The sequence below is a fragment of the Corvus moneduloides genome, chromosome 4 (genome assembly GCF_009650955.1).
Source record: "Corvus moneduloides isolate bCorMon1 chromosome 4, bCorMon1.pri, whole genome shotgun sequence".
NCBI classification, from domain to species: domain Eukaryota; kingdom Metazoa; phylum Chordata; class Aves; order Passeriformes; family Corvidae; genus Corvus; species Corvus moneduloides.
This window is the reverse complement of record NC_045479.1, coordinates 37918559-37990647: the sequence shown is the minus strand read 5'-3', so window position 1 is coordinate 37990647 and position 72089 is coordinate 37918559. Positions and strand designations below refer to the sequence as shown.

The window sequence follows — 72089 nt, the reverse complement described above, 5'->3', positions numbered from 1 at the left end:
GAGAATATTCGCAGACGAGTTATTATGTAAGGGAGGGCATTGGCATGATAAGAAGGGCTTTTCCCACATCACCGGATTTCCTTATCATTCTCTTCCCTTATCTGGAAATCCAGCTTGTAGCCTCAGATGTGCATGCCCTTCTGCACCTGAGAGACCACTCTGTGCATCACTACCAAAGCACCCAGTGGATGGTTTAAGCCATTTGTACCAAATAATCCAGTCTCTTACAGCACAGACTCTTACAGAGGTTACTGCAAGTGGATGAATGTTTGAGTCATTAACCACTAGCAGTGCAGTCTTTCACACTCATCCAACTACCTGACCAATTATGGGCTGATCAACAACTAAAGCATATTATTTAGGGCATCGTCCAAATGACTCTTTAATTCTGGTGAGCTTGGGGCATCATCCACCTCTCTGTGAAGCCTATTCCACTATTTGACTATCCTCTCTGTAAAGAAATGCTCCCTAATGTCCAGTCCAAATGTTCTCTTATGAAGCTTTAAACAGTTCCCATGCATTGCATCACTGAATATAAAGGAGAAGAGATCAGCATCTCTCTCTACACTTCTCCTAGGGAAACTAGGGAGTGTGAGGTAACACTTCAGCTTCCTTTGATCCAATATAGCTAAAACCCAAGTCCTTAGCCACTTCTCACAGGAGATGTCTTCCCTCACTTTCAGCTAATTTGTTGTCCTGCTCTGGATGCATTCAAGGACCTTCAAATCTTTCTTAAATCATGGGATTTGGAACCGCACACATCACTCATGGTGAGGCCAGATGAATGCTAAATACAGTGGTGTAATCACCTCTTTAGACCAGCTAGTTATCCTTCTTTAGTGCACCCCAGGATGATTGTCCTCTTGGCTGCCAGGACTCACTGCTGATCCATGTTGATCCCACTGTCAGCCAGCGCCACCATGCTTTTGTTCATTTCTGCAGGGCTGCTCCCCAGCCACTCCTCTCCCAATTTATTCTTGTGCCTGGCATTACCCTGCCCTAGGTCCAGAATCAGGCATTTGGACTTCTTTAATTCCATTCCATTGATGATTGCCCAGCTCTCCAATTTATGCAGATCCCTCTGCAAAGGCCTCTTATCCCTCCAGAGAGTCAGCAGCTTGGTATTGACAGCAAACTTGCTAAGAGTGCATTCAACTCTTACATCCAGATCACTGATAAAAACACTGAACAGAACAGGCCCTTGCTTGAGCCCTGAGGGACATTGCTGGTGTCACCAGCAAGATGTAGCTCCATTCAGTACAACCACTGGAGCCCCATCATTCACAGTTTTTGCCCTGAGAACCTACTCATCCCACACTCTGAGAGCTTGTCCAGAAGGATGCTGTGAGGGACAGAATCGGAAGTGTTACTACAAACAAAGTGAATTGGACTCTCTGTGAACAGAATATGCAAAACAGACGCTGTAAAAACACCCAGTGTTTGCTCAGATATCCACCAGCAGGAGGGAACAAAGACAGCAGCTGCAGGTAGCTGGGCATGCCAGTTGATAGGATAGAACAAAGAGCCCTAATCTGCTTTGTACTGGGCAGCTTCACAGTCTCTTCTTCTGGGCATACGATGTGAACAAACCTGGTTATGGATGTTAGGTAAAAAAAAAAAATTCTGAACAAACAACCAACCAACCAAATGAAAACAACAACAAAACAAAAAGCTGCCACAACAAACCAAATGAACAGATCAAGCACCCTCCTCCTGTCCTACACTAATGAAGTGTAGGAGGATTTCTTTCTTTGTTTTTAATGTAGAACAATAAATTTAGTCTGAGTGGAAATATAGCTTCTGATGGAAATCTTCATTAAATGTCTTTTTTCCCTGTTTTTCTAACTTCTAAATCTTTAGCTTGGATATATTTAATAACAATAACATATTATTCTGCATGCATTGCAAACCAAGACTTTTTTCCTGCTTACACTTCATATTCATGAAAGCCTAACTAAAAATGTGAAGCTATTATATTGATAAGGTTATAACATGAACACTTAATGCCATGGTATTACACACTTTATAGATTTCTAAAAATTTAAAAATGATAAGACAAGTGAACTTGAAAACATGTGTTTCAAGTATAAGGTTTATTGCATGTTATATTCTCCTTTCCTGAAAATACCAGTTCAAATTCAAATCAAATCACTGGTGGCTAATCAGCTTCAATACTATTTTTCCTTTATCATACCTTTAATCTTGATGTAAGGTCATTAATATTTAGCATAAATTATGGCAGAATTTTTAAAAAGCTAACTAATCATTCAGAAATCCATTATAATCTAAGTGAAATTTCCTCATTGCCCTCTCTGTATTCTCAATACTATAAACAAACAGATCCTGTGTAGCAATCTTTAAGAACTTTTTCTTTTTGTATGCCTCTTGTTCCTTCAAAGTAAAGGCACTTGAGAAATGAAGTCATGAGTGCCATTTCATGGGTCATTCTAGCTGGTTACCTTCCTGTTGGGAAGATGTCTTTAACGGTCTACACCTAAAGTAGTAATCCCTATCGCTTTTTATAGTCAGTGGGGAGAAGCAGACGCTTCTAAGTAACAATTCACCTCGTCTTAAGGTGGACATCTAAGGTAAGTAAGGTCAATCACATATTTTTAGGGTCTATTTCTTTCCACCGACACTAAAGAGATCTTATGCTACCCCTTTCAGAGGTTAATGTAGATACTGTGTAATAGTTCAAAGAGTTTCTGTCTGATTTGCTGCTTTATTTCCACTTCAGTTTATACACTGATACAATCTCATCAATTGTTTTGTCACTTCTGTTCACCTACAACTTCACACTAACAGCCAGAATTTTTCTGTAGGTTTTTCTATTCTTAAAGCTATGATTCCTGGAATTTGAGGAATTTTACCTCCAGTTAAAAGGATTCAAAAGCAAAATTGATGGGCTAAATTTTAGGACTCAACATTAAATGAAGTACCAATAAAACCCATTTAATTAAATGGTCCCACCTTTATGTTCATTTAACTGTAGTTGTGCATTGTAACTGAGATTTGATTAACATAGTAAGAGTGGTAGTTTCTGAGACTGATTGTTAAACTGAATGATTTATTTTAAATTTATGGCATGGTAAGGTGCCAACCTAATTCATAGCAATTATTCTATCTTTTAGAAGACCTTTCTAATATGAGACTTACAATGAACTCACTAGACAATTTACTTTTATTTTGTGCCTCAAATTAGCCCAAGATTATACTGATTATATTACCACTCCACTTACACTAAAAATAAACATCATAAAGAATGGATGTTTGTCAATTTTGTGTATGTCTCCATGAGACTGACTTCAGAATTTATAGAAGGGTGGGTTACAACTTTGACTTTCGCAACATATCTTGGTGATGTATTTTTTAAATTTATTTTTTATTTAGTTAAAACTGCTTAATATTCGAGAAAGAAGGCAATTCAGTAATTCTTCCAGAAATGAAAGCACATGCAGACATTAGATATCAGCTCAGAAATGACATTCAAACATCTAAAAGCTTTGCAAATTCCAGTTCCATAACATAAATTCCGCAGTCACCTCATTCTGAAACAGTCATATTAATCTCACCCATAACAGCATATCACTGAAGTGTCCATTTAAGATAGTGGTCTAGGCATCCTTTTTAGTCAATAAGAGAGTGAGACATCTCTAGACAGCTAGTAATCTTAGATACTATACTTAAAATAAGATGCATTACCCCTCTTAGCACTCTGTCCACTGTATACAAAGGAAACTTATGCTAAACATCAAAATCTCGGTGGGATGGAAGGAGTGTTTCAGTTCTGTGAATACATGTATGCAACCAAGGCATCTGAGGCACTGTTAGGTATATGGGATGACTGTCTACAGCTGGAAGGTTCAATATTAACTTGCATAATCTTCACCCTTTTAGAGTGGTACTCTAAAGACTGATGCAGATGTCTAAAGCTGATGACCATATTTGACCATATAACCTTATAGTCTGTGAAGACAAACAATTTTTTTTTTTTTTAAATTTTTCTTACAACAAAATTAGTCCCAAAGGAGACAGTAGACTGATTTTTCTCAGGAGGTAACTATCTTTTGTCAATGACAGATCCAAAAGTCCATATCCACATGTGGGCAACTACACAGACAATGCATACAGGTAGGTGAAACTCTGGGTAATTACTCTAATTGTAGACAGTATTGTGTGAGACAGAACTTGGCTAAGATGATCTGTCTGAGGCATAACCTTAAGTCCAGGTATTCAAAGAAATGTTCAAAAAACAAGCAGATATGGTGCTTAGGGACATGGTTTAGTGGTGGACCTGGCAGTGCTGGCTAAACTGTTGATCTGAGAGGTCTTTTCCAACTCTAATGATTCCAAGGTTCCAATCTGCTTCACAGAACAATTAATTATTCTGAATAACAGGCTACAAAAAATTAATTGCCCTTACCACTCATACCTGAAATAAGTGTATTTGCACTCTGTGGTGTAGGAAAGCATCTGGGTTCTATGTCTGTTTAAGTAAGTATTAGGTAATTGCTACACATTTATATGAAAAAAAGTAGAAATAGTCTTTACATTGGACCAGAAGCTGTAGGTTGTAGTAAGCTTTGGGACTTGCTTTGAATTGAGAAAGTTCCAGTGTGTTTGAGAAATGTAATTATTTATTACAATTTTCTATCTGGACCACTATGTGATGTGTGGCAGTTCTAAGAGCCAGGCCACTGAATAAAGAGGGGAGTGAGATTTTTGAGCTTAGTTTATATATTTTACAGAAGGCAGGGGAGTAAGTAGAATAACAGGTTTAACATTTCTCAGGTTGTTTCTCACCTTAGGGAGAACACATATTTCAGGGTTCTGTCCCAGTCTCAATTTTGTAAAGGCTGATGCTTCATAGACACCGGCAAGCTAGAAAGGAGCTAACAAGAAGGTTTAGAAATAACATATGCTAAGCTGTATTCAGTGAAGTTAGGAAAAATGTGTGTAGAACACTGTTCTCAGCTAAATTAATTTCAATTCTATAGTGATATGTCTTCCTGAGATACATGTTGGTGTTAGTAGGAATAGATTAGCTTACTGATTTTAAAATTGTAGGAATATATTAATTTATGGATGATAACTTCACATTCCCAGTGACTAAACTCGGGCAAATAAAACAAAGACAACATGTCAGTGTCGTCTTGTAACAGATTAGAAAATTGTGCTGTATAATTAGCATTTTAATAACTAGCTAACCCAACATTCATTTTTTTAATAAATATAAACCAATAGAAGTAAGTGGGTGGAATCCATTGTACCTAATTTAAACACACATTTTATAGCAAACTTTTAGGGAGCTCTTAGGTCATTCACAATAAAACAAAATTTTTCAATTATCAGGAGGAACAAGTATGTCTAGTGCAGATGTAAATGTAAATGCTGGCAAACTCATCTACCTCTGGAGACCTTCAAGAAATCTCATGATTATAAAGAATGTAAAACTCGGGAGTCCTCTATATAGGCTCTGAATTTTAAAAGTGTTTTGGGTTGTGAAGAAGGGACAGGTGCTATGTATAGGGCACTTATATTTACTCCCTTCCAAAGGGAGAGCAAGAAGGATAAATGATAACCACCCTAAAATGTTTTGATGGCTGTTGGAGTTTAAGTAGTGTTGTGGTTCAATTTCCTCCTTGAGCTGTTTCCTCAGTGGTGGTCATGAAGGTAGTTCATTACTTGAGGCATTACTTTAATCTCTAGTCCATAGTGATTACATTTATAGAAATCCAGTATAGAAATATGTGAAATACCTCTCTGGGGAAAGTATAAACTGGTAAGTTCCAGTGAAAGACTCATATACAATAATTACTGCTGCTATCAGTAAATATTGCATTTAGAATTTAATTGTATTTGGAAATGAGAGAAATTGCTCAAAGAGCATTTAAAAAAAATCAATATTTTTATTGATTTTAGTTTTGTTCATTGTGGAGAACCATCATCAATGTATCATGAAGAAAAGATTTAAGAATTTGATTCATGCTGTGCTGAATAGGTTTGGATACTTAAAAGTTTAACATTTTCTCATTGATGAAAACTTGCTACACTTTTAGATGATTCTGAAATACTAAAATCTCTCTCTCTGGAAAAAAGATATTATCAACATAATGAACGCACTCAGTACAAAGACGGGGTTTAAGTTATTGGTGGTTTTTAAATCTGGTTTTCAGGCTTAATTTCAAAGACAGATCAAAAGAACAGAAATACAATATCCTTGGATAGTACTTACTATTTTAGTGATTCTTTATTTTTTTTCCGCCATTTGAATGAAACCAAGTTTAGCTTTAAGTCAGTTAATCTAAACATTAGAGTTGAACTTTACAAACCCCCTAGCACCCAATTTTAAACAAATCTTGATATTACAGAATGAAAATTATTAAAATTATAAATAGCGTAGCACAACAACCTTCCGGATGCTTTATGTTACATTCTTAAAGCAGTAGGTGGAAAAATGAGATAAGAATTCCAAAAGAATTTGAGTAAGACGACAGAAAATGTTGATGTCTCATTCTATGAGAATTTATTGAAATTTAATGCATTACAGACACAATCACAGAAAAACTGCAGCAGAGTGTATTCTGTTTGTGCTCACTTTCCAATTAACTCCCCATGGACTTGCTGAAATCAGCTTCCTTTAACTCTTTCTACCTTCTGCATCAAAGTCATCATTGCATAGCCCTTCTGCTTCCTTACAGAGTTTGTCACTTCTAATAGAACTACAACAAGCAAGTTTCAAGTAGTAGGTTTTTTATATATCTGCCTCTTTTGTATTTTGCCTTGTTCTGATTTCACTGAAAACCTTGGTGGTCTTTAAAATGTTTAGCCTTTTCTCAGTAGGGTTCGTTACCCACATCCACTTTTCTTTACCTGCAAAACTGATTTTTAGACATCATTTTGTGTGCATATTGCAGTGCACTGAGTTTGCAGGCATCTCATATTGCTACCCAGCTTATGGACTCTACCCACCAAGATCAGTCCTTTGAGTTCATTATATTGAAATCAAATGTTTCATTGGGATACTACGAATAGCAGCTTCAAGACACATACAAAGGAAATTAAATTTCTTTGTCTAAAGGACTTTGTTTCTCTGATTAGTGATCAGAAATTAAGGTATAGTGCAATGAAAATGCACTTGCGCCATGAATACAATTATCTTTTCAGATGATAATAATAGAAAATATGGAAATAAATTTTAGTGGCAAGGGTCTGTCACTAATGGATCCATTTTTCTGAATTCTGCAGCCATGTCAAAGGTACAGCAAGTGTAACTGAATACAGCACTTTTGTTCCCCATGTTCTCTGATTATGGGACCAGAGAGTGAGATGAAGGTCATAATATAACAAGGTCCTGATGAAATAGGAGACACACTTAATGGACCAGTGTGTGTAACTCAGTTGGGATTCTTTCGCATAATGACTATGGAGTTTATAGCTCTTAGTCTTTCATCATGTTTGGACTCTTCTTCTGAAGTATTACCTCTTCTTGTAGTAGGCATCTTTGCTTCTGTCTCCTGGAACTGATTTCAAATACTACATTTGAAAGCAGCATCAGCTGTCAGTGTCTCCCAACAAACAAAACGTGCACCTGGGCAGACTCCTTCAGTGCTCCTCCTCATAGTTGCTAACAGTGATTCTTCTGCACCAGAAATTGCTCTGGGAATAATTTCCTTTTGTTTGGACAGTGGCTTTCTCCTGCATGTCATCTGCACATGCCAACTAGCCCGTAACCTCTTCAGAATGCTGTCTGTCTCTGTCACACACACATACACACATCTGACCCCCAGAACAATAGCCAAGTATTTGCATTTGCATGTCCTCCAATGGTTTAGCCACATGAAATATCAGTACTTGCCTAAAGTTCTGGATCCCTAGTCCATGGGGTTCCACAGCTGATATCCTTAAGAGCTCTGAATTTCTACTTCCTTTGTTTGGTTTTTTCCTGTGGCAAACATGTTTTTGTATGAGGCAGTTCTCTGCTACAGTAATACTTCTGTATATACGGAAGACATTGCATTTCCATCCATGCAGAATCTAACATTCTTTGAATTCTCCACACCCTGTCTACTTCCCTGTCTTCCTTCAACTTCAGCTCTACTCTACTACAGAGACAAATAAGAGACATAAATCAGAAGGTTTTCATAGTAAAATAAAGCACAGTGAGTCTTGTCAGTAAATATGTTGTCTCAGCAGCTCACTAAAACTTGTTTTAGTGATTCTTGTGCATTTTTATTCTAACATCATCTTAGCTGATCTAAAGACAAAAGGATTGTCTTTAAAAGACATAGCAGTAGTACAATTTTATTAGCTTTTTCTATTGCCTACTTGCCCATTTGAAGCTGGGGTTCAAAATTTTAAATGGCTTGTGCACTTTTAGTTTATACTTAGATAAAAGTCACATGGTTATGGTTATTCTTGATTTGGGTTTAATTGCCTCATTATTACTTCACCTGAAATAAATAATTCATAGATCAATTTACTTCTTACCAAGCAAGTTTTTGACTCAGTAAGATGGTGATGTTTTCTCAGCAGTCATCTTTCAGAATCACAACTTTCATATTCCTTATACATCAGCCAAGCTTCAATAGGACATACGACACGTGCTTCCATTTTATCTATCCTGTAATTGGATAGAAAGGTAGCTTTCAGGAGATTTGAAGCTGTAGATTCAAATTCCCTTTAGAAGACAACTGAAGACCATAACTCCTTTTATGAAAGAAGTGGTCTCCTTTTATGATTAGGGTAGCAGTATTCTGCAAATTAATTTGGTATTGCTTCTCTGCAGCAGATGGGATATCAGGTACTATGGAATGCTCTAGGCTGGCTTTCAGCTGCTACTCTAAAATAGTGAACATAAATTCTGTATTATACCTGTCACCCCTGTATGAATGTCTCAGATATCCTAAAGCTTTTCAGATAGACACAGATGAAAGCTGAGGTATTTGGCTTAGCAAAGGAAAGGATTCAGCTGGTCATGGACATCAGTAAAACACTTGTAGACAAGGAGCTTAAGCATGTCTTGTGCACTTGAAACAATGTGGATCATTTTTCTTGGCATTAGAGTCTTAAATTTTGTATAAATATCCTTTTTGACACTTTATGTTTATTATGTGTCTGCCTTGACTTTCAGCTACATGCCCTTGGTGAGAGAAGCATATCTGAAAAAGAAAACCATAGATTTGAAAACATTGACACCTTAATTGACTGTTCCTTCATGTTTTAGAATACATTCTTCTAGCTTTCAGATCGAGATAACATTTTTTTTCTTCCTTCCTTCATATATGTCAAAGAAAAAAACCTCTCAATTTCTATTAATAAAGCTCAATTGTGACTATTTCACCATCAGATTTTTTTGTTTTAAACCATGGATCTTCTGTGACTGATGTGAAACTGTTGGGACATGGATAATTAGGGTGCTGCATTAATCACTGTTAGCAACCTGGAGGAATGATTAAAGCAAAAAATGGGTAATTTCACAGTTTATCTGTGACATAAAATTCTCAAAAGGGTCATTTATATTGCTGGAAATATTCCTGGCTATTTTATTTTATTTTTCCTGTGGAACAAAGTAATAAGAAAGATAAATAGTGGGTCTCAGATGGCCTATAATTTATTCTTTTAATCAAAAAGTAAATACAGAATATTATATAACTCAATTCTTGATAAAACCCTAACATTTTACAGGATGAAAAGCAGATATAAACAGAATTCTTGCTCTCTGCTACTACTCTTGGATCTGAAAAACAAACCCTTACTGCTTAATAGACCCAATGCAGGAAACAAAGACTGTGTCTGACTTTTCTATTGTTTTTCTCCCTGCAGTAGAAACAAAGTCTAAACAACCTGTTTCTGCTAAACAGTGCTGGACTCCCATGGTGGAATTTGCAGAATCCTGTGGGTCCTCCTGTGTTTTTACCACATATTTTATACGTACTTTATGAAGCCAGCTGTTGTATGCAATCTTAGCTCTACTTGGCATAAGGAGCTCTTCTGCCCCCTGCCACTGCTGCCCAGAAGAACCATTTATTTTTGTGAACATTTACTGCAATTTTCTTGTTTATTATAGCATCCTTCAAGAAGAGAAGCATTACAACTCAATTTAGGAGAAGATGTCCAATAATAGCTGTATAAAAAGCCTGAAGTGACGAACATCTCCTGCAAAAAAAGCCATCCTATTGTCAGAGGGGTTCGGTCTGAAGGGCCACTCATGTCCAGACCATAGGCAAACATACAGGTCTCAAATCAGCTGCCCATGCGTAGGACAGCATTCAGCAGTTTGGGCACCATTCATTGCCACAGCTTCCCACTAACAGCAAAAGGGTTGAATGAGACAAGAGAGGCAAATGAGAAGCATGTTTTTGTTGTAATTCATCCATCTCTGACCAACTTCTCGAACATTTAACATTGTTAAAATCATGCCCATGCTTAAATAAGAAAATACGAGTTTTAGGACTATAAAAAGGGAGAAAAAGGAAAATGTGCACCTGTAGGAAGCATCATCATGACCTTCCAAAATGGGGCATTGTACTTTCAAGGAAACAACTCTCCTCTCCAAATGTAAATAAATGCACAGTAGTGCTAGAATAGATTTGTTAAAATTATCTTAAACCCATTCAAATCTCTAGTAAATACCTATTTGCACCCTATAATCCTGCCACAGGACTAAGAGTACTTCACTGGCGGACCAGGTGGATCTCAGTTCTAACTCATTCACAAAAGCTGACATTAGTTGTCCAAGTTAACTTATATTTTATCTTCATTGTTTGTTAAAAGGTAGAATAGGGAGAAAGTAAAAAATTAGTCTAGATGAAAGTCTAGATGAGTCTAGAGGAAAAAATTAGCTACAGCACAAATGCCTTTATTTGTAGTGAAATATATACCAGCACTTGTTTAATTTTCTCACAGTTGAGTATAAAGTTATGTTGCAAATTGTGTGAAGATGTATTTATAGTTTTGTTTTGATGTTTATTGTTAGAACAAAACAAATACAAACCATTATTGGGTTTTATGGAGCACACAATAAACAGTGCAATTTGTAAAACCGTGCATTAACAGTCATCATTTCATCCTAATGCATCACTTCTTCCTTAACATTTAAAACCAAAGTTTTATTTAGTTGATAAATACAAGCAAGAATACAAGTTATATACCAATACTTCAGGTACACACCAAGAGAAGGAAGCTGTTGCTACTGGTACATTTTATCCTTGCCTCTTTACAGGTTTGTTCAGTACCTTGTAGAGGCAGTTGTCTAAAAAGTGGTCTTCATGAATGGACCTACAAGGCAGGAACTTCATCTCATGTAACTTATCCACCTATGAATTAAATCATCCCCCAAAGCCAGCAAGAAAAGATAAATAGGAGGAAGTAGCCCTGTCTGTTGACCACCTGGAGACTGGTGGCTCACACTGTTTGACTCTCAAGCAGCACTGGGTGAAATAAACCCAAGGCACATTGCAAAGGGAAATTCTGATCAGCTTCTACTAACTTTGAGACCATATGTTTCATCAAACAACTTCTAACTCACTTAGCATAGAGACAAATCATAGCAGCAAACTAAGTGCCAGCACTTTTACCAAGTTTATATCAGCTAAGAAGTTTGTGGGCTATGTGGGATGGATATATACAGCAAAATAATTTATGAGTTCCAAATTCCCCTCCAACTAACAGCCACAGCAAGAAAAACAGAACCAAGGACAATAAAATCAGCAAAACCAAAAGGAAAGAGTCAGAGCCTGAGTGAACATATAAAAACTGTTGCCTGGTCAGCCATTAAGGTAGCAATGGCTACAGCAACAGCAGGAACAGGATCCGTCCATGATGCTATTCTGGAGTATTAAACAAATATTATCCACTCTTATGTCATAGACAGTATCCAGAAAAAAAGATGATCCATTAACAATTGTGTATACTCTTCCCTGACTGTTTGCAGTTTTGGACGAAAGGTTGTAGGGCTGCTGTTTTCTAACTTCAAAAATTCTAGATGGCACAGAAAACTTTGCAAATGCTTGTCTTCTGAAGGCTGAGACTGATACAAAACTTCAAAAACTGATTTCTTTCCTCTTTTAATTTTTTAAAAATTCCATCCACTTTCTCTTACTCACACCTCCTCCCTGCTCCCTGCTTCCCCACCCAAAAAGAAAAAACAACCCTCCTACTTTTTATGCAAGCATTTGGAGGTGACTTATGTCATAGCAGCTGCTCTCAAGCTCAAGCTGACATACAGAACACAATATGACATAAATCCTAAATGGAAAACATATAACTGCTACATTCAGCTTGTACTGAACTGTTGATTTCATATGGATGCTATAAAAAAAGGCTAACCCCTTCTGGCAGATACGAATTTTTATATAATTTTTTTTTCACCTTAAATCCAGATTTGAGAATCTGTTGAAATCTTTATTATTGTTCACTTGGTTTTGCTTTTCCCGTGGTTTGGTTTCTCATTTTCAGGGACATTTCTTTCTGTCACTATAATTTTGTTAGTTTGTTCTCAAAGCTAACAGTCCAACAGACATCCCTTCCCACCATCTCCTCTGATATTAAATCAAATGGCCCAGAACAGTTCAGTCATTGTGGTAAAGGAATAATAACATTTCTACTGTACAAGGTATTCAGGAAATGACAAGACATTGATGGGTGCTTAAACATGTAGTTTGCACTCTGGAAAAAAGCTGAGATCTCTGATGGCACAAGGAAAATTTGAATAAAACAAGTAATGCAAGTACACAGTCAACAGAAAAAAGAGAAACAAATTCTTTGTGATATTTAAGTGCAAGTCATGAATTTTTCTATATTGAGAGTTCGAAGGTACTGAGAAACAAATGTAGAAAATAGGTCAATCACCTGACTGGCCCCTTCCTTCAGTTTTGTGATGAAGGGAAACCTTCATTCTAAAGCCATCACCAGGTATTTTTAATCTTTATTTTATAAAGATTCATAGTTGACAATGCTACTAATAAGGAGAACCAAATGCTGTTGAGATTTTTTTGTTTGTTATTATTTAGCCAGGGAAAATCTATTTCAAATCCATCCTCCTGTTTCAAAGTTTTTCTGTGAGTATATCTGAAAATTACTAGGGAGACTAAATTTTAGCATGCTGAATAAAACATAATAAAATAGCTAAAATCAATAAAAAGGATGAGATGGTCATTGCTATTCCAAACATGTCTTCAAATTGACAGTTGTTAAGCCTTTTTGAACTAAATTGAGACCCAGAGTGGATGACATGCCACTAGGGCTTAGCACATGACAGGGATTTTCTTTTCAGGCTCCTGTGAATTTTGCTGTGATTTGTAAGCAAAACTTGAATGCAGTTGTATTATTGTATCAAAAAAGATACTCTCTAAAAATAAAAGGAAAAAGTTGATCAGCTTGTTTTTTCAAAAATGCTTTTAAAATATCATTTAAATATTTTCAACTAAATACTGGGGGGAAATATTTTTCATAAAGCAAAAGATTAGTGGGCATTGGTAGATGTTGATATCCCTGTTTCTGCTATCTAGGCTTTAAAAAAGAGTGCCCAGTATTGTTTGTAAATCTATAGGACAATAAATGTTTTCTGAAAATGTAAAATTTTTACTTTCTCATCATTTCTGCATTATTAACAGCTTCTAAAGAATTTGTTAGCTTATAGAAAAAGGCCTAAATTACCCCAAAATAGAGTATAATTTCCTTAGGTGAAAATGTCTGCTTGCAGGAAGGGGAATGATAAACCCTCTAAGGCCCTCTTATGTTTCTGTATCTGTGTCTGTGTATTCCCAGAGGAGGCACAGGTGGAATGATGTGCGAGGGATGCTGAGAGGGGCTGGTTCATGAAAGTCCATTTGGCCCAGGGGTCTGCTGCTCTGTCTCCAGTCTACAGGTAGGAATATCATGGCTCTGTGGGAGCTCTGTATCCTCCAGTTTAGGCAGTGGGTTGGAAGGATCAAATGAACCACCTGGAGGCTTCCAGGCTTCTTTTGCATACAGCTTGATTACTGACTTCATGCCAATGAAAAGAATTTCACCTGTGGATTGTAGTGCACCTTATCTAAATGGACGTTTTAGACTGATGATCTATCTTTTTAATCTTTCAGTAACATTGTTACCTACAGAATCCCTGAAAAGCCTATCTTACATACTGCAAAAAAGTGAATTCTTTGTTCTTTTTTTGACTCCTCTTTGAAGGTAGTGGTAAAAGTGAATGACAATAAGCTCAACGTAGCAAGATATTTTAAATTTCCCTTTAGTTGAATTCACTTGGGGCTCAGAAATGTGCAGTGTTTAGTCACCATCCATGATTTGCAAAACACTGTGAGTATGCTCACAGTAAGTGAGTGAAAGAATTTTGTTTGTGGCATTGAGGCCAGAGAGAAGCACTCTGTGTGAGGCTGGTACATAAGCACTAAGACCATCATGTCAATGAATCAATCAAGAGCATCTTAACAACCTGCATGGTCAGCCAAAGGCTGCACTTAGGACCTGGTACAGATCCACAAGGTCTTGGCGTTCCCAAGTTCTTTGTGCACCAGTGGTCAAGGCCAACAGGCAATATAAGTGCAACTAGGCAGTCATGGTCATTGCCTGCATAATTTATAGCTTTCAGATTTTCTCAGCATTACTGACATACCAGACATCAGAAACTGTATTAAGCCCATAGGCTGTCATGAGTGCAAAATAATTTGCACAGAGCATGAAAGAAAAATTGCAAAGTGTTTCAATATTGTTAAATTTTATTTTAACTTTGTCTTCACACTAGTTTATAGGAGTTAATTCCTATCCTTATTTCTAATAGACAAAGATTAATTGGTCCTCTTTATCAGAACATTTGGTGATTAGGAATGTTCTTCTCTCACATGTATCTTCCATCATGGAGTGTAGCCGCTCAATAAAAAGATGTGCTCCAAACCAGAGCATCCATTTTTCAATATAGCAATGTATAGCAACAGCTTACTGCTTTTGTAAAGCTATTACTTTTACTGTCAACATGTCTGCTGCTAGAAGTTGTCTCATTAGACAGGATAAATTGGAACAGCATAAGAAAATTTGACCAGGCAAGAAATTAAGTTTTATTATATACCTATATATACCTAAACACACACAGGTGAACGTGTGCACACACATGCAAGACAGTGTGACTGAAAGGATAATCATGAGTGGTAGAGTACAGAGGGGAATATTACATCGTGAAACAGAAATAATTTTTATCTGAATACAGACAATTTGTTAATGTGTATAACAACACCCCTATCAGAGATATTTAAATAAACCATGAAGCAAAAATATCCAGGACCACAGTGGGTTCACCTTGGCTGGGTGTCAGGTGCCCACCAAGCTGCTCTATCACTTGCACTTCTCAGTTGGATGGGGAGAGAAAACAAGATGGAAAAATCATAGGCTGAGATAACACAGTTTACTAAAGCAAAAATGGAAGGCTGTGCATGCACAGGCAAAGAAAAAAAAATTGAATTATTTTCTACTTTTCATCAACAAGTGATGTCCAGCCACTTCCCAGGACGCAGGTTTTCAGCATGCATAGCAGTTGCTCTGGAAGGCAAAAATAATTAATGAAAGTCCCCACTTCCTCCTCTTTTTCTTACAGCTTAAACTAGTTGCTTAAACCAGCCTTATACCCAACATACAGATGTATATATATCATTGTCTACCATTCCCTGTCAGTTCACAGATATTATTTTCACATTCCATGGACTTTCTCCACCCCTCCAGATGGTCAAAAAAAGCCGTGATTTAGGCTGCATTCCATCAAGACAGATGATCAGGACAGGAGAAGCAGCACACTCCATCATTGGGCACCAGCATCAGCCTGGCCCATCATTGCTCCTCTCCTTGCTCCTCACAAAATTCACTCTGCCTTGGTTCATGCCATTTCTGCTACTTTACTTCCTGCAACCTACAATGGATTTTTTTCCCCCAAAGTTAAATCTCCTTGAGATGCACACCAGGTCTCCTCATCCTTCTGCATTACCCACCTGGAACACCCAGCTTTTTGAGCAAAGACAATCCCCTGAATACGTTTGCCTTTTCCTGTGGGAGGAGAAATCTACACTGTCTTTCCCAGCCACTTCCCTATGTATCGTACAGGGACCTTATCTCCTCCCAGGTATGTAGAGGCCTTGTTTGGGGGCAAGCAGGATGGTTTGCAGTTCCTTTGGTGTTATCTAATCAAGTGGCTTCTGCTAAATTTGCATCCTGTTGCTTCCATGCCCCATTGCCTAATGCTCTCAACATAGTCTTTAGCAGTCCATTATATCTCTCAGCCTTTACAGAGGCTTGTGGGTGATAGGGGGTGTGACGTATCCACTCAAAACCACGTCTTTGTCCAAAAGGTTTATTTTGGGGATATTTTGGAGGGGCAAAATTAGAAAAGTAGAAACAGATTTCCTAACAAAATTAAAAATTAAAGTGATATTAAATAACATTGTAATTGTGTCATTTCAATATGAAGTTCTGAAAAAGGCTCTGGGATGTAAAAATAAACTAAAAATTTTGAGGAGTAATTGGTTTCCCTGTGAAAGTTAGTTTAATCATGTAATTTCCTTAGTGACAGAGGGATTAGAATTGTAATTCCTGAGGGTACACAGATGAAGGAGTGAAGTGAGCCAACACTGAAGTATCGCAGGAGGTCTGATGCTGGTCAGCACCAGTATGCCACGACCTTCCTAGAGAGAGCATCCTGCAAGGAACAACTTTTCCAGGGGTGATGGCAGGCCTCCCTGGGCAGCAGGTGATTCCAGCAGGTGTAGCGTTTTCTCAGCTACAAGTAATTCCAACTCGTGATTCAGCTCTTTGTGAAATCACCGAAGGCGGACTCAGGTACAGAGAGACAGGAGCCTCGTTTGGCAATTCCCCAGAGGCAGCTTTTATTGTCCAGCAGCCCCTGTGAAGGGAAGGCCAGGAACAAAAGTTCCCTAGCCAGGGGCAGAAACAGGGGCTTTTTATGGGAAAGGCAGTGGGTGGGGTAGAAACCAATTAGCCAACAGGCTATTACCATATAGAAACAAGGCATGCTGGGGGTGGTTCACTTTGTCACCATGACCTGAGGAAGGCTGCTTATTTCTGGGGAGTCTTTTTGCACTCAGGCCTTCCTCCTCCAAGGGAGTGCAGAGGGCTCTTGTGCCAAGGGCTCACAGCCCTCCCCACTGGAGTTCTGACTTGGGTTGTCACTCATAATTAAGTTTACAAGTGCCTTGTTTGATTGCATGCAGAGCAATGGTTCAATCTGCTTTAAGTATTTATCCAACAAAAGAGATTTCCCTGTACAAGATCTTTAGGACCTGAGAACTGGCAAGTTAAGCCTCTGTCTTCAATCATTTTTCTGACCTCTGATTTCGCTGTATGTAAATATAGACAGCTTACATAATTATGAAGTTTCAGGATAAATTAGTAGGCCTCCACTGTATTGTGAATTTTCCCACTTAGAGCAATATTTGTGTATATGTATATTTTGTATACAAAAGCATGTTCATGCACATGCACATTAATCTGTCTGTAAAAACATGGATTTTCCCCTCCCCCTTCATTTCTCTTATGTTCCTGTTTGTATTCACACCTAACTTGTTCCTGCATGAAGCATGGGAAACACAGTCTGCAAATTCTGCCACTTCCATAATCACATTTAAATAGATCTTAAAAGCAGCAGCTACAATAAAACACTCCATTTCCCTCAGTGCCTAAGAGCTATCTAGGTCATATTTTTTGAACACAATTTCTATACAGGATTGTGGGAACTAGAAACGTGGGCCAATACTAAAATGGCAGCTGCAAGTTCATGTCAAGGAAGAGCAGTCACCTGCAAAGAAAAAGTAAAATAGTGATAGCATCTCTATTCATGAGAGAGGTGCTTAATATTGTTAACATTAGGTGATTCTCTTTGATATCCTTTGGATTTCACTTTTTGTGAGAACTTGGGCAGGATCTCAGTTAAATTCAAGTATGAGCATCTTTATACTTGTGAGTCATTGTTTGCAATTTTACAGTAGCATTTTGCTGTGATACAGTGGAATTATGTAATGTTAGATTTGTTTGAGTTCAGACTGGCATTTTTCTTTTGGACTCTTACATTCCAATTTCAGTTCCACACTATCTAAAACTGTGGGAGTTTCTCAAGAGACAGAGCTCTGGATACTACAAGGCTTTCCAGACATTGGTTTGTCCAATCATAAAGAGGGCGAATCTGTATTGGGAAGGTGCTTAGGAAGCCAGTGGATATTAAAGCTTTGCCTACTCAGTTTAAGCAACCTGTGTTTGCTTGGCAGGAATTCACACATCTCCTCTATGTACCGTTCTTACACTTTGCTATTACACCTTTCATTTATTACATAAAGTGAACTTGCACTTCTCATTCTTCTTCTAGTTCTGTATCTACAAATTCTATATTGCAAACCAGTGTTATTCAATTTCATCTGTGTTTCTTAGAGCAGTTGTCAGAGCAGCTGGGGACCACTGTATGATGAATTAACTCCTGTAGAAATAAATATACTAGCTTGGTGTTAAAAGGTGAGATTTATTCAATGGAAGAACATAAATTCTTGCCAGGTGGTACTTTGACAGAGCTTAGCTTTTTGTAGGGCAAAAAGATCTATGTGGTTTTTGCATCCCACAGTAGTTATGATGGGAAGCTGTGCAATGTGATGTCAGGAAGCAGTAGGAGAGGGATTGCTCCACCGAGCAGGACTGGGGTCCATCTGGGGAGCCCCTATGGGCTCAACAGGGCTTGGGCTGAACACAGGGCTGGGGTCCCAGGCTGAGCCTGCCCTCCTTGGCTTGCAAGTGGGGCTTCCCTGACAGGCTCCTTGGTGTCATGCAGCCCTCTCAGTGTTCTCCAGGTCCTGACACATGGACCAACAGATTGTTTCCAAAATAAAGGAAATTTCTCAAAAAATGAATACATTTATTAATAACTAGATTTAACCATCATCTCATTCCACCAGTGAAAGTATTAAGTTATATAGGGTAATAATACTCTGAAGAAATATGTTCAAGTTCAAATATTTGTTTATGTATATTCTAATAGGTTTGATAGGCAAAAACTAAACAGAAACATTAGATTTTATTGGTTCCTAGAACTGTTTACAAGTGGGTAGTTTTATTTACTAAATACATTACCAGCTTTCATTGCAGCAATTCTTTAAAATTTCGTTGGCCTTCTTGTCTAACAACTTTTATAAAAAGGAATGCCATTGCAGTTTTCTTCCTACAAAATACAGTATTTGATCAGCTTGAAAAATACTGGCTCTAATATTTCAAAATGCATCAACCTTTCCAAAACGATTTTTTCCAGGCTGAAAATGCAAATGCTGATGACATGCTATTAGAAGGAAAATTTATGCCTCACATTTATAGCTAGCTACAGTGGGGTGTAACCATTTTAAGGATTAAGATCCCATACAAACACATTAAATTAAAATGTAAAGCGGATTTGTGGCTGTACTTATGATGGCAATTATTTCTTCCACTTATTTGCTAAAATCCAGACAACAGATATACCAGTCCACTTAATCTAATGCTCAATTAGCAAGGCAGTACAAGTCTTACCAGCCTCTCTGTAGGGAGGCATGAAGAAAAGGCAAGGACATTCTGAGCTTCATAGTTAGGCCTTGTCATTGAATTAGTGTTGTACAGATTTTGGGTTCTTTGCTGAAATAGGGCAAGTTCATACAATCATGGACCATGAAATATGTGACTACAGTTAGTCTCTTCAAGGGAGAGAAGTAATTTCCATATGAAATGACTGTTGTAAATTTAATGTTTCTGAATAGTTGAAAGACAAAGTAATTTTATATTAGACTTAATATTTAAAATGAGTCTTCTTGCAGGTGTTTGCTTTGCTACTTTTTTTAGTCTTTGTACTAAATATTGACCAGAGATGAGAAGATATTTATGTTGCTGCCACAGATAACCAAATGAAAAGTGTGTCTTTACATTGTATAAAGATGTAAAACCATCATGAAAAAGATCTGAATTTCCCAGGGGCAATTTTTTTATCATAAATTTGATCCATGACTGTTCCTATTTCTTTGACATTGTTTGCACTACATTATAGATTCTTTTTCTCCCTGTAGGCATCAAAATTTGATTAATTTTGAATCTCTACACTAACAGGTATTTATATTTGTCACTGTTCTTATCATGCATAAATATGGAAATTGTTTTTCCTTTTATGGTAATAAAATATGATTGAGAGCTGGCAAAGGTATTTTTACTATTTTCCAGTCAGTAGTTTGTTGTGCTTTTACATGTAGATACCTCTCCCCTTATGTTATAGTGGCATATATGAAATACCCTTTCAGTGACATTTTTTCACATAGGCTTTTGAAACCTGTTGTGTTTTTTTTCTTCTGGTGATGAGTCAAGAAATTCTTCTCACTTTGAATTCAAGTTGAAACATCTTGGTTCTTCTTGGATGTATGCAAGTTTTGGATACATCTGCTGCCTCCTGTTATTCATTCTTATGCCTGCTTTTTGCTTCTCTTCCAGTTCTGAGATTAGAAGGAAAAAGAGAAAAATGATGCAAAAACCTTCTAGTTAAGAGTGATACCTGCATAATTCATGAGGAAACAGTTCCTGCAATAAAATGCAGTGGTCAGACCTTTGATCTTCAGAAGATCCCCACTGCTCTCAGGGAGACTCTGCCCAAGCAGCTGAACGGCAGACTGGAAGAGTTTGTTATTGTTACTCATTACAATTGAATAGTTTGTCTAAATTCAGATAAACATCTGAAGTTTCATCTGCTAATCTAAACTAAATGAGGTTTCAAATCTAGTGGGATTTGACCGTTATTGCTAATTACCTTTTTTAAAATGACCACATTTAAAAGGGCATGAGGGAGCTGTTTTGCCAAACAACTTTTTGTTTCCTCAGGTTGCTGTGACCCTGTGCATCATATCTGGGTGATAAAAATATTCTGTTTGGTGGATCTTTATTATGATTTTTGAAATAATATGTTATTGTCCAGCTGGAAGAACTAATTCCTGAAATCAAAGCAACTTTTTAATAGTATCATATATAAATTCTTGGTGTATATATTGTTAAATAGATTTGTTTTATGAAAATAGCAATCAAGTTATGATGTAAAAATTCTCCTTCAGTTAGGAGACAGTCCCACTGGTAATAATTTTCCATACAGTACAAAGGAGACAAGTTCTTCTCCCTGTTAACAGATGGCAAAGATAGAAGGTAATTGAAATGGTGTGCAAGCTACAGCACACATAAAAGTAATAGTAAACAAGCCATATTTTATGAGAGCATCATTAGAGTGATTTAAAGGTAAAGGAGCCTTTGAGAAGCTAATGATTGGTAATTGTCAAGTATTTTTACTGACTAGCTACCTTCAAAACATGTTGTAAAGACTTAGGAATATATTATGTGATCTATTACCACCAGAAAGATTAAATATTTTGACACATATAAATAAAAAAGACAAAAGTGAATTATCTACATCTTTGTGTTATAGGGAACAGAAATAGATGTGCAGGTTCATATTTTGCTGGATTTTGGGAGCTGGTAGGAGATTTGATCTGACATATTCTGACCGGGAAATGTGATGTCTGAATATAATAGTGTTTAGACCTCTAGACACTGTGGTGTTCACATTTATGAAAGAAACCTGCGGTTGGTTTCTGAGTTACTTTTCTGCAAGATCTGTCTCCTGCTATTTAATGCAAATTGCATTCCTTCCCCTCTTTGTTCAACTCCATAATACTTCAGTAACATAGATTCTGGTGTACAAACTTGAAAAAAAAATACTACTCAGCAGCATAGAGCTCACAAGGTGCAATTAGACTAGCTCCACTAGCTTTTGTAGCAGCTGAGGATCTAGCCCAGGCTATTTATTACCTTCATTGGGCTATAAATTACTTTGGACCCATATGTTTACATGGTTGACAAGGGGTTTGCATAGAAGTAAAAGTACTCTGCCTGCAGCTACCATCTCACCTCAAACATGAACATGTAAAGTCACAGATACTCTTAACAGGAATGTTTGCCCCAGGTCTTCCAGGCCCGTGCTGTTGTTTTGGGTATTAAATAGGGTAAAGAATAGCAAAAATTCAATGTATCCTTTACAGTGATCATCCATTTTCCCAGATATTATAATCTCTCTGTGCTAAGGAAGTTCCCACTGCTCAGAGCACACAGCAGATGTGAAGGACACAGCATTACTTAGGACTCCCAGGACAAGAGAAAGGTGCTGTGAAAATATCATCCCAGCCTTGCAAAAATGTTCTAATTACTTAACAGGCATTGGTCTTCTCAGACAGAGGCAACTCTGAAACATTTGGAGAACTTCAGGAAACCTCTAGGAATGAGGGAGGCTGTTCCATGAGAGAAGGAATTTAATTGAGATTTAATTGAGGACAAGAGAGAATTACTCACAATTTTTCAGACATTAGAGGAAAAAGAGCCGGGAGAAGAAAAGAGGTATAATTGCAGAGTGAGGCTTTCCTATACAAATGCACAAGCAGATGCACCAGTACCTCAGGTGGAAAGCATATTCAATCAACACAACTTCTTGCCTGCTATTTTTTTCTCCTTCCTCCCTCACAGCATCTGCTTCCAGGATGACTAATCCCAATTTACAGACTGCAGGGAGTGTGACTGACTAAAAACACTGCTTGGGCACTTGCACCTCCTTCTTAACTGGCTTTGAAAATGACAAGGCTGAACTTTTTGATCCTGATCCTGATAACCAAACATGGTGCCACAATATTCCTTTCTCTAGGATTACTTGATATCCACCTAAAGACTGGTTAATGAGTCAAAGAAATGAGTCAGGCAAGCAAGACCATGAACTGTTCTCTGAGGCCAAGTAGCACTGACATGAGATATGTGTGTTGTGCCTGAGTCTCCCCCATGCTCCATTCATTTTTCCTGTTGTGATAGATCATGAATAATTTTTAATTACTCTTTTTTCAGTTCTAAGGTCATGAAACCACATGTGAGGATGCCAACATGTGATGCTTGCTGTAAATTCTCCTTGACCTGAACAAATACACCAGACCATGTGTCAGGGAACTCATACACTTTTGTTATACAGTCATCTTAACTCTGGCAACCAGGCCACTATTTAGACTCAAAAAGTGTTAGCTAACAAGCCCTTAAATTTTGCAATACACTTCAATAAGCTCTCAACTCCTTCAACAAACTTCTCAAAGGTGCGGGCTCACAGGTCACAACACACTTCCACAAGCTCCCAGCTCCCACCACAAACTTCATTATGGAGTACAGGGTAGAATATGATAGCAGTGCTTTGCCCAGTCAGAGCAAGGGATGAGAGAAATAAAGGCTGAAAAGAGAGAAAGAGGAAAAAGAATATCACCAGCCCTTAGGCCCTGTGTTGGTCCTGCCACGTGGGTGGCCCAGAGATGGGGCAGTAAATCAAAGAAAGTGAAAGAGAGGAAAAAGAGCGGGGGGTACACACTGATCAGCTTCCTTTTATAATTGATCTGGTGTGTGCTTCTTATGTAAGCTGGATTTTGTATGATGGTGGTGGACAGTACTGTTCCACCTCTGCAGAACTTTCTCTTCTAATCACAATTTTCCTGCTGCACTATTAAGAATCTCTGAGACAAAATATGCTTATGCCTGGGTCTCTACAACACAGAGAAGGCGTGTCATGGGAATCTGCAAAACTATGAGTGAAATAGCATAAATAGGGATTTCTTTGTCCTCCTCTCTGACAGTACAGAAATAGGGGCCATCAAATTATGTGAGAAGTACCCAGATTCAGAACAAACAAAAATAAAGAATTAAACCAGTGTAATTCCTTGACAAAATTTGTTTCTGGGGTGTCAAATATTTGCATTGGCTCATGAGGACACTGGGCACAGATCTGTAAAAGGGTTACCAAATATACACATTCAGCACAGAAAGTTCTCTGTACTGAACAAAGCTGAACACTGGAAGTGTGTTTTGCTGTGGATAGACAATTGCACACACATGTCTTTTAACAATTCCTTTATGCTCCTGATTACATCTGTGTCCTTGCTGATTTTCCCCCTAAAAAAAGGCATCAGCCCGTTCCTGGGAGCAGTAGAAAAAGGAGGAATAGCCAAATGACTATGGCAGATGATGAATGGAAAAAAACCAAAGAGGAGCTGGAATGGGAGATGGGAGAGAAAGATTTAATGGTCATAGATATAGAAAGACTGAAGGATGTCAAGTAGAAGATCACAACGGCTCACCCTCTTCCCTGAAGTTTCAAGGAATTAGAGGCTGCTCCCTGTAATTTCTTCATCTGGACTTATCACAAGATGAGGGAAAGGAAGGATTCTAATACTCTCTAGGATCTCCACATTTCCCAGCTCCCTTCTTTTGTTGGAATGGATGAGCTTTAACCAGAAAATGGTTAAAGAGAAGCTCCCATAGCTTGACAAGTCCTCAGACATAGCGGGTATAAATAAAAATGTCAGAGGAGAAGTGGAAATTTTACTGTCGTTTTGCAAATATTTAGGCACTTGTTCTGTCCTGCAATCCACTAACAGGCTTCATAAACCATGAAGGCAGGGAAGGCAGGAATTAGCAAACTTTTCTGAATAAAAGTAGAAGTTTCATCATCAACGTCTGCATTGTTTGTGGTGACAAATTAGTCATTCTGCAAAAAGGGAAACATATTAGTTCTCCTACAGAAATACCTTTGCCATTTACTCTCCCAGTGTGATTTAGGAAGGGTTTTCTTCCTTCAAGACAGCTTCCAGTTCAAGTCTTGCACTGAAAAATGATAGAAATATAGGCCCCACCAGTTTTGCCAATGCCATTAGATAACTCCATTCTCATGGGCCAAAACACCATTAGGTTTTTGAATTTTAGAGTTTTACAGTTTGCAGCAACAGAACATTTTTAGTAAGTTTATTTGTTTTTCACTGTACCAACAATAGCTGATCTGCCTCTGCCAAATTGGGCAGCAAGTGCCAGTGTGGCAATGGTCACATTCCAGTGAATGGACAATGAATTCTCACAGAAGTGAGCTGGGTCCATAAGTCAGAGGAGCCTTGAACAGTGGTGCAGTTTGCAATTCCTGTTGTCATCATGGAGTCAGTAGCTGTTGATTGGCTTCACACACTAAAACATGAAGGGAAGAGATCCTAAAGAAAGTCCTTTCTGAATCAGCGCCTCTGCTTGTGCTGCTTCCTTGCTGTTCCTCTCTTTTCATTCTCTTGGTGCAGCTGCAGCTGGGAAAGTAAATGTAAATGTATCTGCTGCTGCTGCAAAAATTGCAGCCAAAAACTATTGATTAGTGCAGCAATTGCAAAGTTGCAGCTGTCCAGATAAATATATCTATGTGCAAAACTAAGCTCTACAGCAATGACAGATGGTTTTTCTCTCATTAGGGCTGCCATATTTCAGACTATGATTTTTCAGAAAGAAATATTTAGCTGTGACTGAGCAGCTATATGCCAAGAATTCCTGGACAAATAATAGAAGTGCTCAAAATCCTGAATGGTAAAACTTCCATCTGGAAAAGACAAAGTGTCATGGAAAATCTAGACACATGGCAGCCTTATCTCAGGTGGTGGCATAAGAATGTTAGAAAAACTCTGGCTACCCAGAAGCAGATGCATCCTGGGCTGAAAGAGAAGAATGATGGGGGTTTTAGAATTTGTCCCCAGATGCAAAACATAATGACTTCTAGTTGGTTTTCAATAAATACAATATCATTCATTTAATTGAGCATAAAAACTGGAAACAACACAAAAGAGTTTGAGATATTATTCACAGTATTGGATGCTTAATATGGAAGAAGTATGGGAAGTGATTATTTATTAGGTAGGATTCATCCCATCTGATGTTACCCATCTAAAAATTACCTATCTAGTCATAGCTGGTCCCTTTCTAATCAATATTCAAGGCAAAGAAAATTTCCATAAGATTGAGATCCACTCTAATGTAAACAAGTATCCAAAACAGGAAGAAGAAATTTTTCCACTCTTTTTTAAGGAGTGGATTATACTTGGCAGTTTGTACAGTAGAATAATTCTAGTTGTTCTCACTTAAAAAAGTCTAGACAAATTTTCTGGTTTTGACTGCTGTGGTGTTCAGCTCAAAGATCAAAGTACATAGACATGTGCCAAACATGACTTTCAATATGAGTTGGCTTTCTCGAACCAAAGACAAGAATTACCACACTCATATAACATGTTAACCCTGATTACCCTTTGAATAATATCTAGATCTCAAGAGCAGAATAGTAAAAGGAAAACATTTTTGAATAGGGGATAGCAATTAACTGTGTATGGAAAAATATTCTCCATCACTGAGGTGAAGTTGCAGCTCCTCATAAGACTATCTTAGTGAAAGAAGAGGTGACTGTATTTACACTGTCTGTTGGACTAAGAAAGGGTTTGTGCTATCTCACACATATGGCAATAGGCAAGGAATCTAATTTTTAGTGTCTGATTTTCTTCTATGTGTCTAAATGTAATGCTATTTTCAGTGGTTATGATAACATCAGATAAGATTTCTCCCTATAACAGTTTGCTTATCTTACCCATAATACTTTTAATTAGTGTCCTCTCCCCTCCCCTCCCCTCCCCTCCCCTTCCCTCCCCTCCCCAATGGCCTGGCTGTAAGGATCATTTGAAAACCAATAACTAATTTAGTTCCTTTTCAACAGAATTTCAGGATATACCTTTCATATCTTTCATGAAAAGACTGACAAAATTGCAAAGCAGAATATTAGATAATTTTCTAGAACTATCAGTTCCTTAGTTCATAGTGATGAAATACTAATTAGACATGGTTATGAAAAATACTGCAAATTTTAAAAATGAAAACCTTCAAATTACTCTCTTTAATCAAAAGTCAAAATATAAATTTCTACAACTGACAGGATATCCAACACCTCTTTTTCTCTGCTGGAATTGACTCCAGAAAAGGAACTTCCTTTTCCCCTATCTAAATGACTAGCACTGGCTGACAAGTTGAAATTTCAGTACAATTGTTTTTCAAGGTCTTGTGTTGAAATAGTTGCTCTGCAGCAGACTGAACAGCTGCGTTTTCATTCAGTAGTATATTCCCACAAAAACAGAACAATATTTTAAATTGCACTAGCTACTTCACTGATAAACAACTTTGCTAAGTAACTGCCCTGCTTGCTCAAAAATATAGAAGAGATATAGCCATTTCTTGTGGTTAAATTTTTCATCTTCTTTAACCTAGAAAATGCTCCCAGATTTCCATCAGGACAGCTTCCATGTGCGGTTATGCTTTGCCATCACATAATTTTGGAAAGCATTAGAATTTGTAACAAGGTCAATAAATTCAGATTTTTGTTTTTAACTTAATGTGTAGTTTGATAGTAGTCCACGTGTATTTGCTGTTGTCTAAAAGTATCAGTGTATCAGTGCTCTTTAGAATTTATCAGCAAGTAATTCTTTCTTGTTGCATAACCTAATCTGAATCCAAGGGACCTTTTATTTAAATCTCTAGGTCAAGAGGTAAAAAGACTGGTTTATTTTTAAGTAAGCGTTAGGTGTATTTAATATACTTAGGTTCCCATATGCTTTTCATTTAGTATCTTGTGGCTATTTTCCCTCTATGTTTTAACTGCTTAGAAGTTAAGCCGCACTTTACAGATATCGTGTGATGATTGGGTGGAGGGGGTGCAATTAAAAATTTACTATATGTCTGGAGAACATCTCCTTTGTCCAAAACTTCCCACGAACTTGAACACCATTGTGACTTTTACTTACATTTGGAAACCTCACTGGACACCTTATTTGTAGGACAAGCAGTGGAATTTAGGATTCAAATATAACACATGGATGATATTGCGTAGAACTACTCAAAGACAACCAGAGCAATGAATTCCCTAAATGTGAATTTCTCCAAATGGCTTGCTTTTTGAAATTTTTTATGGCTAATTTGTCAGAGAAAGGATATTTAAATTAGCTGCTTTGCACTACTTTCAAGTTTTCTGGATCATTATTAATTATACTCCTATTATGTCTAACTTGTTGTGTGGGGAAAACCTCTCCAAGGTAACACTTTAAATCATACCTATTTTAATACACATTTACAAATGAACTGAAAACAAGGCTCCAACAATTTTTTTTCTCAAGTGCAAATTTAGAAGCCGCAGTCCAAATGTCTGACACAGACCTGTGCCATCAAAACGTCTTTATAAACTAATTTTTTTTTAGGAAAATGTTGTATTTTGAGTAGTGTATCATCAAATATAACCTTGTATTTCTGAAGTGGTCTAAGATGTAGTCTAATGAACATCTTAGAATAGATGTTTAAGATGTATAAGGACACTTACGTGAATCCAAATTGTGCTAGTGACATCATACAGTGGCACCTGTCTCTGCATGGTATGATTTTTAATTTTATCTAAACTGCAGTACAGTATGGAAGAACTGAAGATCCCACACTGATCATGCTTCACCCACGCAGGAACTAAGAGATCTATAAAAGCATATATTTTTCTAAGGCACTAGGTCATAACAACATTACTGTTTAAGAGATTTTGTTAAGAATTTATATTCAGTTTGGCTCTGGGTGTGACCTCGGTTTTTTCTCTTCGGCTTTTAATATTCAGTTGCCATTATGTCCAAATCTGCCTTCTCTGACTGGCTAGTCACATGGTTTATTTCCACTAGTGCCTAATGCTGTGAATCAGCATCTCAAATTACCAGTAAGGCAGAACCATGCTATAAATGGTTCTCTTCTCCTATGGATTTTTCCCTGTTGTTATTATTATTACTACTGGTATTTATTTAAAGCTACATCAGTTTACCATATGTGTCATACCAAGCAGCAGAGTGTAAACTGATTGGAAAGATTAGATTTCGTTCCGTACAAGCAGGGATATTACTCTGCAGACACACTGGAAATTATGTTTTCTAGCCAATTTTTGTTCCAAACTCATTTTAGTGAACATTAAAGCATATGGCAATTTGAGATATGTATGTGCCTTTCTTACATTTAAAAAAATTCTCTAGGGAGAAAAAACAAATGTGCCACCTCATTTTGAAAACTGTAGGGGCAAATCTCAGTGAGAGCTTCAAAAAGAAATTATATTTTCAAGTTCCCTTTAGTTGTGGGTGCAACTACTAGCTTTGTCAGTATGTACTGCTTTATATCCAGTATGCCAGAAAGCTGAGTTTTATAAAACTTCAATACTTCTACTAAAAGTATAAAACTTCTAGAAAAACTGGCAAGATACAGATTAGATGGGCGGTCTGCAAGATGGGTAGGAAACTGGCTGACAGGTCATGGTGATCAATGTTCATCATCTTCATAAATGATCTGGAGGATGGAATTGACAGCACTGTCACCATGTTTGCTGATTGCACCAAATTGGGTGGTGAGGTCAAAAGAACAGAGGGACACTCAGAGAGAAACCTGGACAGACTGGAAGAGTGGGCTAGCAAGAAGATTAACAGACAGAAGTGCAAAGTCCTACATTTGAAACAAAATAAGCAAGTAGCTAATTACAGACTAGGAGCAGCCTTGCTGAAAGGGACATGGGGTCCTGGTGAACAAGCTGAACATGGGTCAGCAGTGTGCTGCTGCAGCAATGAAAGTAAATCACATCCTGGGCTGCATCTCCAGGACATTACTAGCTGAGATAAGAGATGCGATCATCCCACTCTGCTCAGTGCTTGTCAGGTTGGACCTGGAGTACTGTGTCCAGTTATGGTCCCCACAATTCAAGAATGATGTGAGCAGAATGGAAAGGGTCCAAAAGAGACCCAAGAAGATGATCAAAGAACATGCCCTGTGGGGAAAGATTGAAGGAGTTTGGTCTTTAATCCCCAGAGAAGAGAAGGCTCCGGGGGACCTCATCACAATATTCCAATTTTTAAAGGGTAACTATGAGGAGGATGGAGGCTCTCTTCACAAGGAACCACATGGAGAAGACAAGGATCACAGGGTACAAATTGCATGGGATAGAAGTTTCATCTTGACATAAGAAAAAATTAATTTACAGTGTGAACAACCAATCACTGGAAGAGTGTAGAGTCCCCATCACTGGAGGTTTCAAGATGCAATTAACATTGTATGCTTTTGTCCAAGGACCATTACTTCCCAATATTTGGAGGATCTGCATTTTTTAGAAGTTGTCTCTTTTTTATCTTTACACCCTTTTCTATGGGTATGAAGGTATATGCAGAGGTACAATGTACAAGGTCTGCTATATTATCCCTGTACATTTGCTAATGGGTGTTACCTAAAGCCATGTTCTGAATTTATCCAATTCTGTGTTAACCTATTATTTTTCATAACAAACAGAAAAATCATAGACACATAACAGTCACACTGATGACTCCCACATTTTCACACAGCTTCCAGGAGGGCAACTGAAAATGCAAAAAGGACCATTTACTGGAAAGTATCTTAGCATAGATAAAAACATCAAGTAGATCAAGTGTATCCTAAACTTCTCGAAGTTAAAAAAACCCTACATATTAATTTACCAAAAAATTCATCAGACATGATAGACTGGCCAGTGCTGTTAGAAATTTTAGTTTTATATCCCACCTACAAGGGAGCTTTGGTATCTTCATAGAAGTAGCTGACAACGCACTGTTTCTCTTAAAAAGAATCTTTTCTCAATATTTAGTGTGAATACAAGGGGTCTCACAGTTTTTTAGACTATCCTCAGACAGCATTGGAAATACTCTAAGACACTTCACATATGGAAAGAGAAAATATTTTTGCTGTTAAACATCAAAGTGTTTTTGAGAGTACATTTAGATACTCTGTTTTCTGTTCAGAAGTGAAGACAAAAGAAAGTTACTCATTTGCTTGACTTACAAATATGGATAAGTGCTAAAACTTGTACTGTACTATGCGTAAATATTAACCAAAGGCCAGACCTTGCAGCCAACATTAAATCTTTTGTATTGGTACCCTGATCATTATTCATCTTCTGGTTTTGTGCTTTAAGAAAATAACATCCGTACAGCTGGTTTTCCACAGTTAATGACTATGGAACTAGGTCTGTGAATATTTCAAGGTTTTAAGGAAATACTTTCAGGTTGAAAAGTCTTGAAAAATAATTTTTTACTATGATCACTACTCTTTTGAAGTGAAAAAATATTAAAGTCCAATAACATTTTTTTTCCTTTCATTTTAAAATTTATTGTTGCTCTTTTATTCTATTTACCGTGAGGATCCCTCATTAAGGCTATTCACAGAGTAGAGGGTTAGTCAGCTGGGCTAATGAAATCCTAATGAAGTAATTGTAAGTTATTTGTTTAGACTGACTGTGACCAGGATCAGCAAAATTTGCACCTAAGTTATCTCACAAGACCCATTCGGGAAATCTGTGGCACACTTCAGGAGAGACTGTGAAAGCTGCTAACCTCACAGCATTGTCCCTTGTGTGCAGCCCTGCCAGGGTATACAGCCAGAGGGGTCAAGCTATATCACTTTTTAGTAATTAACTTTTGAATAGAGCTTTGGAAGTACAAAGTGCTTCTCAAGTGCTGTAATTATCATTTCCCTATATAGCAGCATAATTTAGTTGCAAAGCATAAAGTAAAGAAGTAATATTGACCAAACATTTAGCACTTAGTTATAGAAATTATTGCTGGAGACTATAAAATAAATTGGATTTCAGCTGAAGCCTGCTGGTTTATTGTGTATTTTTCAAAGTTTGGCCATCTCTAGATTACAGACAGAGAAATCTATATATCACCTCCAGCAAAGACACAAACCATATTTTATAATGCTCAGTGATTGTTGCAAATGAACATGTTGCTCAGCAACCAGATATCAAAGCCAGGTGAGTGGACTTGTGATGGTAAATTTTGCTTTAAATTTTGTATATTATTTTCCAAGTGCTTCTGTTGTGGTTTTTTCTTCACTTTGGTGTGTTTATCACCTCTTGCAATGAAGTGCTTCTTTTTAACAAGATGCTAATTAAATTCTGTAATATTTGGAGCTTCTGATGATCCTTGTGCTTTCTAAGACAGCTACTCTTTAAGAGGCATCACTTATTCTGACAATCTGTGATGTGTTCTTCTACAAGCTTTTCAAGCTGGAAGACTCGTTTAAGAAAAAATGCCATTGAGAACATTATTAAAATATATTTACATTGATAAAAGTATAATGTTTTAAATATTTAAAAGAATATCTGAAAGAAAAGAGTTAATAAAATACCATTCTCTGGTGTAAACATTTAGATATAACATTTATATATACAAAACTATAATTTGCTTCTGAAAACATTGCTTATCTACAGACAAGGTACAGATATCTATTGATTCCAGAGGGATGCTGCTAGGGTCTGGAATCCTGAAGAATAAACCTAAATTATATGTAAATCTGTGTATGTAAAACAGTGTTTGGAAAATATAAGGGGTTAAGTTGCAGGTGAACAAGGTTAAATTCAATAACAGAATAGTCATTCCCAAACATATCATCATCAACTTGCAAAATATTGTTTGATTGTTGCCAGGCTTCACATGTATATATATATATATATATATATATACATATATATATATATATGCATACATATGTCTCTCTCTCTCTCCTCCTTACTGCCCTCCCCCCAAAAAAATAATGGGAGGCTTCTGAAGAGATTCAGTCCTTTGATTTGAGGAACTGCCCTGTAGGGAATGCCAACAGGATTAAGCAGGTAACTTAAAAGGTGTCGTGATCTTGATCAGTTTATTCTTTGTTTTTTACATAGAAATCAGAGTGCTTATAAATAAGAAATCTGGCTAGCAAATGCTTCCCGTCTTTCACCCCATCATGACCCAAACCTCCCTTCCCTGTGTTTCAAATGTAAACAGAAGATTTTATTCTAAGGAAAGAAGTCACTCAAAACTAATTGTTATTGCTATTCAAATCATACTAATATCAATAACATTTTGGTGAATATGCAAATGAACATCTAAATGATCATGCTGTGTCTTACCTATTTAGAAGAAAATGTCTCATGCTATGTTTCCAAACAGCACAACAGGGCTGGGGGTGGAATCCAGAAACCACTGCTGTCCTGGTTTAGATGTCCAAGCCTTTGAGGCTTATAATCTTTTATTAGGAATTCTAAAAAATATGCTGAACATATCTTTCTCTGAGGAGGGGAAACACTGCAATTAAACAGCACTTCACAAAGGAGATTGCAATTATCGAGGCTGCAAGGAGGCAAGAGAAGTCTTGGCAATATTCTCACTGCAAACATTGCATTTGATGTGAGAGCAGTGGCAAAGTGAATAGCAAGTTAACAATATAAGAGGAATAGTAAACCAATACATGTCACATTCCATAGCAATAAAGACTGATGTTCTTGAAGCTTCCTCTCCTGGGACTTGCTGCTGTGCACATGCACACCCACTGTAGATTCATAGATTTCATGTGATTTTAATATGATTATACCTTACATTACATTTATATGCAGATTTCTACTCCTCTTTCATGGTTCATTGTAGCTGAAGTTCAGGGATTAATAGTACATTTGCAGACACTTTCAAATGCCTACGTGATTCCCTCTAAACTTGAAACAGCTAGGCTTTGCTCTCCAGAAAGAACATAACCTTTCCTATTTCCAGTTTTATTGTGACTATAAAGTTAATTTCATTAAATGAAATTTTACAGCTAGAGTTATTCACCATGATTACTGCCATGTGGCTTTACTTCCAGCATTTTACCCTGCCTTGCTCCTGTCTCTTTAATAGAGAGCTCCTGTTTTGCTAGGCTGCTAATACAGTCTAATGATGAGAGAGGAAGAGACCTTTGGAAAGGTTTCGCCTTCCACATGCAGACTGCAGCTCTCACAGTGTTTACTGCTTTTACAAGTGACAGTAATCTTTCTCACATTTGCTGTGCCAATAATGAAGCCTTTATTAACACCCCACCCTCCTTACAGACTTCATAGAAGCAGATGCTCCATCTGCTTAAATATTTGAAAAGTTACTCATAAAATAACATTTATAAACATGCTCACAAGTAAAACTGGAAAGAATACTGTGGATGCAAAACTGTCACACATTACGACAATAAAGCAGTTGGAATAGTCCTTACCTCCATACCATTATTTTCCTTGGTGAAAGCCAGATTCATAAGAAGAAAATAACTAAATTTGGATGCCTAAGTAAGGTGTGAGCATGTGTAACTTCTGTCACAGCAGTCTGTTTTACACCACATCCAAGCCCTGATTGAATCTGTGGTGCGTTTAAGAGGTTTTCTCATAGTCTCCTTGATTATTTGGCTATGTGGGTTAAGTTCTGAGCTACTTGAGGAGTAATACACTATGAAGTTGCTTATTCAAAGAGAAAGGACTTTTGTGTATGTCTTTTGTGGAGTAGCAGTGTCAGCTAGACACCTTTGAAAGAAGGTTGCAAATAGTTCTCTTTAAGACAAGATTAATGGCTGCAGAATGGCATTTCTAAACAGTTTTACGATTTTGTATGAAAGCAGTAATACTTTATGAGGTATGAGACCTGCTGGTATATACAGATCCAGTCTAGGATGTCTGACTTGTCCCATGGTTTCCTTTAAGCCTCTACAGACTTAAGAGATATTTGTCATGCTCTTAACCCTGGACATTTGTAATGGTCTGCTGTGTTTAACCTGGCAGGCAGCTAAACACCGCACAGATGTTTGCTCACTCTCCCCCAGTGGGATGCGAGAGACAATCAGAAAAAGAGTGAAAGCTCATTGGTTAAGATTAATACAATTTAATAGGACAGAAAAACAAGGGAAAATAATGACAATGATAAAGAACATACAAGAAAAAGTGGTGCATAATAAAATTGCTTGCCACCCTTTGACTGATGCAAATCCAGCCCCAAGCAGCAGACTGCTACCCCTGGCCAACTCCTCACAGTTTTATTGTTCAGCCTGACACCATATTATATGGAGTATTCCTCTCATCAGTTAGGTTTAGCTGTCCTGGCTGTGTTTTCTCCCAGCTTCTTGTGGCCCCCAGCCTCCTCAGTGGCTGGGCAGTACGAGAAGTCCTTGACTAAGTGTAAGCACTGCTTAAGAACAAATAAAACATCAGTATGTTATCAACATTACTCTCATACTAAATCCAAACCACAGCACCGTACAGCTACTAGGCAGAAAACTATTCTAGGCAAAACCAGGATATGGTCCCTGAGACTTCACAAAGCTCTTCTGTGTATGTGATACTACAATTAAACCACTTGACTTTCATAGATTTGTAGAATCTTTTCAGTTGGAAAAGAACTTTAAGATCATTGAGCACAACTGTTAACCAAGCACTGCCAAGTCCACTGCTAAACCGTGTGCCTAAGCACCACATCTTTTAAATACCTCCAGGGATGGTGACTCAACCATTTCCCTGGGCAGCCTATTTCAGTTTGGACCTTCACTCCAAACTGGGCTGAATGTCTCTCCAAGGACAGTTCACAGAGCTTTAGCAATATGATCTATTTCAGCACTGCTCACTGGATAACCACATGTATAAGAAAAAGACAAAAAAAAAGTAGTTAGATCTCCTCCTAGAACACAGAAAAATTTAGGAAGTAAAAGTGATAAAAGCACAGAAAAATTTAGCAAATAAAAGTGATAAAGACAAAAGTGTTGCGTCTTTTTTTTTCCTCAGAAAGTAAGAAAATAAACTGGAATTATTAGCCATTTTTTATAATTTTCTCTCAAATCGGAAAGTGTTCTTGAGCTGGATTTTCTATTCGTGCACAAGCCCTTCATGTTAGTTCAGTTGCAGAAGGCTGTAGCAGAATGAGATCATGTTTGCTTTATTCCTGATCCTGGCAAGACATCTCCATCTTCATGGATGTTCTGGTTTTAACAAGAGAAATTAATCTTTTGCTCACAGACTCACAAAACTACTGTGGTTAGGAAGGGCCTCTGAGGACTGGGTAATCCCACCCCTGTTCAAACCAGTATCAGCTAGAACTGGTTGCTGAGGGCCATGTCCAGTCAGGTTTTGAATATCTCAGAGGATGCAGACTCCATAAACTCTCCAGGAAATTCCTTTTCTTTACACTTTTTATCGCTAACCGCAGTTTGTGAGTACTGTCCCTTTTTCTCTCAACTGTCACCAGTGAGAACAGTCTGACTGCATCTCCTTTATTGCCCTCTGCCAGTTTGTTTTAAATATCCTTTGAGTCCTCCAGGTTGAACAGGGCCCTCACTCTTCCTACCTCGCAGGCTCCAGTCCCTTAATCACCTTTGTGGCTCTTTTCTGGACCTGCTCCAGAATTTCCACATCATTCTTGTGCTGGGGAGCCCAGGACCTGACCAGGTACTCCAGGTGTGGCCCACCAGTATCACACAGAGAGGAAAGATCACCTCCTTTGACCTCCTCTGTGGTTTTAAGAAGCCTTAATATTGATCTATTAAAGTTAAAAATAGTTTTTATTTTAGACTTCAAAAATAAATATTTATTTCAACCAGACTCAAAGTGATTTTCTTCCCTATTAGGAGGGAAGTATTATAGCTAGGGCGGATGGAAGTAAGAAAATCTACACCGAATAGATAAGGTTACAGTTTTGTTATGAATGCACTGCAAGTATTTCTTTATGTTTTTACTTTGTAGCTGTAGAGCTATAGAGATATTTATTCATTCCATCCCATACAGTTCCTGAATATGCTGGCTTTAGCAACATTTCGATAAAGTTGGTTAAACCTTAAAGATTCAAGTATTTCAAGGCTCCTATTCACCTATCTTCTTCAGCTAGCTTCCATATACCACTTCAAGTTTATCCTTAAGATGGCTAAAGACTTGGAATAAAAAAAGAATTATTTAAGAATTATGTATGAGATGCAAGTATAGCTACAGAAAATCAATGGATATCTTTAGAAAAGGCAGAAAACACACATCATATTAAGTATATCAATATTATGGTTCTCTTTCAATTTTAATGAGCATTATAAATGAAGTATTCCATCCAAGATTAATTTTTTCCTCTTCAAATGATAATTAGGAAATATTAAAACTTTATTTAATTTTCTTAGTCTCAGGTACTCAATTTCTGACATTGCTCTTCATCATTTTGTCAAAGACAAATATATGAGTTCTGATCCTATGTAAGTACACACGGCTTCTCTTAGGCTAGTCTCATCTCCACTTGTTCAAAATAAGGTGTCTTAGGGGTGACTGTGGGTTCTCTGGGATACACCTGCAATCAGAACTTGGTCTATTGACTTGAGAAGCAACTTTGTCTTTACTTATGAAAATCATCTGATATTTTATCCAAGTGGAAAATATGGATTTTTATTCTGTGAAGTTTTAGGAGCTAGAAGCTGTATATCCAGTTCAGCAGAGCATTTAAGCACATACTTAAGCAAATATCTATGGTTCATCATTTGATTACATTTATGTACTAAAGTGCTGGATTGAATTAATCTGGAAATTCTGGAAACAGTCCCTGCTTCCACTTAATTACATTGTGTTTCTGTCATAAGGAGTTGCCTAAAAGAGAACAACAAGAAAGGTTTTCCTCACTGTTTTGCCCAGATGCAAAAAAACCTCACATGCAAGAGTGATTTCTGTATGGTACATGCATTTATCTTTGGAAAGTGTGAATAAATTTGGAACAAAATTGCCATTTGAGAACAATAAAAAATAAATCATCATATTAAATTAGGTCTAGCAATAGAAATAGTAGTAATCAATATGACCTTATGGCAGGATAATTTGATTTCATTAATTTGATATCAATTTTGATCAGATTACGGGATTGATAAAAGATAATGGAGTTATTATTTACTCAGACTTCTATCATACTACTGTTCATACTAAATATTGCTAAATCATTGTAGCATGTATCAATACATGAAAAAAATTTGAAAATTACTTTTTCAAAGTTGAAGAACTCAGAAGCCTGGAAACCCATGTCCAGAAGACTCAGTCCTTGTGTGATAGTGGGAGAGGGTCAGATGTCAGATACAACAGGTTATGTCTAGGATTTGCCCTTATAAACACAGACTGCTTGATGTGGCTGTAGGCTGAGGGTGGACAATACAGTTTCATGGCCTGTCCACTTCTACTTCTGCATTCATCTTGTGCAGAGCTGTAGAAGAAGAAAGAAGTCACTGCAGAGGAAATGCTTGAGATACGAGACCTGCAAAGGTGGTTGGAAGCGAAATGGGGCTGTGAGGCAAAACGGGGTACATCATCATGTGTATATCAGAATGAACACTTATCCCTTAGTATCTTCTTGGAGGTATTCCAGGGCAGGTAAATTATAAACAGCTGACCAACGAGCACATAGGGAGGAATCAGAGAGGTGTTTACACTTTCACCGGGACAGAAAGTATTTTTTCTCTAAAAGTTCCAGAAAAGAAACTTTGGGTGGAAAAAACTCACTTTTAACCAGCATTTGAAAGAGCACACACTGAAATGTGGCTGAACCGGGGTAGCACTGGGGATATGCCAGAAATCTTACCATTTACCCACAAAGCTTGCTCCTCTGGATCACATTTTGATTTGAAAGTGAGCCAAATCAGGTTCCTTTAACCCTCTTCCTCTTTTCTTTCCTGGGAAATCTCAGCTGGGAAGGTGGGTGCCCGTGCCCTGTAACACAAGTGTGGTGTTTGGTGTGTCCAGGTGGCACAATTGCTGCTGTGTGTCTGCAGTTCTGACAGGGAAGACATGCCCAGTCCTCTGGTCATCTCTGCAAGCATCTGTTTCGCCATCTGCATGCACCTGAGTCAGTCTGTTCTCTAGCCATGAGTCCAGAACACCTTGACTCTTCATGCACAGTTGTCACTTCTCTGAGCTATCCAGAAATCCTGGACAAGTGGTAAAGTAATTTTTCTGTACATATTCTATTTCCAGATGGTAACAGGCAACATATTTGGCACAAAATTACTGTACCTTTAGCTCAGGGGTCAGGAACAGGTCTTTGAACTTAGTACTTTGGGGGTTAGGAGGAAATCTATTCCTACTGGCTAAAATTTTCTCATTTTTTCTTTTACAATGAGATTGTCCACCAATGCCTGGTGAATTTCACTGTTGCACTTCACAGTTTGGTGGCTTTGAAACAGAAAATGTTGGGAAGCCAGAGGCTGTGTTGCCAAAGCAGTCAGCTAAACTTTTAGCAAAGCCAAAAGACAGGCATAATTCTAAAACAAAATGGATTTTCAGCTCTATGAATATGGAATATGAATATGGAGCTGTTTAGGATGTCTTAATGTGATTTGAGTTAGAAGAAATTACTTGAATATGGATGATATTCAGATGACTGAAGTTTGATTTTCTGACCATTTCTTTATATAGTATGAAAATATTTTGAGTCTATCTGGTTTGGGTATTCTCTAGACTTAACCCTCTACTACCCCCAAACTACTCTTTCTAGAATTTCTGGAAGCTTTTTATCTCTATGTGTTGGAAACAGAAAAAAAATAGCAATCAGGTACATTGCTATTAAGTTGTTACTTTAAAAATGAGAAGTGGTTTAATTGCAATCAATTAGAAGAATGTGTAGCAATTTCAAGTTAATGCATCAAGATGTTCAAGAAACTTACTGTGTGAAAAAAAATAAGCAAATTTTGATTTTAAATCATCATCAGTCAAAACCTTAATTATTTTCTCCATCTCCCCAATGCACACACTCACATACATGTGTCTTTGTGAGGTCATATTGCATGATTCATCTTTCTCATATACAAGAAAATGTATTTCTATTAGCATTTGTCACTGCTATGACCCAAACCCTTGAAAATGGTCAGATTTGGGCAATGGGTTCAATTTCCTAAACATTTGACTGATTCTTTCTGCCATTCCCATTTGTTCCTTCTGCCATTCCCATTTCTTTAATATATTTTGTAATTTGAAACACTTGAAAAAGATACCAAAGTCAATGAAAAGAAAGCATGAACTAGCTGGCATAATTTCAGCAGGTTATCAAACAGCATTATTGGACACAAAATAATTCAATCAGACATTAGGACTAAAGAATTTTTGTTTAATTACATGAACTTTTTGCATGCAATTGTACCCTAATCTCATGAAAATTTGTCCTTTGGGCAATGGACACCTAACTGATTAATTTTGATGATTAATTTTCAGAGGACTGAATGGTGATAAAAGTAAAAAAATTGTCTAATTTAATGATATCTTAGATTATTAGTAGGTATAATGCTCCTCCTCTGAAACAGATTTGACGTCACAACACAGAAAATAATTTAGCACTATTTTCTCTGAAACTGTACCCTCAGATTATTACATCATATTATGTGCTGAAATGATGCTAGACATAACTGGTAATGAAGCAGAGAATCCAGATTTGCAAAATGAAGCTATATTTAGCCCAAATATACTTGCAAAGAATACAACTCTTCCTGTACAAATAAAATTATTAAACTTCAAATCATTAAAGGTAAAGCATTTTTATTCTCATTTGGATCTTACTGTTTGCAACAAGATATATTTTCTGTCATGTCACTTATAATTACAAGTAATTTGTAAAAGGACTGCATCACAGTTTTTGTGAATTTTGTCAATATTCTTGACCTCACATTATGAAAAAATGTTCAAGCTTGGAGAAAAATAAAAAATCTCATCATCCTAGGAGATGTCCTAAAGAAATCGGAGAGATTTTATTAAGTGAAAGTCTTCGAGGAACACTAATGCCTATGCTTTTCTTCTCTCAATTTAACAAAGAAACATGGCAGGGAACATTATATTTCTGTACTGGTGTAGACATTCCTCAAACAAGTCAAGTGTCTGAATGTAAAGTGTGTTAATATTATAAAATAAAATTACATCTGCAACTCTTTGAAGTGACTCGCTGTGAAGCAGTTTATCATAAATGTGACATAGGCTGTTTCTTTAAATACAAAGAGAGACGTATTTGACATATAGGAAACAGTAAGATCCGTATTTAAAATCTAAATATAAAGCTTACTATGAAGTGAGGGTTTGCTAACAGGTAGTAAGTACGTAGTTATTCCTGTTCTAATTATATTCTGTGCTATTCAAAGAAGAAATTTGACATCAGTTGCTTATGTCTGAACCAGACTAAAGAGAACTTGATTAGTCTTAGAAGTGTTCATATTTTCCATGGTCAAAATCAGTTTTTGAAGTTTATGGTTTAGTCACTGAAAGGAAGGAACTGGCAAAGGAGAATCTCAGCTTTTCTTGTGAAGGTGTGAATCTATGATCTTTCGCCTTAAGAAAGCAGCCTGGGAAAAATTAATGAACTGTCTTAGATAGCACAGTGTGGCTGACACATTAATTTTCCTAACTGCTGATTCCCTTTAAACCCCCTAAGTGTCTCTTTTGCAATGAAAGAAAAACATGTCTCCAGATCTCTGAGTTAGGAGGAAACCGAACAGGTTATACTTCTGGAGGGCTGGGACACTCAGCCATGCACAAGGATTGTGCCAAAGTTCTTGACCTTTGACTGTCCCCTTTTCACAAACCTTCTTATAGCTTTGAGGAAAATTAAGTTTGTCTAAGTGACCTTCAACTTTGTGTTGGTACAAGTTCTACTCCTGCACAGGAAAGCAAGACAGGCATCTCAAGGAATTTTACAGGTTGCTGCTGCATATATTAATTTATGTAGTACTTAAACTCATATGAAATGGATCAAGAACTGTGTTCTGACCCTGAAGTCCACTGTTATGTGACAGCTGCATCTCTGCAGTTACAAGTGCTTGTCCTCTGACATAAAGTCCTAATCTTACATAATCTGACATAAATCCTAATCTATTTAATTCCAAAGGTTATTGGAATTAACCTGTAACTACACTAACCTCCAAACCATGCCTGGGTTTTTCCTGGGCAAGTCCTAGTCAACACGGTTCAAAACTGTGCCTAGGATTACACTAACAGGTTGAACAATCTTCAGACATTGCTCAGGCCTAATAAATTAGCCCTGTTTAGATTATCAGTAGAGAAAAACATGAAAGGAGTAATTTATACTGGAAGTTTCCTTTGATAATCTTTTGTCTAATCTGGAACTGACTCCTAAAGGTGAGCAAAGGCTGGTTGAGAGCTAGAAAAGCTGCAAAAGAGTTATTGCACAAAATCCTTTTATTGCCTTGTTATCAAACCGTTTCAAAGAGGAGCATGGTTTACCCAAAGTGCCAGAAAGAAAATTTCTTATTCATTGTTCATCATTAGATGACTCATCCACATAAATTCATGTCTATAAACCGGCTATCATTCATCAGTCAACAACTTTAGCTGTCCCCAGTAGTCCTATACTAAGTGTCTCAGCTGGAGGCTTGGGAGAAAATTCTCCTCATCCTTAACATGCCATAGAAAGTGAAGTAACCAGAGTTAAAATACAGTGGCACTGAACCTGCAGCAGAATTTTTTTCTCCCCTCCAAAAATATATCTGCACTTCCAAATTCTTTATGCATATCTACTGCTGTGATTCCTATAGACTGGACTCCACTGTGTCTGAAGGATTATAGCACATCTGAAGAATATCCAAGACTTTTGAACATCTCTCATTATAATTGTGCTGTCCTACATATTTGATCGATAATCTGTTAAAGCACAAAGCCAGCCACCTGCCCTTGTTAAAAAGTGCTTTTTTTGGGATAGTATAAAGGTTGTGTAAAGCAGCACACCTGATATCTGCAGTGGTACCCTCTGTTACACCCAAAGGAATACCCAGGAATATAGCTACCATTATTAGCCTGGGTTAAGCATGCATTTTCTAAATATATTATCGTGAAGCTACCTTTTGAACTTTTCCTCCAAGGATTCTTTGGAGAATAAGTCTTCAAAAAATCAGTTCTCTATCTTTCTCCCTGCTGTTTGTCTAGATCAGGACCACAAACCTATATGCAACTAGAAATTCTTTGGAAAACTCCAGACAAGTATCCATTCAACAGTGTTTGATAAATGCAACCTCTTTAAAACCTGTACTCAATAAATCCCACTGCAAATCTCAGGTTATTTTTTTCATCTTCTGAACAGGTATCCCCCTAGGCCTTAAAAATACTGCAGAAATATTTTACATGATTCATGTGTCACACTGGGTTTGTGTAGGATTAATTTGTAGGAGGTGAAATTGCAGCCCTTCTCTGAGCTAGAGGTCATTTCATATAAAAACTTACAGCACCATGCCCAGATATGAGGGCTGCACAATTTTTATGTTTAATGAACACACTAGATTCCAAAATAGAGCTCAGTAGAAGGAAAGATTTTGCACTGATTTCAAAAGTGATTGCAGCTCTGTGTGTTAGTCCACATAAATAACTGTGCTCTTCCTACAAGATGGCACATCTCTGGCTAGTGCATTGTCCCTTATCTGGGCACAGCATTCTGGCACCATCATTTGGTAACACATGCAGTTCTGAGCTACATCAAGCAGTTTTCTGATGCTAATGAATCTTAGGCCAGAACATTACAGATGCAATTCCTTTCAGCCTCTCAGGTCCACAGATATTACTCCTACAGACATGTCTTCTTTCTTATCCCACCTTTAACTGCAGGACTGGAAGTCACAGGAAGCAAAAAAAGACCCAATCTGACAAGGGTCAAGTAATTCCAGATGCAGTGGACAGTGTCAAGTTTATGAGAGAAAAAGCCCTGCTGATAAGTTTGGGTTTATTCTCTCAATACTTAGGCTTAACAACCCAAACTTATAACTATTCTTGGCAAATGGAGGGCCAGGTGGGCTTAACATATAGGACCAATATATCTCTTCTCTTTCAAGCCCTTTTGCTCCACTTTACAGAAGGAGCACAGCCAACCACAAAGCCTACATTCTAGCCGGATATGAAGATCAGTATTAATTTCTGAGCATTTCAGACACATTTTAGGCTTTAGTCCTGGTACCTTTTCTCCTTTCTGAGGGTACAAGTCTCAAAAGTCATCATAAACCTTGGATCTGATGCTTCAGCTTACTGAGATCCTACTTCTCCATACACCCCTTCAAGAATCCCACCGCGGCTGTTTTGATCTTCCTATTTGACCCAGTCTGGCAGCACTACAGGAGGAAAGACAGAAAAAGGGTTTCTGAATTACAGCCACTGTTGGTTTTAAAAGCTCTGCGTGCCCATAAGTCTTTGAAAGGATGCAGCTTTGACTTGTACACTGTGGTAGGTCTCACCTCTTCTAACAGTCTAAAGCACAGCCTGATTTTTCTGACAATGGAAATTTTTGCCTCATCCTTCCCCTTCAGAGATTTCTTTCACAACCCACTAGACAGCTCACAGAGAGCGTCTGCTCTCTGACATGTACAAACCTACACCTTATTTGAAAGTCTCTGGTCTCTTTAGCTGGGTTTATGCAGAGCCAGTCAAATGAGTGTAGCACAGGCATTGGTTATTGAGGGACATTCAAAAACCAAAGACAGTCTTAGCTCACTCATTAAAAATTTCTTGAACTCTTTCTCCTAAAAATTATACTTGGAAAAAACCTGAAACTGGTCTTGTCACTGCTGGGATACTTCTGCAATACAATGTATCATCAGGGAAGTAGCACACAAAATGGAGAATAAAGCAAAAAGAAGCCTTAACTTTATGTAGTTGTTTGCCAAATCTTGTATGGAACTTGTACATTTGTTTTCTTTCTTTGACCACAGATAATCCACTCAGTGTTGTTTAAAGGCATATACTGCCTGGTCTCAGCTGCTGTGCATTCTTTCTATTTCTACTGTCTCTCAGAGCGTTATAGTAGCCAGCAAATAACAACCAACAATAATTATTCTGTTAAGGGAGCTTTCAAGTATCTATCAGTTCCCCATAAAGAAAAAGGAGATGCAGGAGAGACCTGTATATCTCTTTAAAGTACTGTTAGGGAAATTATAGAGATTCAAGAACAGCATTTCACAACTGGAGAAGTCAGAACTTCTAGTAACATAAAAAAAAAGATTTTTTTTTTTTGTCTCTTGCTTTAAAACACATATTTGCCATACTTGTGAAAAAACCCCTTCCATTAAATTCAAAGCAGTTATATGCTGTTTCTCTTCTAGGATGCACTAGGGAACCACCAAGCAGTCCCTCTGATTAGAATGGGACTATGAAAATGAGAGTAGGGACTTTGTTTAGTGTCTTAAACATGCAGGTAGGGATATTTAGGGGCCCAGATGAGGAAAATGCTGGTTTAGGTAACTACTGGCTAAGGAGTAGTTAGACCTCGTAATGGTCATCTGGTGTGTAAGGAAAGGCACACAGAATGGAGCTGTTTACTTTAAGTGTCTTTTTAATATTCTAAATATCTCAGGTATTTCTGAAAAGTATTTGTTCAGTCTGGTGAGAAATTATTTTTCTAGATATTGTGTGGCTTGTGATGATCAGAAGCAGGGCAGAAAAAGCTCAGAGACTAAATCTCTATGGTTGTGGTGCTTATAGTTTCTCTGGGAGTGTTCCTTCTAACAAAACCATGAATATGAGTACTAGAAAGGGAGAATAGTCTCCAGAGAGCTTCCTTGCACAGAAGAGCTAAAAAAACACTGAATGACTTCTATAAACAGTATAAGGGATATAAAAAATCTAAATTGTGATAAGCCCATTTGTTACAGCGGGGATTACTGTAACACGCATATATCCAACCAGGAGTCCCGAGGAAAGGAAGTATATATGGACAGATTCATGGTAGATGTTTCAGAGATGTTTATTTCTCCAGCCGCATGGCTGGGGCTCTCCTGAGGAACTCTGCAGTCACGGGACCCGAGGGTCCTTGGTCACCCCAGGGAACACAAAACAACCAATGGGAAATGAGGCTGAGCAGGGGCAGGGAAACCCCGTGTCTCCCCCCCAGGGCCCCTCTCCCAGGGCTCCATGGCAGGGGGGGGAGACCCCAACACCATTGACCTACTTGAGGTTGTATTTAACCAAGAACTGCTGTAAAAAGCTGTCCTGGGATACATATTTGAAGCTCTTTTTCTTCATTCCCAAAGATGAACAAAAATCTTGAGAGATGAAAGTAAACATTATTTTGGATCACTTAAAACAGTATTTCAGTTTCCAAATATCTTTCATACTTTTTAAACCTCATTCATATTTTAAAAACCTAGGTTTTTAAATATGTGATTTTTTGGATAACAACACCAAAAACTTTTGCAAAGAGATTAATTCCAATAGCTTTTCTTTCCCTATAACATTTCAGTTCGAGTTGGTCAGTGGATATTTTCTTTTCTTTTCTTTATTTATTTATTTATTTTACCAAAAGAGCCTTCTGTCAAAATATCCCTAGCAAGCTTTCCAACTGACCAACCCAATTACAATTAGTTGTAGCCTTATTCAACTTAAGCTGATATTGCTCCCAGCTCTGGAGTGGAGGTAATGGGAATTTTAGCTTGTTCTACTTGGATTACTGCCTTGAACTAGATATAAAGTTTCAGATTTTGCATCTGCTAGGAAAGGCAATCTTGTTTTTATTATCTGTTACCTGCATTAAGCATGCACTCTCACTTTTTCAGAGAGCATTGTATAAATAACTTAAGATGTTGTCTTAATAACTAATGTGATTGCCAGGACCTGATGTATCTTGCAAAAGTAAATCTTCTCTAATGATATGAGCACAATTCCCAAGGGCTGGTTTGCAAATTGATTTTAGTAAGCTAAGGTTTTCATTTTATTTTCAGATATTATGTACTTGCTGCCAATAAAAAAGATCTGAGTTTGCTATATGTTATCCATGTTACTCCCTCAGTTTATGCTGTGTTTTTGTCACTTTTTTCTCCAGTTTATGCTAACCAGTATCACTGCTCTTTTCCTTTCACCTGCGTTTTGTGTTGCATTCTGGTGCCTGATGTGGTACTTTGTTCTGCTTTTATAACTAATGCTTAATCAATTTATCTTCTGCACTTCACTTATAATCAGTATGACAGGCTGACTTGGCACCCTGATTTGTTCATAAACTTGCAATTTTCTAATTAGAATCACATAGCAAAATGGTTCAAATACAATTTGCACAGCCAAAATATGTAAACTGAGTGTGACCTCTATGGGTATATTAGCAAATAAGGATGATATTTAATTATTTTTTGTATGAGACAAGTTTTTATTATGGCTTAAGGTCTGGACCAAACTGAGTCTTACCAGTCCTTGTGCGGGATAAGCAAGAGGGAATCCTTGCTTCTAGGGGAAGTAGATAAAATTTGTTGTTGTATTATACAGGACTTTCTTAGTTATTTGCAGTTACTGTACCTGATAAAGAAACTTTCATGTAGTGTGACTCTAGGCCTCTGTGATCTCTATTGTATTGGAGTGCCAAATACTTTCATCCAAGGACTGAAATTAGCCAGCAGGCTTGGTGTTTGAGGTGAAAGCAGGTGTTTTCCTAAAGCTAAATCTGGAGTTCAGTTTGCACTTAGGCAAATATTAGTATGCTTATATTAATAAAGTTACATGTGTTTGGATACATGTTAGAAATACAGCAAAATAGAGATGAAGAAAAGATCTAAGCATTACTTTGAGGATGCAATTAACCTGGCAAAAAAGCAGATAATGACTAAAGCTTGAAGATAGATTTTCTTTATTATCTCAGTCAAGATTTTCACAGTCTGAATTTCACCTTTGTGTCTCACTATAATATTCTTAAAACATTATTCTTTATTGTAATAACAAAGTTTCCTTTCAACTCTAAAAATGGCTAGAAATGCTACTCCTCTGTTGTTTTGTAAGCCATGTGTTTAGGATCTTGGTTCTCATTCTTATATTAGAGTTACTAAATTCCAGATCACATTGATTGACTACAGCTTGTCAGTCCAGTCTGAAGTGCCTGTGTACATGTAATCTTCCACTGCTACAGCATTCTCTGCTGTATTATGCCTGTCAGGTTGTTGGCAACCCTCTAGTCATAATCTCTAAATCTAGATGAAGATGCCCTGGCCGTGGCAGAGCATTTGGTCTAGATGACATTTAAATGTCCCTTCCAACCCAAATTGTTCTATGATTCTATGAAGTGTCAAGCAGTTTGACATTTCTTCATATGGTGACTTTTAAGAGATGGCCAAACCAGTTAATAGTTTTTGGTAATGAAAGTCTGTTAGTACCCAACAGAAGGGTACTTTTATAAAATTAAGATGAAGAATATCAAGGGAATCTATATTGTGTCCAGCAGCTGAAACAAACAAACAAACAAACAAACAAGAAACCAAGGAACTCCTAAAATCCTTCCCCCTGCTCATGCTTTCTTCCTTCATCCAAACAAAGTATAATTCAATTTAATTAAAGGAATGCACCTCCTTATACCAGTGCAACCCTTCTGCTATGATCTGGCGTGGGAGAAGAGGGGTGGGAGGGAAGTAGCTGTACAACACCCTCAGTGCAGGAAGGGTGGAAAGCCTGTACTGGTATCCCAGCTGCTCCTTAAGGTGCCTGTATGCTGAGGGGAGGCATCTCAGCACGGGGTAACAAAAATAACAGATCATTGGACAAAGCATTTGGGGCAGCTTTGAAGCTGTTGTCACTTATTTCAGGATCTCAGGATATCAGACAGGAAAAACACCAGGGAAAGAAAGGATGTGTTATCCCATCCATTCAACAAATCTTTTCCTTCTTTGTAGTGAAAACTCCATAGAAAAATCTAAATATCCAGTAAAGAAACATTTACATTTGGCTTTGCTACCTTGTTACCTTTAGAAATCCTCACAAAATAAAGTCTAGAACTTGAGGTACACAGCTAAACCAAATACTGAAAACCTTCTTTTGAACATGTTTAAGATGACTTTTTTACTTACATGTAAAGGAATTTAATTCCTCATTAAATTTCCCTGTTTTTATAGGTGTTATTTCTACTCTCAAAAGCTGGTAATTTTAAAAATCTATACCCAAGATTTTTTGTGAATACCTATTTTTCTAATCAATGTTTAACTTACTACTTTAAAAAATTCAATTTTACGTGTAACTTTCATTCTATAATGTTTAAATCTCAGACTTTCTAGGGCAGGAAATGATAAGGAAACAAAATTCATAATTTTTTTAGGTAATACGATGTCCATTTTTACAGACAGAAGAATTGAGAAGTTAGAAAATGGTGTGTTCAAGATTTAAGAAGAATAAAGAGAGCACAACCTACCTTTGTTTCCACTGAGTATCTCTTTCACAGCATGAAACACTGGACTTGATTACCATTGAGAGCAATTATAGCTTAATTTAATAAATGAGGAAGAAGAAGATTATCAATTATGGGGGAAGAAGCCAAATCTTTTTTATTCATCTTGGCATTCTGGGAAGGGAATGCAAAGCAGAGACAAAAAATGACTGCAAAGAAGCAGCCAAATCTGCAGCTATTCTAACTGGGGTTTTCAAAGAAAAAGTATGATTTGAAGTATTTCTTTCAAGGATTATAAATACTTTTTTTTGCATGACATGTACAAAACCAGATACTGAAATCAGTATTAAAAAAAAAAATCAGTATTAAAAAAAGACATTATCTGAGCATCTCGAGTGCTAACCTGTTTATAGATAGTAGTTAACTAGGAAGTGGTATCTGATTGAAGGAGTGTGTAGTGAAAATAATTAATTATCTAAAATATATATATTTTCCCTATTAGAGCATCTTCTGATTATTTTTGAAGTGCATCTTGACATTTTCCCAGTTATCCATTTACATACAGCTTTTTTAGAAATCCAGTTCATAAAGGCATTTAAATAGTCAAGGAGTTTAGAAATTATTTCCAATATAAATAGTAATTTTCTGTGCAATGTTTAGTAAATATTGATTTTGTAGCAATGCTGTATAAATACATAGTGGTCTAATTGAAAAAAAAAAGTAGGCTTGGGTTGGCACACATAGATGAGATTGTTCTAATCTTATAACAAGTATTGTTGAAGAATGCAGAAACCAAGGAATTTTAAAGTACTCATATATACAGCACAATATATACTTATACACTGTAGAGAGTGCAGCTGTTGTTAATGTGTTACAAAACTGTCCAGTCTCTGATGAATACTGAGCTATTCTCCACCAGTCAGACTGCATGTTTACAATACTCAATACATCTGGCTGACTTTAATTGCATTAGCTTTGCTGCACCAGAGGTGGCATAACTTTCATGTGAGCTAATTAGATTTGCTCAATTTAAACAGACACATTAATGCAGCTCAGCAAGGCTCAATTAAATCTGTTTTCAAAGAAAAGGCACAGTTTGAAGCATTATGGGTAATGCTATGCAAATTGCCATATTGGCAGAGAAGTTGAGTGAGTTGTTTGCAATGCCTATTGGCACAAGGCAAGTTTCTCCAGTTAGATTGTGGAGTCTAAAACAGCAAGACATGTGTTCTACGTCCTCTTTCTTGGGGCTCTTCAAAATGGTGCAGCTGCCGTTCCAAGCGAAGGAAGTGATTTGTGAGTTTGTTTAGAAAACGGACGTCTTAAGATTTCATCCCAACCTTTGTGCCCACTGATTTGTGTTTTATATTCCTTCTCTTAGTGAGGCAACAGCAGAACCTAATAATAATATATCTTCATAATGGGATTTCAGAACAATTGTATGTTCCCGGTGTTTCAAACTTATTACACTTACCATTACTCTTACCTTTTGCTAGTGCTCAAGCATAACTATCTATCAATTCATTTTTTTCAGTTATGCACTGTGACCCAAAGTGCTTAGCCTTGCAGGTTTACTTCTGAAGGGAAAGCTGCTAACAAAATGCAACAATGATGCCATCAGTGTGTCGCTAGGATCACTTTTCATTTTGGCATCCTAGAGATTGCTTCTCCTCACAAAATCAGGAAAAGAGAGCATCCTTCATGGGAACTCAGGTGTGATAAGCCTGCCCTAACTGATGCTACGTTTTCTTCTTCCAAATAAGGCATACTTATAGCAAAATAAATAGTGTAAAATTGACCGTGTTCTTTGAAGTTAGTTTTTTTTGTGCCTAGCCCGATGTCTCCAAGCACTTGCATCCCCTCTAGCTGCAGCTTCATTTATACCCAAATGAATAACATGCATTTTTCCCAAAGGGAAGATGAGCTGATTAGGCCATTAGATGACCTTGTTTACAACACAACATTGCTGGAAGATATTGTCATTAAGGGGATCACAGTAAAAGTAACCCTTTTACTGTAATGCTCCTGGTTGGGTGCAGAAAAGGCACACCATATGCTTGCTCAAGAGATCTCAAAGGCATGTTATGGACTGCTTTAATGGTTTGTGTTGTTGTGATGTGACATTTATGGAGAGGTTGATTGGTAAAAGCAGTCTCCAGTATAGGTTCTTCAGGATTTTCTAACAAATATGAAAATATTTGATCTCTAGGGTCCGAGGTGTGGCTGTTAGTGTATAGTGTATACTGTATAGTGTATGCAATTCCTCACAATTTTGTGTGGGAATTTGTAACCTCCTCCACTCTCTTTTTATGTCCCTATAGAAAAATTGCTTTTTTTGAAGGAAAAGATCATAGATTTGTTAATATTTTCTTGACTTTTGCATGACTTTGAAGGGCATTTAAGAGGAGGTAGTGTATCCTCTACTGGCCAGAGAATAAGACTTATGAGCTTAAAATCAAACATTTGTGTAAATAAATGATACAGATTAGTGTCTAAAATCAGAGCAATATTAGAGGTAGCAGCCAATTATTGAAACCCATTGTCTCATATTTTGGATACTTATACACATTTATGCCTTATTACTGGAGTAGTAATCACAGTAAATTTAAAATACACTGACACCAAGAGGTCTGAATACTGAGACCCAAGAGGGTCTCAAAAGAGTGAAAATCAGCAGTTTTATTAAACAATATATAGAAGTTACAGTCATGATGGTGTCAGACTAACCAATATGAAGCAGATTGCTCTATGGTTAGCCAAATACACAGCACAATTATATTCAACACGTCAATTATAAATAGGAAAGAAAATCCATTTCCCATGCACTTTTGCAGATTCTGTGTTCTGAGCATATCCAGCATGGCTTTAACTTTACTGGAATTCTCCATTCATACTCTCAGAACTCATATGTTTCATTCTCAAACTGTAGATTTTGCAGAAATAAATGTTTTAAACGGAAATACAGTATTTTTCAAAGGCTTTTTTTCAGAATCCCTAGAACTCCTTCCCTTAACTTGATTCAAATTCATAAAACTGACATCTGGCAGAGGGTCTGCTCTACTCTGGTGTAGCTGTCCTCTCTGACAGCTCTCCATTAATACACATCCAGGCTATAACGTTTTCAGAATTTTTGCTGTATCACCTCCACCTCGGGGCACTTGCCCTAAGTGATGAAGTAAGTATTGGAAAAATGTAGAATAAACCCTTTATACAACCTAGCCAATAGCCTAAAAACTGATAGACTCATCTTGCTCTTGCTGTTTGTTTTTGATTGTTTTTTCTTTTTAATTTTAAATCTCTTCTATAAAAAAATTTAAATTTACATTAATTGCTATAATAATTTGTGCATTTGAATTAAGCAGTGAACATTGTTTCCTCTTTCCTTTCCCAGTTTGGTGATTTATCTAGTGACTTCACCTTCTAAACTGCCACTAGAATATGAAAGTAACACAGTACTGGAACAAAATACTGGGTTTGAAAGAATCTTTTGGTATTGTAGATTCCAGTGTCCAGATTTCAGATCCAATGGCAACTGCTGATGTGCCAATACCTTGGAAACAGAATGCATTCTCTGAAAACCTAAAAGTTAGCTAGAGGTAATAATGTAATTAAAATTTAATAAAGATGGGAAAGAACAAGAAATTTGTGAATTAGATATGCTCATGTAGTTTGAGCTGAATATCACTCCTGAATATTTTTCTGTTCAATGTTAAAGTTTTAAATAATTTAAATAATTTTAAAATATGATTTTTGTAATAATATATGGTTTATATAATTTCTTCAGTTTATTTTCTCTTTCTGTCTAAAATATCATGTTTAGTGTGAAAAGAATTGTCCTTCACAAAACTTCGACACACAACACATGAAACCTTACTGCAGAAGGTGAGTTTGCCTATGCTCTTTACAATACTCGTCCTGGAATAACTTCAGGGAGAACATTTGAGATAAAAGGAAGTTTAATTGTATTTTATATTCTTAATTCTAAACTTGACAACATTTAAACTACATACCTATTGAACAAAAAATGACCTTTAACTAAAATATTCCCAGCTGGAAGCATTATAATTATAATGTTTATTTATTAATGTGACTTTTAATGCATAAAAATACTGTCGTAGTTATAGAAAAGTCAATTAGGGCAACACTCTGGAGGAAACACTCTGAAAGGATAAAATGCAATAATAGTAATGATTACTTTCATCCAGAAGGGATCAAAATTAGATTATGAGGGTGACATGGTGTCTCCATCTTTAAAGGCTCAGAGTACCTCTGTTTGATGCCAGTCATTATGTGATTGACTCTTCATGTTCCAATAAATATTTTCCACTATAAGGTGAGTTCATGCCCTCTCTCTTTTAAGGAGAAAAAGAGGATAAAAGCATTTGAGATGAAACACTGTTCAAAACAGGCAAGCACTTTTGGGTCAAGGAAACTAGAATTTTAGCCTCTCTACCTTTGGATTTTTTTTAACGTGTATTTGAAAGGGGAGTAGCTAAAAGTTTTGTGTTGCACTAGGTTTCTTTTCCATGACTCTATGAAAGAAAATGTCCTTGAAACACTGTTTACCTAACCAAAGATTCAACTTCAATATGCTTGTCTTTCACATTTTTTGGAGAGAAATTTCTGTGAAGAATCTCCATATGTTTTCTCTGTTCCCTTTCTGTTCTAGAAAATCTTCAGATATCTGTGGATTTTTCCTGGTGTCATAGCACTGGTGCCTATTTCAATTGCTCAACAATATTTCTTCATAGCATAGAAATGAGTCTTTTATATAATGATGCCACTTCTTTTTTGGTCTTAAATCACAGCCCATTGGTCTTCTCTTCTGATATCAACTCCTCTTCTCATGTTATTATAAAGAAGGTCAAGAACTTACGTGCTACTCTGGTATCTGGAAAAGATGGGTAGAGAGAGGTTTTTCAGTATGACAGGCAAAGGTACAAATAGATCCAATGACTTGATTAAATAAGACGCAAGTTCCAAGCAGGAAGTACAACTACACATTGAAACAGACTTCTCAAGGGAGATTACAATGCAGTTTTCAAAATAAGATGAAACATGTTTCAAGTTCTGGTACTAATACTGTTTCTGAGGGTGCTTGCCACTTGTGGTATAGAAGGTCAGACAAGACGATCACATCAATCACTTCCGACCTTCAGGTCTATTCATATGCCAACCCTCCAAATTGCCATGGTCCAAGGGTGGTGCATCATACTTATAACTGTCTCAGAGAGAAGCCTTTATGGAAACTAGACAGCTCCTCATTCATCAAATATGAAATGCAGTGGAGATTCTTTTCATATTCTATTGACAATCCTACATTTTTTTGTAATGCTTTATTCAAACACAAATTTAAAACCACTATTGTTTGGGAGAAAAATACATTAAAGCTAGGATTTGGTGGAACCAGTCTTCAAAACTAAAATAATTATTTTAGGAGCTGTGTCTTTGTGAAGCCATTTTAAGATGTGTGTGTTTTGATGTTAGTCCATTACTATTCTTGGTTATATGGTTTATAGCAGAAAACTCAAACTCTTCAAATGAAAGTATAGCATCATATTTATGCTTATCATTTTGATACATTTATAATCTCTTTTTTTAAAAAGTCCAGAGAAATAAATGAAATAATCTTGTTCCTCTGAAATCAAGGATTCCATTGGTATCTAATTGTTTTCTACTTTACAAGCCACATTGTTCTATTCTCTATCATATTGGGTTTATTACAGTATTTTAAAAAAACAAGCTGGTATATTTAAAAAGTGTAAGATTATATTTTAAATTCAATTTTCACAAAGTAACATATGAAATTTTACTGACCAGATACTTATGAGTTTGTTGGTCCTGACTATTTTTTGAGTGTTATGAGCTATCCAGAACTAGAAAAATTAAATATTTTGCTTTTTTGTTTGTTTTTTACTGTTGTTGCAGTCAGGACAGTCTAAAGTTTATGCCTAATGGGAAGGTATTTGGATTGGTGACCATGCAACATGAAACCAAAAGGAGACAGACTGAACAGTAATAACAATTAAAATATTTATTTATTTATTTATTTAGCTGGCAATTTATTTGTTTATTTATGAGCTGGTTGAAGAACCCTGAGCCTAAAAACCTGTCTGGTTTCATAAGAAATTTTCCTCTCTGAAGAAGAATTAAAAGCATAAGGAAGAAACTGTGGGCTTTTCTAAGTAATTTTCTTTTTTAAGTGTATGTGTAGACGGAATAGCTGGCACCTTTGGAGAGGTGAGTTAAAAACACTTTCTCATGTACTGTGCCTCCCTTTTCAAAGTATTTTTTATGAGGTTTTTTGCTTGCAGAAGCACATCTTGAGTTGGTGTGTATTTGCATTGGCCTTTTCTGGATATAGTGCCACAAGCCTGCTCCTAAAATCTGTTGGGATCAATATGACATATGCTACATATCTCCTTAAGAAGTGTAGAAATTCTGTGAAAGCTAATTCAAGAAGCCATGAATATGGGAAATTTTATCTACTACACTGGTTAAAAAAAAAGTATAAGTTTACATATAGATGTAACATTTTATAAAGTGAATGTGATTCAGGAACTCACATATGCGTGTAATTATTGAAAGCAGCTGATTTTGCTAACTGAAAGCAGTTAACTGGGTGCAGATGTGCTCCAACTGCATGTACATAAATGAATTCTGTTTGGAGAAGTGGAAGAGTTTAAACTCTATTACCACGAATAGTTCAATTTTCAAAATTTCACAGAAAAATAGAATCCATCATGGTAGAAAGAAGCATTCCCTAAAGAATCATTGTTGTGACAATTCACATTACTTGCTTTTAGAGACAACAGTTGTGCAAATGCCAGATACAATGAATCTCGGATGTTAAATGTACACTTGAGAGTTCCTAAAGACTATGCTAACACTTTAAGACAATTTGCTATGTATACGAGTATATAAAGAAAGCCTCATTTGCACAGACTCATTCTCTGAAAAATGGATTGAACCAATTATGTATTACGCTTTTAGAGACATTTTTGTTTAATATTAATTATGATTTTGACATAACACAACAAATGTCTCCTGGCCTCTATACAACTTATTTTAGAAAATAACATAATAAAAAGTAATATTTAAAGTAATATAGTTCCAGTAAATTGAATACCATTAAATTATTCCAATAATGTATAGTAGGAAAACTTATACTTTTGCAAACAGTTGCATAAATGTAAGTTTCATCCTAGAAGTTTTACTGTTCATTTTGCAAACAGAGCTACTACAAATATTTAAATGTAAAATGGCCACATTTTTAATGTCTGGTGATGTAGACTGTATGCTAGAGGCTACTTATTCTTGTGAGTGGTTCCACAAAAATTAAAAGGTCCATCCTCAGGAGTAAGTTCATAAAGACCAGGACCACCTCCAACAATGCCATTCCTTGAATATTTCAGTTTGCAAGGTGTCAAGCTTCTAAGTAATTTCTCACTTATGCTGTGACCTTATAGCACAAGAGACATGCCAGATTTTCTGAACTCTGCAGATCTTATACCACTCTAGATACCATCAATGAATTGCTTAGGACATAAGTTTAAAGAAGAACTCGTATAATTCCCTAAATACTCTGCAAATGACGAGAGGGATATTTGAGGTTGCCTAGGCTGAAATGAACTGAACTCATCTAGCATATGTTCCAGAGTGGAGGCCCGGTTGCTTGAGGAAAGTATTTTCAAAGCAAAGTTGCTGCAATTTTTTCATGTATGTTTCATGAGAAATGTCTTAAATCAATGCCTCACCTGATTTTAGAAGGACAAGCTCTCTGGATTAGATTTATATGTTTGTTACAAATTCAAACTATGGTATTTCAAGTGGTAAATGGCAAGTTATTATCTTAAAAATCATGGGTAGATAACTTCGTGTGGAACAGAATCCAGTTGGACAAACAAAAGTTATGTCATTATTAATAACAGTATCAAACAGACAATTTGTGACATGTTGCAGTGATACCAGTCCATTATATGTTACTATTTATAACTACAAATTATTTTCCAAAACAGCCAAGATGAATTATTCATAATTTAATTCCTTCATGCCAGTATCAGCAGGAGATGCCCAGAAGCTGGAGCGGGATCACAGATCAGCAGGAGAGCACCTGAAGAGCAGCACAAAGGAATTCCAGCTACTCCAGCCAGTGAGTTGGCTTCATTGCGGGGCCCAACTTAAACGGTTCCATGCAAATGCACACAGCATGGGGAATAAACAACAGGAGTGAGAGATGTGCACATGCCTGCAGGGCTACAATCTTACTGGAATCATGGAGACATGGTGGGATGGCTCCTATGACTGGAGTACTGGAATGGAAGGATACAGGCTTCTTTTGAAGGACAGGCAGATGAGATTAGGGCAGCAGAACACAGTGTAATACTTGCTGAACTTTTTTCTGAGTGAACAGGAGACAATCTCCTGGCACATCTTTTTCCAATTCTGGAGTTATACTGGCCAAAAATTTCTGGGTTCATGTTGTTGCATTCAGTGAATCAGCCATGTGTTATATTGCATGAATAAAGCTAAAATTCTGCAACTCTTAGCCTCATGAGTGATCCTTGCTAGCATAAACCTCATAGATTAAATGCATACGTGCAAGCAAAATTTACATTCCTTCGTGCCTGTCTGGGTTATATGACTGTGCCTCTTGCTTTTGAAGTAGTCTTCATCTACCATCAAGGAAAACCTAGTGTAAGAGAAATTGCACAAAACTCTATAATAAGGCCCCGTGTTCACTGACTCATGACTTTGCCAAGATACCAGATATGCTCAGTACCTTTGCTGAACTCTTTATTTGAAAAAGTATAGTTTTTAGGTATTCTTAGTGTGTAACCTGGTGTTTAAACAAGTTTTGTTTGTTGCAGCCCTTAGAAGAGAAGCTGCAGTACTTCAGTACTGGGAAGACTTCATGAACTTTGGAAGACAATTTGCTTCCATGTCATGAGTTTCATTTTTTTTCTCATACATAAAAAATATTGTTCATATTTTCTTAAATTATGATCCCTTAAAATGATCTTTTCATAACTACAGTGAGTAGTTTTTAGTCTGGCAGTCAATTTTCTGCAGTTTTCTTTGATAGAGAACATGACCCTTTTCTTTGTAGCCTGCACAGAGAAGAAGACTGCATCTCCAGGAACAAATGCATATGCTCCATCTGAGGGCTGCAGAAGCAGAATAGGGCATTATTTGAAGTTTCCTTTTGCAGGAGTAAGAGGTCATAGAATCTGACTAATGAGACCCATTCCTTTGTATAGCAGGGAACAGAGACCATCATTCCTGAGTCTCCAAGAACTCCTCTGACTAAAGAGAGGTGTGGGACTACGGCGCAGCAGGGCCAACAGCTCATCCCTACAGCTCCCACTGTCATTATCAGTGACAGTAGGGATAATATCATGTTCCACCATGCCTCGTAACACCTAGAGAACGAGAGTGTGGTATCAAAACATGGAATCAATATTTTTCCAATTGGTAGAGGAAGCCATGATGCCCTTTAGCTGATGAGGATCCTCACTGAGGACAGACAGGTTGTGCTTCCTACCCCAGTGTGCTAAAGTGTTGTCTTGGTGCTGGCATTTGTGTGCTTCGCATTTAAGGCAAGACTAAAACAAGACTGAGATTTTAGTGGGGGCTAACAGGAAAAGTTACCAGCAGAACCCATAGATGTGTACATTTTCAGTACCCATATTTTTAATACATAAGCACAGCACTTTTTTCTTTTTTTCCCTCCATTACCCAAGCCTCATTCAGATTACAGTGCAGAATGAACTGTTAATAAATCAGGTCATGCACTGCAAGAGGCTTTCATGGGACCTCTGTCTCTTCTGCTGCAGAATTTGTGAGCTGGGTGGTTTATCAGATAGTGTCACAGAGTTTTTCCCTGTTCCTTCATTGCACACCCTGGCAATTGTGATTTTTGAAAACTTGTACTTAACTATGAACGATAACTGTTGGTTAATAACTACCTCTGTTGTTTCTGAAATCTATACTTTCTTGTCAGGTCTTTGTTTAAATTGATCAGTAAGTTCAAAAATGGACAAATGTGACTGTGTGTGCACAGACAAGAACAAAAACTTGTCTTAGAAAATTAGGCTAAAATGATTTCTTGGTTGTTATGATTCACTGCTACTTTTAAAAAATCAGATTGCTCTTCTGCCTTTAAAAAAAATAAAGAGAACCTTACATTAACTGAAATTTGTTTCTGGCTACCCAAAAGTGATATTTGATGCTCAGAAGAGTTGAGGTCAAGGTTTGCTAATCAGGTCAATAAGAACCCTGTTTGTATATAAAGTGTAAAAATTCACTCTTAAATTAAAGTCAACATTTTTGCCTCTATTCCATTTATTCCAGGTTCCAGTTAATAAAATGAGAAGAATAGTATCATCTTTAGCTTCCTTAGAGACTTGTGATAAAGAAAAATATATTACATATAAAGGAAAATGAACAAACAGGGTCAAATATCCACTTCTTGCCCACAAACATACAAAACATGTTCAAATCTCCACTTTATAGAAAAACTGACTTCTCTGGGGACTGGGAAAAAAGTTAAAATTCCAAACAAACCACATATTTCATGCTTCTTGTAGGAAATAAAAGCATAAAGAGAAATAAAAATGCTTGTTTGTTTTACTTATAGCCAATGTTCTTCCCAGAAAATCTCCAAAATACACTGGATCTTAAGATCCTGAGAATGACAGCCCATATTCCAATAGTTTTTCATATGAGAGACCATTCAGACAGGGACAACCAGTGCTTGGAATCTGGGAACTAGGTGGCTTGGGATTTGGTTCTGAAACTCTGAAGTGCTCCGCTCCATGGCAGGGAGAGTGTAAGAGAGAAGAGTCCAAGTTTAGGCTTTAAAAGAGGACCAAAATGCATTTAAATTCTTTGGGCTGCACATTATGTTTCAAACATTAACCTGCTGTGTGACACAGCTCCATGTTTGAACAGCTTCTTCCACTTAGAGAGTAGGTTTTGAATTTTGTTTCCTCATCTCCATAATGTCTTTCCACTCCTTCAAAGCTGATGGCTGGTCTCCTTGGCAAAGTGTGTGTGCTGTGTGATCCAGAGCTTTGAAGGTGGGGTTGTGTCAAATCCACAGGTGGGGAGTTTGAGCTCCAACAGCAGGCAAGCAATCAGTGGGTTTCTAGGGTTTGTATCAGAAAGCTGTCTTCTGGGCTGTTTCATCAAAAGAAACTAACATATTTCTCTGAAAAATTAAAGTTTCTATAATTTAGCTTTTTTTTTTTTTTTCATTTTCCCATGAAAACCAGTGTCACCAGAGAATTCCAATTGATTCTCTTCACATTTTGGTATCCAAATACAGAAGGAGTTTGATGTTATGGAGCTCTGACATGAAACTGAAAATGGGAAAAAACTAACAGACTAACAAAATTGACAAAAGACCTACTAAGCCTGCTGTTTTACCTATGAAGCTGCAAAGTGTCACTACGACACATCACCACTCCTGGAGTTGGATCAGGTATTTCTATGATGACCTCCCACTCCACGCTGTGCCTAGACTAGGATTTAAGGCACACACCCCCATCCAAGCTGTGTTTAAACTCCTACAGTGCTGGGTTGGGGTCATAGCTTTCAAAATCCTTGTTTCCCAGTCTGTGGATCCTGTGAGCCTCAGGAACAAGCTTTATATCCTCACGTTTCCATCCTTAGCACAGGCTCACCTAAGGCTCATTCTACGCACAAGGGGATTTGTGATGAATTTTCCACGCTGCTTCTTATGGGTGAGTGATATTTCCTACCTACCCTTTATAGCACCCTGTTCTCAGCTTCAGATTTACTTGCCTGTCACTTTGCAAGTTGTGAAATGACCAACACATTCCCTCTTGACCAGTCAAACATCCCATTTTTCTAGGGAACATAGTCTGTAGGTAGCTGAAAATTTGGTCTAAAAAAAAAGATAATTAACATCTAAAAGAAAAATAATTAATATTTAATCATTTTCTGAGAACGCCACTCAACAAAAGCTTATTGTTAACTTCAAGTGGAGTAGCCACCTCCCTTCTCTTGACCGCATAACCAGCAGCCTTTGGGGTCCTTTAAGTAGTCCACTCTCAATCATTTGAGAAGCAACATGTGGCAGCTAGGAGGTAATGATATATGGGCAGCACTTGTAGAAAGTTTCTTGCTTACTGGGAATGCCCAAAGTGAGTTTGCTCTGAGCCTATATGCTCTATGATCACCCTCAATCTCAACTGCAAAGACACACAAATGAGTGAAGTTAGGTACTTCAAAATGAAGCCCAGGTTTGAGCAATGCTGAGAGAGGGCACGACGCCCTCTCATTCCCATTTGGGGCAGGAAGCTGATGGAGGTCTTGATAAAATCCAAAGACTTCCATTCAGTCCATGCTAGAAACCACTCCTGATCAACCATGTGTAGCTGGTTGTTACGAAGTTGAGTAATTACAGCAGTTTCCACTGAAAAGCAGAGCAATGAAAGGAGAACGCTTTCATCCAAGCACACATACAGCACTCAGAAACATCAACAAGAATGAGGGAGACAAAATCAATCACCAGCTGTCGTCCTCTGTGGCTAGTGCCTTCCTATCTGGAGTAGTTTCCTTTTGCAAAAAAACAATATAAAATTCATTAGGAGGCTTTTATTACAGACACCATATATCACTAAAGAAGATTTGCATTTCATGGCCAGCCTTGTCCATTATTACATTCTGGACAAGACTTCATCCTGTAGCTATTTTCTAAGAAAACTCACTGAAGTGAGTCCCAGGAAAGATGCAGGTGGAAAAATACCTTGATACTGAGCTGATTTATGTGCAGTACATAAAGGGGCTTACTAGAAGACTGGAAAGGGACTTCACAAGGAGATGTAGCAACAGGACAAGGGGAAATGGCCTTAAACTAAAGGAGATTCAGATTAAATATTAGGAGAAATTCTTTACTATAAGGGTGGAATTGGGACAGGTTGCTCAGAGAGCATCCCTGGAGGTGTCCAAGACCAGGTTGGATGGGGGTCTGAATAACCTGGTCTAGTGGAACATTCCCTGCTCACACTGGCGTGATTGGAATTAGATGACCTTTAAGGTCCCATCCAAACCAAATTATTCTACAGTTCTAGCATTCTATATATATGGATTAAGAATTAAGCATGTGAATTTTGTTCAGACTTAAGATGTTTGGAGCACTCACAAAGAGCTGTGGGTAACTCTAAGGTCTTGACAAAAATCTTAGAAGTTTAAGATCTTAAAAATCATAAAAAATTGTCAAAGAAATTATTTCAAGACTGAGACAGTGCTAAGCAAGCAGTAGATGAGTGGATGCTTTCAATAATGGATTTAAGAACTGTACATCACCGCACTCAAACAGTACCATAAAACTGATTCACAAGAGAAGGCAGGGTTCCTGCAGAAAACAATTGTGTATTATGAGGAAAGATGCCTGGGTTTTCATTCAGTTATACAAAAACAGAGAGAGTGAATTTAACTAAACAGACAGTTTCTAACTTCTGAGTGTTTGAATTTATAATTTACACAGTATTTTCACACAACTTTTTCACTTTTTTTTTTTTTTTTTTAAGTATTAACAGCCCAATTCTGCCAGACTTGGAAGAGTACCTAGCAGGAGAGGATTTGTATCACTGGGCTCCAGAAGATAATTCACTTTTGCAAAACATTTTGGAGTTGCATGCATTTACATAAAATTTTAGAAACAGATAAACTGATATTTGCATTCAACCAGAGGCTTGGAGGAAGTTAGTCATGGAAGCATTCTCTTTTTTCTTGTTCTGAAAAGTTAATATAGTTTTCAACAGTTTTAAAAAATAGAAATGTGTGTATGCTACTACATGCAAAATAAATGTGCAAAGGGTTTAATTTTTAACAAAGTGTTCTTCATATTAGCAGTATAATGTATACCCCACTAATTATTTTATTATACTTACATTTAAAGTTGTAAGTAAAATGCTAAAGGACAAAAATTCATTTATAAGTTAATAAAGAATAACACTTTTTTTCAGTACTATTATTGTAGGAGAAGAGGAAATTGTTGTAAGAAAATGAAGTGCCTGGGGCATAACGCTCAAATATTGTATGAAGCAGAAAACAAATTATCTGACTGGAGAAGATGGCAGCACAGAGTAGTGTGAGTGCAGATATCTGTGCATTCCTTTCTATAAGCAGTACTTTGGCTTGAATAAATGTCTTGTACTGTCAAATCTCACTACTATGAGTGTTTTATATGCCCCATTCTAGTCTAGGCAACTTATTGAGGTTAATGGCCAATACAGTCACTATTCCTTATGCAATAAATGACTTTATTTTCATCTTTAGATTCTCTGAGGAGTAACACAAGCATAAAGGGTATTTTCAGCATATATGAAATACAGTTCTATTAGAGGGCTTAACTAAATTATGAGCTTTTAAGTAGAAAAGCTGCCAGTTCTGTAGGACAATGCCTTCTATATTTTTGAATGTAACAAAACTATAAGGCTGCAGGTTTCTTTCTAAAAGGTTAAACCAAAAATCCACAGCTGTGTACCTCAATAAAACACAAAGGTGAAAAATTATATAAAGATTTCATGTGAGAAAACAGGTGCTCCTGAAATCTGGGCATTTCAGGATATGCAAACTTTGAAAGGAAAAAACTCTTTCAATATCTCCTTAAAACGACTTTATTCATTCACATATTTATATGAAGAAATGTTATGACAACCATACAAGAAGATAACGACAGGACTTTTGAAGTAACCTTTGTACTGGTAGGTTATTATAGCCAGTGTTTCTATATTTGGATGCAAATACCAGCTGAACTACTTTGCAATTCAGTAACTTCTTATGGCCTAATTTCTAAAGAGAAAATGGGTTACATAACATAGCAGCAGGAAATAGAACTTGTCCGTGCTTTCATTTTTATTAATTTTTGTGTCAGATAAGTCCCAGGATTTTAAATTAATTACTAAAGGTTTGAATGTTCTGTGCAACCCTTTTTTACATCATTTAGTCGTGACTGTCATTCAAAGTTTTGCATCTACACCCTATAAAAAAACAAGCACAGTCTATATTCAGACACAAGGAAATTTTGCAGAGTGGTTGTAGACATTGCTTCTATTTAGCCTGCTGTTATTACAACAGCTAGTGGTAGTAATGCATGGGTAAGCAGCACTAACCAAATGCATCTAGAGTATACTCGTGGGTGTCAGGAAGAGGCAGTCAGCAGACAGTACTAGCTCTCCCATCTACAATAAAAACTGCATTTAATATTTTCCATAACTGGTTTCTTTGAAAAACTTTATAGATTTCTTTTCTTCATTATTTTTTTGTTTTGTTTTAAATGTGTCTATTGATGCGTGTCCCATTCTAACCAAAATAAACATAATTTCTGGCCAAATAAGGATCCACACTGTTTTCTGAACTGCACTCCTTGTCTTGTAAGAGATACTAAAATTTGAACTTTGCAGCTTTCTGCATATTGAAGGAAACATCTGGAAAGAATGAAAACAATGTATGGATCCATTTATCAAGTTTCTATTATACTGCCATCAAGCCTCTGGAAAAGGCCAAGTGTCAAAAGAAATAAATAGGCAAAAATGACATCTGTGATAAAACCTAATACTTTAACAGCAGCTTGAATCTGAGTCAAACTACACAAGTTTTGTATTTTTTTTTCAGCCATAAGAAGTCTACATGAATTATTTATTCAGCACCAATTCCTGCAGCATTATCTAAGCTGTGGAAGTTGTTAACCTGCATAACTCTGCAGGGCACTTGCATGGATGGCGTTAAACATTCCTGCCAGCAGTCAAGAAGCAATATCCTTTTATGAGAGATCTTGGAGAGAAACAATCCTTCCCCTTGCAGCAGCAGCAGGGTGCAACAAAGCCCTCAATAACCTGATATTCTGGTGCCTGTGGAAGTGGCTCTGAGCCCCCCCAGCACAAGGGAGACCCCAAAGGCAACTGCCATCAAAGATACTTTTGTCACTGTGGCAAGGATTCACAAGCTGGTTGACAAGGAAATAAAAGAAAAAAAAAGAAAAAGTTTTAGTACTGCATTCATACTGCAAGCTAAATAACTAAATTTTTTTTGCATCAATATGAATTATATATTTAAAGAAGTATTTAAGAAAAGATAAATATGGATGTTTAGGTTAACCTACACGGTAATGACAGCATTAATGTGACACATATCCTTTTGATTATATGGGTCAAAACTGTCTCATGGCTGTACTAATTATTATCACGATTCGAACTAGAGTCCCTGAAAGTTGTGTGGACTTTTCCATTACTTGTAGTAGCAAACATGTTATTTTCCTATTAAACTGTGAATTTTCACTTTTGAGTGGGAGACTGTTTACCCCAGGGCTCAGTGAGGCTGTGCTGAATAAACGTGTCAATGAAATGTGATATCCAGTTGAAACAGTGAGATGGAATATAAATAACAATTTAAAAATTTGATGAAATTATGATACACCTATCTCATAAAAACAAACAAACAAACAAACAAACTAACTAACTAATTAATTAACAACGCAGTCCTGGGCTCTTTCTTGTGCTGTTCAGTCACAACCTCATCCTTATTCCTTAGACAATCCCATCATGTGCAGAAGGCTACCTGAAAGTCTTCTGAACAATTGTTTTAAGTGAATAGTAAGAAGAAAATATTATGTTTTCACTCATCAATATTCTCTCAATGTTGAGGAGTTACTCAGCTAGACCTTGTTAGATAAGAAAAAAAATATTGCATATTATGGACCGAAAGAGGACCACTCTTGATCCTAGGATAATTTTAATTGACGCAGACCAGGAAGCTGAAGGCTAGAGAAAACTTTTTCTGTGTTCTTTAATTTTGTTCTGTAACTTAACTATGGGAATCTACATCTCAAAAAGCCTTGAAAGAAATTATGCTGAGTGTGGTTACTTTATTCTTACTATAAAACACATCTAAGGAGTCCTAAAGCATATTTATTTAACACTATCTTATTTTTACTACCGCTCTGACTGGGAGCCAAAATAGAGTAGGTTTGCTTTCTTTTAGTCCTCACTAGATATTTACATAGCCAGCCTATTTCAGAAATTTTTTCACATTGAGTTGTAAGGGAAAACAGTTAGTTTGCCCTGATATTATTTATGGTACAGAAATGGGAGGAGAGATTGCAGCAAAATCTTTAAACTCTGTGGATGTGATTAATTTAATGCTATTTTTTCCTCAATCTATTTTCATATCTTCTCTCTAAATATTGGCTATTTATTGCTTAGTAAGTTAGGCATTATGAAGGTGTGGAAGGAGAGTGTTAACACTGTCCGACTATTGGTTTCCAATTTGATTTACTTTAATAACCTGCTTAGTTATTTGGCTAGTCTTCAGAAGAAATAAATTAGTCTCATGCTCTCAGTTGCTTCCTGAAAGTGCCCATCATACAAAGGGAGCCCTGGGAGACCAGCTGTCAACTTAGTTGTCTGAATCTACATTCTGCAATTGAGCTCCTCTTGAAGTCAAAGGAAAGACTGATTTAAATTTGCCTGACAATATGTTTATTTACAAATCCTAACTTGTCCCACAGGTGATATAAAAATTATTGACATAGCAACAATAGCCATATAATGCTTCCCAAAGGCAATCAGGAATTCTGGAGATTGCAGGTATGCATGTAACAAAAAGCCAGTAGCTATGATTTTGTTTATTAGTTTTCTGAATAAGAGTAAACTATAAAAGTCATAGAAAAATAAAAAAGTGAAGGAGCCTCAAGAGCATCACCTGGACTTTCCTTCTGCCCCAGGTCAGAGTCACATTGTGACAGATGCTATTCCTATCATGGACTACTCCTGACAAATTGCCCGAGTTGTCCTTGGAAAGGTTCAAAGATTAAGACTCCACAATTTCCCCAGTCAAATTATTCCAGTTGCTCATTATCCATACTAGTTGAAAGCTTTTTCTGCTTCCTAACTTAAATCCCTCCTGGTGCAGTTAGTGTCCACTACTACCTCTCATACCTACTGCGATATGTAGGGAACAGATTATTTCTTTACTTTTTGCAATAGCCTTTTGCTTTCTTCCCTTCAATGTGCTGATTTTTCAGTAAAGGCAGAAGCAAAAAGGTTGGTAAATACCATCAGACATCTCAGTATCAAAAGGCAACATCCTTCCAAATGAGGGACTAACAGACGAGCATCTCTGCCCTTCTTTTAATGACTAAAAGGCTGGAATGAGTTTTCAGAATATCTCCTGTCTCTTATCATTCTCCTCTCTCTTAACTTTTGATATGTTTAATTTCTATTACTATCTGTTCTATCCTTTTAGCAGTCTGACTTGGCTTCCATTTTCTTTACACCTAAAATGTCAAGTATTGAGGATACAGACTAGATAAAAAAACCTTTGTTTGTTGATGTTGTGTACTGGTCCAATATCAAAATGCTGTAAGAGGAACACCTTACATCCCAGCGCTTTAAGTAAACTTGATCCTGAAGGCTCTGGATCCCTCAGTACTACGTGGCTGGCATCCTCCATGCACATAGCCCCAAAAAAGAGGAAGAACGATAACCCAGCTTGTTTTAGCACAAATCATGACTGAAATCTCTATTCATATTTTTGAATCATGACAGAAAGTGAGATGGAGATTTTGAGCTCTGTTTTAGAGGTGAATTCTGAAGACTCTTTTTCCTCTTAATACAGATGCTATTGGTACCTTTTAAGACAGAGTTCTTTCACAGAAGTCTTGAGGAAGACTTTCTTGAAGAAACTGGAACTGCCAGGGTTTTGCTTCAAGAGACATTTCACATTTGGCAGAAGTTTGTACCAGATTGTTTGCGGAAGTTGTACAAAGCCAGGATCTGATTTGGTCATTGTTAATAAGTTTATTAAAAACAGTTTCTAACTTGCAATGATGCTCAATTCTTGCAGGAAATTAAGGATGTCATGCTTTCAATATTGCATTGAATAATATATTCAGTCACCCTGGTTGTTCACAGAACAATCACCATCCTGGATTGTGATCCCCTTGTAGCTGTAGCAAACTCTCCACAGATAGGAATAGAGAAATAGTACAGGAGAGGAGAGAATCAGGCAGCAAGATTTCTTGTATGTTTTAAAAGAATAAGGAATATCATGATCATATAAGGTAAAAAAACAAACAAAAAAGCAATAACAAAAAAAACCACCACCACCAAAAAAAGCTGGTATAAACAGTTACCTTGCTCAAGCCAAAAGTCTTCAATCGTGCCTTGTCTCAGATCACCTTTAGTTTGTTTCCATGGAGGGTGGTACTTTCAGACTCTCTGTTGCGACAGGCCAGACCGCTGAAAGCATCAGCTTACTTCAGGCATCTGCTCAAACATGGCTCCACTGAAGATATAAAGCAGGCTTATACAGAGCCTCACAGAATATTTTCCACAGCCAGAATCCTCCTTAATCCTGGCAGCTGGCACAACCATATTTCTGAAGACACGTTTTCCATGCAGATTTTGAATTATAAATATTGTTCTCAGTTTATCAGCTTGAAGTCAGCCCTAGACATTAACAGCACTATCTAATGCTTGTTTTACATTCAGAGAAATATGAATAGATACCTGAGTCAGTTATTTATCATTACTGAAAGGTGTATAGATGCTTTGGGGAAAATCTTGAATGCAATATATGAATAGAAATGTTAAAGATTCAGTCTTAATTGTAGCACTGTGTTTAGACACCCAGATGGCAGCAAAGTTGTCATGAATCACAGGGACAAACATAAATGATGTCACAACAGAGGGGGTAGTGTGAGCTGAGAAACCTAGAGTTGGTGGCTACCCAGAGGGGAAACCAAGCAGCAGAAAGATTTACAGGGCACTGTCTTAATAGCCCTTTCTACATTGTAATGAAGCATGGGTATTTATGTTCTATGCATAAAGTTTTCCTTGCAATTTCATTTGAATTAAATATCCTTTTATTCAGCCTTTCTAAGTTCATTACATAGTGCTATCAGTTGGCATGCTTATGCCAGGATTTATCTGCACACTTCATTATTTGAGAACTGACTATATTGAGTACTGACTCCAGCCTTGGGCAGGAGCAGCTTCTGGGACCTACCAGGCTGAGATTTGTGGGAGTTCATGTGCTCTTCTTTACCAATTGTGCAGGAAAGATGAATTTAACTGTGCACTTTGAAATACACAGAGCAATCTTGATGATCTGATCTGTGTGACAAGCCCTTCTGGTTACCTGCTAATTTATGTTGTGAAACAAGACCTTCAGATAAATGGGATTTTAGTGTAAATAAATAGGAGACAGCTGTCATTAAGCAGTCTTTACTACTTATCTTGCTAAAATCCATCAGTCCCATGTTGAACTCATTTCAAGCAATAAGCCATTTCCATCCTGGTTTTTATCTTCCCATTAGGCCACCTTTTATTATAAGTTCTTATTACAAGCCGGCAACGTGTCACATGTGAATGAAAAGTGATGAGATCAGGATGAGGATAAGCTGGGTACCTCAATTAAAGTTTGATTTTAATAGTACTCTTTAGGTAACTTTTCAAAAGCACTATCTTAGCCTTTATTAAAATTGGCAGGGACTATCAAAAAAGCAGGTTATTCATCTCTTCATGTTCATCACCTGGGCCCAATAAAGATGTGTAGGATGGCAGAGATGAACGAATGTAACCGTGCATGTTCAGAGAGACTGTAGAAATCCAGGTTTCCATAAAGTCAATTCAACCAGTTAAAAAAGTTTCCTGATCACACTTCTGAGTCTTTACTGAGTGAGCAGCTAAGGCTGTAGTTTGAGTACAAATAATGGACTAACCACCAGCTAAAAGATACAGGTTTCGTTTCACAGGATAGGATACACACAGGTTCTTTATTAATTTATTTTCCATGGTTTCTCCAAGCTTTATTAAATTCTAAGATTTATTTTTTTTCACTTACCTTATTGTAAGAACATATGAAAGTAAAAGGTAAAGCCAATTGACATTTTTAAGTTCGGTTAACATCTAGGTCAATTTTATTTTTTTGGTACATACATTTTTTGGTTTCTGTAAGTTTAAGACTGAGCATTTATAGGCAGATTTTAAAAATTATGTAGGCAGCTTTTTTTTTTTTTTTTTAAATTAAAGGATAAATTTCTCTGCTGCAGTCTCCTATATATGAATATTTTAAATTTTGTAATATTAATGCTTCCTATCTTTCCATTTCTTTTGTGATATTAAAGTCACAATGACTGGAAAGTGAACAGATTTTACAGTACTGGAAGACATAAAAGTAGATAAATAAGACACAATAATAAGGTTCTGTCTATTTCCCCGCCAATCATATTTTTATTTATAAATAAGCCATATGTCACTTAAAATAGATATAATCCCCACAATTTCATTATAAACCTCCTATCAGTTCTCCTGTAACCAAAACCACGTGTTTAATCTCTAGGTATCTCTTATCTTTGGCACTTCTAGACCTTTTTCCAATATTCATGTAAAATAACAATATTACTACTTAATAAACGAAATTTGAATTATGAAATAAAAATTAAAACTAGAACTGAGCCTTTAAACTAAAGCCTTCAGACACTTCAAGTTCTGAAATGATCACGTTGTCAAAATGGTAGTGGTACAAGGCTTAAAATATTAAAAGTAAACGAATTAATCTCTTTAAAAAGCTTACCTGAAGCCTCAAATGAAGTGATGTTTCCTGATGTTTCATTTAGGAATGTTCTGTTATCTACCCCACAGCTATGCAGTCACAAAGCTGTGTTTCTGATGATAAATCCAATTGGAATTTGTTGGTTTGGTTTTGGTTTGTTCTAAATATATTAAAATAAAATCTCTGTTTCTTGTTAATTTAGAAAATGATGTTCCCTGCTGGAAATATTCAAATAGGATTCCAAGCAGTTTGATTTGAAACAGGTTATTCATGTGCAACATCTAAATTAATGTTTTTTGTTTGTTTTTTAATAAAGTAAGATTAAGATTAAATGATCACAGATCAAATAGCAACACACATTTTTCATGTAAACTATTTGTCATTTGATTGACAGACCCACAGTAAAAATGTCAGATTTAATGATGACTTAGTTTAAACCCACAAATTTTCACAGTAATGTATTGTCTATGTTAGCAAATCATTTAAATGCAAATGCATCAACCAATAAGACTGTACATTTTCATTTTAAAAAGTGATGAGAAGCGTGTTATGGTGACTACTAAATCAGTAAAAGTATTAAAAGAGAAGGAATTTTATCCTATATTTACCTCTCTTCTATACATCAAAGATCTATAAAATATGTTACATACACATGGTTATTTTTCCCAGTACTCTGGCTGCCCTGAAATAATATGCAAGGATTAATACAGTATCATAAGGAGGATAAATATCACCATTAACTAAAAAAACCAAAAGCTCTATTAAGAGTAGAAAAGGATAGAAATTTGAGTAAAAATGACTGCTAAACTAGAAAAAAAAAAAAAAAAAAAAAAGAAGTAATGCATAGCAAAATTAATGTTATTATCATATTTTTAAAAAACATATTTTCAATTATGTATCTTAATTCAGTCAGAAATTATTTGATGACATTTTCCCATTGATGTGAAAATACATGTGCTTTCTGGAATCATCCTAATTTTTTCAATAGAGTCACTTAGAACAAGAAAAAGAGACTCAAAATATTCACCCTTTCTTGGCATTAGGGGTATGAAATGTTTCAATGTTAGCGTGGAAATTATTCTTAAGTTCAGGGCTGTGTCATGCTTTGACTGTGTTGAAACAAAATGTTTTGTTCCAAAACCAATCATAGAATCCATTTTTTTAAGCCATACAGATTTATGTATTTTTGAAAATGAAATAAAAATAATTTAGAAGAAGAAATACAATTGAGCTTTCTTTTATTTAGCTGTGCAATGTGTGTCTTCCCAAATGCTTGAGTATTTTTTTGCTGTCTATGCCTTGTTCTATGTTTTGAAGTTACATTTTGTTGAACATTTGAAGAGTCAACAGAAGCAATGAGAATCTCTCAGCACAGTGCAGAGTCCCACAAATACGAACTCCCTGTAACAATGTTTTGTTGCAGTTCAGCCACAGCAAAGCATAACTTTGCTTTCAACGTGTTGAAGAACTCTTTGCTGAGCTGTTGGCATCGAACAGAGAATCGTACCCGAACCTACTCATATGTATTTTCCCAGCACTGGGAAACTCCTTCTTGATCTTGACAGGCTTTTTTTCCACTTTCCTCAAACATGTCCAGAGTGGCTTAGTTCATTCATGCTAGTTTGACAGTTGGAAGAAATG

The 72089-nt window shown here is 36.8% G+C and overlaps 1 long non-coding RNA gene across 1 annotated transcript; it reads left to right on the top strand.

The window, feature by feature from the left end:
* Positions 1 to 13690: 13690 nt before the first annotated feature.
* LOC116443537 lies at positions 13691 to 57028 on the top strand. Its single transcript, XR_004239955.1, has 3 exons — positions 13691 to 13870; positions 52681 to 52742; positions 56918 to 57028. It is a non-coding gene; the product is annotated as an uncharacterized LOC116443537 (long non-coding RNA).
* Positions 57029 to 72089: the final 15061 nt, after the last annotated feature.